Raw genomic sequence first — 64,729 nt, forward strand, 5'->3', positions numbered from 1 at the left:
CACACTGAATTGTTCGATGAGGGTGTTGAAGCTGTCTATGGGCCTGGGTGGGAGTCCATCATATCAGGTCAATGCTACCCCCTTGAGGGATGTAGGGAAGACACGACATAGAATCGCATCGTCATTAGTGTAGAGGTTAACCTGTGTCAGGAAGACATCTAGATGCTCGTTTGGATCTGTTGTCTCATCATATCGCTTCAAATTGAGTGGTTTCCACCCTAAGGATATGTTTGTCTCCATAATGCAGTCAATAAAGGGATGCCAATAGACGATCCTCCCTGTTGGACGATGCATATGGGTGAGACTCAAGTCATCTACAATGTTGTCTGTGCGTCAAGGGTGTGATTCCCCTTGAGTGCGTTCAGTCAAGGTGTGGGCGGATTGCCCATCGCCATGGGGACGTCTGACACGAGCCTCCAACTAATCATGGTCAACCTTTAGCTTTGTCAACTCCTCATCATGGCGTTGCTCCATCTCCGCGATGCGGTTTTGGAGTTGATGTAAAGCGTCTGTGTTTGTCATAGCTGTTGGATGAGAGTGAGAGTCTTTGAGAGGGGTCTCACGTCTGAGGCCAGAATAAGTGTTAACCATGGATGAAAGAGAGAGAGTTGACAAGAGGCCGCTAAGTGTGTTTTACTGCGGCCCCACGGTGGGCCCCAAATGTTCTTATCAAAATCCTAAACCTAGACACATCATGGTTGACAGGGCAAATCGGCTTTGAGGATGAACTTTATTGAGAGGGCAGGAGGGGGGACCTGCAAAACAAAAAATTTCAACGCTTAAGTAAGAATATGAGTTAGGAGAAATAAGCAAGTATATGCGTATGAGAGCATGAATGCTTAAGCTCGAAGGGTGAGCGAATGAGAGATGTGATGGGATGTGTAGAGAATTCGATGGAACCTGTATTTAAAATAGCAGAGTGTGACTATCGGTTCTTATTTGTAGGGGTTGTTATAGTCTTTGCAAATAATTCCCAACTTGTAGATAATAGTTGAGGACTTATAGATAATGTTAGAGATAAACATTTGATTATAGATAAAAGGTAAAAAATCATCGTACCTTGTAAATAATGTGTGGACTTATAGATAACTAATTACTTGTCATTAGATAAGATGTTCAAATATATTTAAATATTAATAAATTAAAGATAACATGTTTGGTGGGGAGCCCGGCTACCGAGGGCCAAACGTCCACGCTCTTTTTGTAGGACTAATATGAAAGATTGACACATATCCCAAAGTATCATATAGAATGACACATGTATTTTGTTGATCCTTAATAATATAGAAAAATACCAGATAATATGATAAATTTTATACTTTTAACAAAAAAATGCGACACATTCAACTTTATGGGTGCCTTATGCCACGGCCAAGAGCAAGGCAAAAAATATATTCCCAACCCCTAACAAAATAAATAACAAAAAGAATGGTAGCATGCAAAAGTTAACAACAATGGTAGTCATAGAGCAGCTTTTGTTATAATTCATAATTGACACCGTTTTGTTGAGATTCTTTGAATTTTTATTTTTTTTGAGATAGAGATTCTTTGAAGTTAACAACGTTCAATTTGTAATTAAAAAAGATTGGGCAAGCGAATAAGAAGAAAATAATGTTGGGCTTTTGAAGGTGGAACAATACGATATGACGGTATGATCGTATTAGGCAAAGGATAATTGCTTTCTGCATCTGTATAATTTCTTTCTGCACCTTTTTAACTTCTAAAAAACCTATTTCAAAATGTAAAATTACATTCTGGATTAATCTTTCTAAAATGTAAAATTTATATTATGAAAAGACTAATCTGAAATTACATTTGCCGAGGCAACAAAGATAGAGGCGCAGAAAAGCAATTGCCGAGGCAAAGTATTGGTTCTGTTGGAGGAACCTGATTATCAGTTCACATCCAATCCAATACTAAGATTCTTATTCGGAACAGGCTTTTGCAAACCCCGGATGTTTTACACTGCATTTCGACATATAATCCTTTGAATTGCATATTGCGAATCTTCAATTTCACTGCATCATGACATTGACCTTTGTGCGTTTATTTTTTTAAGAAAAAAAGGTACACGTGTCTCTTCCTTCATGCGAGGATTCAAATTTAGTTCATCATCTTGTTTAAAATTAATTTCTGACTCAATCTTCATTTGTCAAAAGAGGGAGTGTTTACTACTATTAAACTTTACCTCTTTTACAACTAAACACTATAAACTTTAATTATATGATACTACCCTTAAATTTTATCTCTTTTGTAAATAGATATAATAAATTTTAATTATTTCTTAAACTTTACCTTTTGCACATACATATCTAAATTTTAATAATAAATCCGATTTAATTCGATTTTGATTCGAATTAAAATTCAGACATAAACTTATTAAAATTTAATTCAAACCAAATCAATTAAAATTAATTGAGTCAGATTAAAAAAAAATATCACAGATCCAACCAATCCTTAACCATAGCAAAATACATATTAATGGTAAAAAAAAAAAAAAATTCACTCTATTCAAAGTCTTCTAATAAGAATTGTGGTACAGGCAGTAGTCGGCAGCAGCCTACCAAAAAACACAGACGGAATAATCAGTCGCCAGAATTAACAAGTGGGTAGGCATGGTTCCACGTGTCGTGACGCAGTTGGAGACTAAAAGCTTGCGTAGTAAATGGGTAAAAAAAAAAAAAGAAAAGTGTTTGGGTTGTCGAACAAGGACCACAAATAAATAAGCAAGAAAGAAAGAAACGTCAAATTATTGGGAGCCGCAAGATCCTTGTGGGGCAACTCAACCATTTTACACGTTGGCACTGTGGTTCCCTTAAACTAGTGGATCGGAGAAAACTGGGTGGGACCCACTACTTTTATGCTCCCCCTTCTTTCCAAAACATCGACTTCCACATGCTTGATTCTCTACAACGCGCTCTATCAAACCCCACATTCAAAAGAAGTAACCCACCAACCATTCAAAGGATTCATAATTTTGATCACAATTTTATGAGTTATATATAACTTAATGTATTTGTTTTAAAATATTATTGGGCCTTAACTATTACTAGTTTTTTCTATTGAGAAGTTGGTCAACGAAATGAAATCATCAATGCATTTAAGTGGATTGTCAAGGTTGGCTTACCTAATTAGTGACATTGACAATTTTATCCTAACATGAAAACGAGTGCAAGGTGTTTCTAGTTTGATCGGATGAAGAGAACTTTTCTATTCACATTAATCTTGTTACTCTTGAATGGGATTGTTTTTGATAAAAAAAAAAATATATATATATATATATATATATATATATATAAGTGGTTTATAGTATAAAAATATACTTAATAACATGTCATTCGAGTAGGAATTTGATTCGATTCATATTCCTAACAAAATAATTCCATTAGAAGTGATCAACAAAATTTCTTAATAAATTAGAATTGATAATACTTTATATGACCGTGAACGTGAACGTAAATAAGAATTGATGTATAGATTAAACGGAAAGAAACTGTTTTGTTATGCTCTTCTTAGGTTTATGTTTTTAAGAAAACAAAAACATGTGGGTATTTTTTACTAACCATAGAAAATTAGAAGATGAGCCTAAGGTGTATGAAATAAGAGGACAATATTTTGTTCCGATGGGACCGGACAAGGGACGATGAAATCAGTGTAGTGGAAGAAGTTGTGTTTTTGTTGGGACAATTGGTGGCTCTCAAATTGTGAACCGCACATATACCCACCCTGCTTCCCACGCCACATCGATCTCACGTTCTCTCTCTTTCTTTTTTCTTGTTGAAACTGTGAGTCTATGTTATTTGTGGCGGAGCATGAACTCCTCCACCAACACCTCGAATTCTCAGTCAATGGCTGCAGCAGCCAGTGATGGGTCTGGGAAGAAGGTAAGAAAACCTTACACCATAACCAAGTCCAGGGAGAGTTGGACTGAGGAAGAGCACGACAAGTTTCTCGAAGCTCTTCAACTGTGAGTCCACTTCCTTCTTTCCCTTTTAACATTGTTACCTGTTTTACTTTTTACATTGAATATTTATATGACTATGTTTGAGGTTCTTACAGCCAATTTTTTTATTTTTTTTATTTAAGTATCCCTATTTCTGTGTCTTTTTCTATATGAGCAAATCATTTGGCTAGCATTTCTTATACGTTTTGGTGTCTGGGGAGAACCCAATTCATGCTGTTCAGCACAAGTCCTGAAGTGGAGTATTTCAACGGAATCTCCTCTGGTTCAAACTTCGCTGATGTATCTGCAAGAGACTCCGATGCTCAAGTTTGTGTATGAATGATACAAATAGAGAATAGAATTTAGAGTACCTCATATACCTTATTGGGTCTCTATTTATACCATTCTTGATTTGGTTATCTGGGCATTCTGACATGAGGTAACATGGGAAATGCCTCCTTGGACAAATCTTACTGGAATTGCTACCTCTTACAGATTCTTGGCCATGATTTCATGCTTTGCATCAGTATCGATGTTCATCTACCACTATAAGGTTCTAGAAATATGCCTTTTGAGGCATAGTTATTGGATTTTGGTTATTGAGCCAGCGCATTGGCTTAATTTGCTAGACTGAGCCAAAATTTTCCAAAGAGGGATCCAGAATAGATGCTAAGACCTGTAGGTTGAAGGAGTAGAGGATGGTCAAGTTGTTAGAAAAACTGTACAATTACAAGTAGATGGAATGTTACAAGGTTGAAAACTTGGAATGAAAACTAATTTGATACTGGGATTATGTGGCAGCACAGAATTAGGAGAAGGTAGAAATAAAATGTAGTCATTTTCAGGCTATGGTCTAATTTTGGTTGAAACTGCCTTTCAGTCTGCTTGCGCTCTATTTTCAATCTTCCCAACTTTACAATTTAAATTAAGTGAAGAACTCTGCAATCCAGTTGGTGACATCTTGTGGTTTATTCAGATTTGACAGGGACTGGAAGAAAATTGAAGATTTTGTAGGTTCAAAAACAGTTATTCAGGTTAGGAGTCTGCTTTTTCAGCTCTATTGTCTATATTCTACTGGGCATTATTTGTCACTAACTAATGACTTTTGTCAGATTCGAAGCCATGCTCAGAAGTACTTCTTGAAAGTTCAAAAGAATGGGACAGTGGCACATGTGCCTCCTCCCCGTCCAAAGCGCAAAGCTGCTCATCCTTACCCACAAAAGGCATCAAAAAATGGTTTGCTTCTATTTGAGATGTTGATATTCTCTGCCCTTAAAGGTGCAACATTTCATGCATCCCTGACATGCTACTTTCTGGTTTTCCAGTTTTGGTGCCACTACCAGCTTCTGTTGGTTATGCTTCATCAAGAAATACGCTTGCACCTGGGTTTGCCTCATGGGATGAAACTTCCCTGCTGATGAATGCCGGAGCTGATAAACCCATGACCTGTCAGGATGAACTCAACAGTGTTCATCATGGAAATGAAGGCATGCATACTCCTTTTGTTTGTTGTTTGTTTGAAGTCCATAGTCTACATTTATTTGCTATACTAAATGGAACTGTCCACCACTTATTATGTTATATGACGTTACTGATTCAGCTGATATTGGATCAAAGGGGATAACACAGATTACCAACAGCAGTCTCAGTGGTGTTGGAAATTCTACTAGAACACTACTGACTTCTGAGATACCAAAGCAAGGGAAACAAGCTCCAGTGCTTCATGGTAATCTTCTGATATGCTGATTTTTGTTTTGCATTCATTTTCAATTGAATTTAGTAACGGATGATCATTTGTCACTTTGAACATATTTCTCAGGTTTGCCAGATTTTGCTGAAGTTTACGGTTTCATTGGAAGTGTATTTGATCCAGAAACAAATGACCATGTCCAGAAGCTGAAGGAAATGGATCCTATAAATTTTGAAACTGTGAGTTGAATACTTGGATGAAACTTATCATCATTTAATTAGCTGATATGCAGCCCTCTACCCTCTGACAGAAGTAATTGCAATGGTGAAACTTTGCTGTATAATCAGATAGATATTGATTCACTTAAAAAACAATATTGGCATTATGAAAGACAACAAAACTAACAGAATGAAAGGCAGATTCATAATAGGCATTTATTCTCCCTCCCAAAGCAGATTTAGGAAAATTTGAGAATATAAAATGATATAGCCTTTCTGTTTGACTACTCTACTGGAAGTGTGTTGATCCTGTTGGCTCAGGATAACTTAAACCATTTTCCAAGGGAAGAAGGAATCCTATGAAAACATTTTTGACTGATTGAGAGTGTCAAAACATGATTTGAATGGAAAAGGACATGATCAATGTGGACAGAATTGAAATCAACAAAAATCATTTTGATTGTCATCTGTTTTCCATCTGTTCATTTGAGTTTAGATTCAGACTACGAACCTTGTTGCTGGAATTAGTCAGTCTTAGATGTGTCCTCTAACAAAGGCATAGTGAAATTTTCCTATAAATTGAAATTTACTGTAAGAGAGTATAAAATCATTCATATGCCTTCACCTCTCAATGTTAGTTTTGGGATAGTTGCTTCATAACATGGTATCAAAACTTATATGTCTAAATGGTTTAAAATTTGGACCTTTCCACCCTCATTCTTCTAACAAAAAATTGAATTTCAAAATAAGGTAGGTGAGCTTATACATTACTAATGCTTTAAGCCCAAGAACTCTTGCATGAGGGAGTTTACTAGAGAGACAACATAAAACTATTCATGTATTTTCACCTAATAGCTTATGCTTTTGAGAGAATTAATCCATGACATCTATCATTTCTTGAATTCTGAATGAACTAGACAGGTTATTGTCATCAAGTATACATAGGTTCCCATAATGAAACGGTCAATATAAACTTCCAAATTACATTAATGGCATAGTAATGCTCTGGTTGCCTTTTATGATCCCTTTTCGTTGTGGAGTAAGGAACATTCTACTTTTTATCACTTCAATCTGTAGTGAAATATAAGAGGTTGCTCTGTTCCTTTGTAGTTTTTACACTAGTTTGTTGAAGCAAGATAAGGTAAGTGGGTGAGATGGCATATGCTAATCAAATTCTCTTGGGAAACACCGATGTGTGGCTGCTAATTTTACTCAATTGGAAATCTCTGTGAAAATTTTGTTAAAGCTATATATTATATTACTCTAAAGGATAACTGTTGTGCATCTAATTAGAAAAACTGTTATACCAAATTGACATTTAACGAGCTTTTAAATCTCGCTGCCAACATAATAATCATCATAGTATAACATGCAAGCTTTATATTGTTGTCCATCACTTCTGTTATATGCCCGGAATGGTTTATGAATGAAAATATGAGATACTTATTTCAAGGTCAAAAGGCCCAAAACAACTTTCCCAAACTGTCTTCATACTTTCGTCTGTATAAAGGGAGTGGTTATAACTTCTTTCACTCATATAATAGCCCTATTCTTCTGGAGCTCAAATTCCCTTATCTCCCATCTTTTCTGCGTGTACTAGAAAAGCTAAATGAGCCCAAGAAAAAAGAAATAAAAAACTAATGAGTAAAACAATCTGTTTGAAGGGGGAGACAAATACAAACTTTTTTTTTAGTTCTTGGTTACTGACTTTTGTATATTTGGTGTTCTTTTGCAGGTTTTGTTGCTAATGAGAAACCTCACTGTCAACTTGTCTAGCCCTGACTTCGAACCCATTGTAAGTTTCAATATCAATCCCAATGATGACCGTTTAGTTTTTCCACATATTTGCAAAATAAAGTTAACATGTTTTAAAAGAAACATAGTTGTATTTTTCCAAGTATCATTCTGTTTGAATTGACTGATCTGCGCTATTTTGTAAGCTGATTAATCATATTTAATTACTGTGGTTCATGGAGGTGAAATGCCTAATCCATAGATAATACTCTGACTTTGTTATATGTAGGGTGTACAACCCCATCTCCTCGATGTTTTGTGTTTGAGAAAATTAAACAAGAGCGTGTTAATCCTGTTAGAAGTATACATGTATAACTAAAACATTTGTGTTTTCCCTTAATAGCTTAAACTTTTAGGATTATTGGTTTATTACATGGTATCTTGAGTTCAATACTTGCCACCCCTTCTTCCGATAGAAAAGTTCCATTTCAGCACAAGGTAGGTGGGCCAGTGCATTCTCCAAGCTTTAAACCAAGAACTGAGAGGAGCCATGTTAGAAATATAATATAAAATCATTCATGTGTCTTCACCTAACCAATTGTCGGTTCATGAATCCTTGTTTATGGCTTTGAATCTTGATCTTTTATGGGTTGTGATTTTTGTCATTATCACTACAAAATTTGTTTTACTAACTACCAAATATATTAAGTTGCTTGTATCAGTAGATAGGCCCAAACAGGGACAAATTCAAAGGGGAGGTCTGCTGCCCACCCTTGCCACACATGTTCTCACTTTCTTTCTTTATTTTTTTGGTGACTAAAAGTGATAGAATGGGGAGACACCCCAATACTACTGGGCAAGGCGCCAATGACCCACCCAAAAGATTACTGCACAAGCTTAAACCACAAGTAATTTGACAACTACTCAATTAGTCCCTAGACGTCAAGGGATCTCTCTGAGAAGGCCCCAGAGTGTTCTCTTTTTCTAATTACATGTGAATGACGTGATAGGATTTCCATGTAATAAATATAGGCTCTTGTATTAATTTGTGATTAGCCCCGGATTACTTGAAAAATTAAAGTATTTATTAGATTAGTAAGTGTATATAAATTTTAATATAAACTCTCATTAAAGCATTCATCAAAGTATACAAAATAAAATTATGTTTTTATAAAAAAAAATACAAACAAATTAAAAGCATACGCTCAAATCCTCTCTCTATATAAATTAGAATAATATCTTGAAAGAGGGTTTTTAGGAGTTATTCTTCAACAAAAGCGTTTCTATAGGATTTTTTTATTCAATGAGAGCATTTGTTGGGATTTTTCTTAACCTCTTATCTCTTTTAATTTTTTTCTAAATTGAATTTCAAAATTTTTTTAAAAAGAAACTATCAATAATTAAAAATAACCTTGTATTAATGGTTTATTATAAATCTAAAATATAATTTATTTGTTTAAAAATATTTATCTTGTGCATTGCATAGATAAAATACTATGCTGATAACATTATGATGCACTTATCTTTTAAAGGCCTCCTCAATACTAATTTTCAAGATCTGTCCCGAATCCCAAATGAGCTGAAAATAACCCCCCCTTCCACACGAGGCCTAAATACCTTTCTTCAGAAAACAAAAGGATGAAGAGCTTCACCATGAAATTTGTATCTGTAGGAACTAGGAAATGATTGTCCCTTGTTAATAAGTAATAACAACTAACGGTGTTAAAGTAATCTGACAACATCAAACTTCACACGTCAGTTTCTTGACCCTCTGTCTAGCTAATGGCTGCTGAATGCCTGTCTCATTTGCGTGAAACTTCAACTTTGTGATACTTAATCACTCTCATGAAGCTGTTTTGATGAATGAACTTTAATATGAACTTTGAGTTTTTAAATATGAAATTTAACTAGTTTATATCGTTATTGTTTTTTGTTCAGAAGAAGGTATTGTCAACATACGATGTCAATACCATGGCAGTAGGAATTGATGTCAAGAAGCAGACAAATGATCTATCATGTCAAACCGCTTAACCACTAGCAATTTGTTGATATGGTATGTGTTTTTCTTCTCCTCATCTTTTATGTACTTTTCTTTTTTCTTTCCATGTCTGTTTCTATTCTAACATCTTCTACAGTTAGGTAGGGCAAATTTGGAGTGAAGACTGAGGTTTTTCTCGGCCAGCAGTAGGGCATGGGAATATCTTGCACCCACTGTAAAGCCTGTAAATGTAACCGTAGTCCTTTGTAACCACAGCCAAAATAGTTTATGTTAGAAAGCTGAAGAGCACAATGTATTTTTCAGCTGATTCTTATTACAGTTGTTGTATTGCAGTGATTTTGTTGCCTTCTAGTAGAGACATAGGTTTGTAAGATATTTTTAATGATACAAATGTATCATCACAAAATTAGAAAAGGGGGAGGGAGTAACTATTGTCTAGTGACTAATATCGACGTGGCCTTTCGTTTTCACCAAAAAAAGAAACGTGGCCTTTTGTTGCCGAATTTGTGTGTGTAAAGTCACACTTTGACATACTACATTTTTTTGTGCTTCAGCCTTGTGAGTCCTGGTTTGCCAGTTGAATGGCTTTCTTCGTTAGATTTGTAAGATATTTTCAATGTAAAGTGTCCCAATGTCTAAATAATATTTATTTACTGAATCAAATCCAAACAGAATTGAACGAATTTTATTTCTCTTGAATTAGCAATACCAATTTAAATGCATAGACTATAAGAAGTCGTTCCAACAATTTATCAAATTAAGGACCAAGTAAAAGTGATTTAGGTTTGGATCAGTTCACAAAGTATGATCGAATGAAGAATTCTTGTATTTCAATACTTCAACTCCTAGTGGCTCCGTGAGTTAGGTAGAAGAACCTATAATAAGTCCAAATATCATATTATTTATATGATAAGCATGGCATAAAAATAAACATAAGTAAAAACTTACATGTCTCCATCTCTTCCTAAGGAACTCATGATTTACCATGCAATTCTGTCCAAAAGCCCCATAGCCACCATTTTCTTATATTGTCTGGGGGCATAAAGGAAACAAAAGAGCATTGTTAGTATAGAATATGGGAGAAAAACTGGGATTGTTTTGTTGTGCATCCGTAATAGCTTTTGATAGGACAAAACAAAACCACTCAGAAAAAAGGATGGTCGGTGTAAACGACCTAAGTTTTTAGAACCATTTGATTATACATATAAATACATATTATTTTATTAGTAGGATTCAAATAGAAAATGAGACAAGGCGGAAAACATTAATTCACAAGTTTGCTAAGTATGGGTAAAAATATAGATGTTTTATCTTGCAACATATGGCTCAAAACCAATGACATAGTAGGTGAGGAATACCCAAACATCCACTTCTACAAAATTAATGGTGATTTTTAGGATCCATGCAGGAAAAGCATATACCTATGAAGGGAAGAAGAGACAATCCCTTTTGCTTGTAGAAAACAGGGAGCCTTGAAACCACCATGGAAAGTTCAGCCAATCCATTGAACAAAGTCACAACAACACCATATAACAGTGTACCCACATATATGCCTCCATGAGTCACTGAATCTCTGCATGTCAGTTCTTAACCTACTTGGCAAAAGCTTGAAGGTGTAGACAATATTCTCTGGATATGCAAGCTTTTAACAACTCCCATTTTCCCACTCCATACTTTTTTGGATGTCAATGCAGCTGGGAGGCTCTTAGACTTGTCTAATTCAGTTAGCAAGTTCTTCATCAAGGTTTCTCCCAACATGAAATAACAATTTTCATGGTAAAAATTGTTAAAACATATAAAACTCACTTTTACCGGTGTAGACAGATTAGTCATGGAGAATAAACATAACGACACTTCTTGAAAAATAAATGCCAAATCTTTCCTCTCGATACATTTAAAATCCACTAATTCAGAAAATTCAACCATGTGTTCGCAGGGACCCTGATACACAATGAGGTTGTTAGAGAGTAGAATAATGTCATTAAAAAAATTGAAGTCTGCGGTTCTGGCTGCATGGGCGAGATGACTGTGGTTCCTTTCAGAATGTGAACATATTGCTTGAGTGAATTCATGATTTGAAAAGTTGTTGAGCTATCCAAACCAGTGAAATATTTCATCCATGAAACCAAATTGGCAAGTTAGAATCTCCTTTGGTGAGATCATTTACCAAGTTCTACTCTTATTTACAAAAGTTGACACCAATACTTACCTCCACTGTATTTTTTTATTTTACTGATAGCAAATAATTCCCTCAAAAGCAGAACAGTGAAATGCTCCTTTGCAGCAAAGCTGTCCCAGGCAATCGAAATACTTGTTATTTGAATGCAATGAATTTATAGGCAAAGAAATTTCATTAAAAGAAGGAAAACTGAACTGTAGCACAAGAAATGCCACTATCTAGTATAAAAGAGTCTGATACAAAGAATATACCAAACTAAACCAAAAAAAAAAAAACAAAACAAAGACCTCCAACACTTCAAGACATAGATAAACCCCAGTGACACATAAAAAAGAAGTTGATGCTTACAAAAGCATTACAATAAAAAAGAAGCAAAATTCCTCCATGTTATAAAACCCACCAGCAACAAAGCTTCAGCTTGCTGAGAGAAAAAACCATAAACAGATACATGCTACCTCCAAAATGTATTGCAACACCTGAGGATAGAGTGTTCAACAGCCAGCAAGACTTGCAACACTGCAAACGAGTTAAGAGGAGATGCAAGCAACTGGATTCATACACCAATCTAAGAAAGAAAAAAATCTACTTCCTGTAAAAGATTGGAACCACAACTAGGAGCGAACCTTGATCATGTCCAGCAACTCAGTCATAGAGAAAATTGTCCTGCTGAAAAATTAGAGTTTCGCATCAACCATAAAGGCTTTTTGAGGTACAAAACTCTTATTGTCACTATGTCACACAATATACCAAGCATTCTTTGTATTTCTTCCTTTTATAAGAAGAGCATAATACTGTTGATGAAAGTGAGCCTCTCTAGAAAAAGAAATAACCCTATGAAATCCAGACCAAGCATATATCAGATACCGTGCCTGAGAAGTTACTAAACATTTAAAGAACAAATGATTGGCATATTCTTGTTGATTGTGACAAAAGGAGCAAAGTGTATCCCCGAGGTCGGAAAAAACTTGTCTTTTGAGAGACCAAGTTTAGAGGGCAATTTGTCGATCATCAATCTCCATGAAAAGGCTTTAACCTTTTGAGGGGAAAAACTCTTCCAAGAGAGGAGTAGATTAATTAGGACAAAATAAATTGAACTTACTAAATAGGCCCTTGAACCTGCCAGCCAAATCCAACAATCCCTTTCATTCCTGCAAATATGAACATCAACCAGAAGATTTGACAGCTGCAGAAAGATTTGCCTCCGGAAAGAACATTTCCCTACGCCACTTCCACCTCCAAAGTCACCTGTTACTGCTCCATACCCCTCCTTTCAGAAATTAAGACATGTTTATCCTTTGAGATTTGATACAATCGAGGAAAAGTCTCCTCAAGAGAAGTTCACCCTAATCAAGTGTCTTCCCAAAATTAAATTCATTTGTGTTACAATCAAATTGAAATTGTTCTAACTCTCCATTATTCTAGAATTGAGGTCATCATTCATCAAAGGCTCTTACCATCCTCAAATTTACGTCAAGAATAAAAAATTCACGTCATTGAATAAAAAATTCATATATTACAGGCACAATGCATACCATACCATTTATGAATAAAGAATTCATATTGCAATTGCACTTTAGGGTCATTGAAGTTCAAATATGCCTTTCCTACTTCAAATTTTAAAATAATTTATTTTTGCCAATTTACCGTCACAGCATGTCATTAAATCACAAAGAATTCATAATAAAAAAATTATTTTTATCATAAAATTTAGGATCACCAAGAGTATTGGACTCACAAGAAATTCATAATAAAACATTCATTCTTATCACATAATTTAGGATCAGGGTCATTAAATTCATACAAAATTCATATTAAAGAATTTGTTCTAATTACAAAATTTAACATCATCAAAGATCATTAAATTCACAAAGAATTCATAATAAAGAATTCATTCTGACCACAAAATTTAAGATCAAGGTCATTTAACTCAAAAGAAATCATAATAAAGCATTCATTCATGTCACAGAATTTATATAGGGTCATTCAATTCACAAAGAATTCATAATAGAGAATTTGTTCTTGCTACAAAATTTAGGATTATTGAAGGTCATTGAATTCACAAAGAATTCATAATAAAGAATATGTTCTTGCCATAAAATTTAAGATCACCTAGGATCATTGAATTCATAATAAAGCATTCATTCTTACCCCAAATTTAGGATCACCAAGGGTCACTGAATTCACAAAAAATTCATAATTAAGCATTCATTTTTGCCACATTAGGGTTATGGAGGATCATTGAACTCATAAAGAATTCATAATAAAAATCTGCTGCTACAACAGAATTTAAGATCAACAAGGGTGATTGAATTCACAAAGAATTCATAATAATAATAAAAAAAAACCATTCTTGCCACAAAATGTAGAGTAATTAAGGGTCGTTGAATTTATTAAAATTTTAAAATAAAGAATATAGTATTACCACATAATTTAGGATCCTAAAATATTATTGAATTCATAAAGAATTTGTTTTTGCCACAGAATTTAGGATTATTTCATTGTTCATGAAAAATAGTTAGAAAATCATTTGAACCCAATCACTTGAATATTTAATACAATTACACATTTAAGATTTAAACTCAAAATATCTAATTATTGAGATTTAATACATATAATGCTTAAGCACGTTTTAATATGTAGAAAAATATTTCTTTTAATTTTAATATTATAAGTAAATAAATGTAATATCTCAGACACCACCACACTTAATTTTGTTTGTAAAGGGACCAAACAACTTGTCAAGCAAGTTGTAAAAACCTAGAACATTTTATAATTTTTAATAATTTTCAATCAATAGAAATTTTGTATTTCTAATATTTCTAAAAAAAGTAGTTAATATTTGGTGGTTTTCCGATATTTTGTAATTTAAATTTTAATTAAAAATTAGTCCTAAATACAACAATTGTAATTTACATTTCAACAAAATTTTCCTAATTATATATGTACATTTTTTTATCTTGACCATTCGAGTGTGACTTAATAGTATATACTTGTAGTTTTCATTTCTTACAATAAAGTGATTTCATTTATATATATATATATATATATATATATATATATATATATATATATATATATATATATATATATATATATATATATATATATATAAATGGTTAACATATTAAAAAATTATTATTGACTAACTTTAAATTTGACTATTCATGTATGTTCTAAATTTATAACTAATTTTTTACGATAACAAAAATTCTTACTTCATATACAGCCCGTTTATGAATAAATAAATATGTAAGTTTATAATTAAATGTTATTTTTATATTAATTTAATTACTTAAAAAATATAATAAAGTAATTTTTATTTATACAATTAAATGATTATATATATATATAATACTTTTCTGTCCAAAAAATATATATAATAGTTATTTTAAATATATGTACGGTCTAAACTTTAAATGCTAGTTAGAAAGAAAAGAGTTTCATTTCGAGTTAGAGTGCAAATCATTTTACTAATCCACAAAATAGAAATTGTACACGAGAAGAAGAAAAGGAGAGAAAAAATACATTTTTGCATAAATTTACACAATTTTTTTAAAATTGATCGAAAATGGGATGTTATTTCCTGCCGTTCTTCATTTATTCTAGTGTAATAATAAGACAGACTTATATTTCTTAGTTTCATTAGGACTTTTTATGAACGTTATTTCTATCTATTATTAATTGACTACAAATAATTAAGTTATTAACATTCTGAAATCGTGGCCAGTGACGAGGAATTCTTTTCACATAGTAGTGCTAATTAATCGTGCAATAACTGTTTGTGGCCATCATCCATTGCTCGTTTTGTTTTCTGGCTTTTTTTTCTGAGCCTAGCTGCGATTGCGAAAACTGAAAACAAAACAACCTTCTGATTGCTTTTATGATACTTCTGCGTAGGATGGGTTTTGACATCTGACAAAGACTAATGAAATAGGTAGGGGGAAAAGCCGCTTTTTCCATCTCATATGACAAGTTATTTGTTAAGGAACAAAAGGAATGGAAAGGGAAAAAAAAATGACAGTCTAAAATATACATGTAGTTTTTAATGTTTTCAATTATAAGCATTGGCCCCAGTAAAAAAAAATTACATTCATTGGTCTTATCTTCTAGAAAGTTTAATTTAATTTCAGTCAAAAATTTCCTTTAGAAATAATAAAATAATAACTTTTTAAGATACAATTTTAAACTTTTTTTTTAATTTGAAACATTAGCATTTATCTCATTATGTTCCCTTACATAAAAACTATAAAAATACAACTAAGGTTGAAACCAACTGAATATAATTAAATATAAAAACTACAAGTTTAGACTATTTTTTTCAAGTTTTATAATATATCAATATCATTAAGATACTAGCTAAGGAAGTAAAAGGAAAAATATTTTTCAATAAAACCTTTCCTAATTAAAAGATACTGTTAACAAAACCTAAAAAAATACCACAAGCTCTGTTGAGAGAAAGTTAAAAACCCTACACATTCTAGAACCAAATAGCTTGTGTAATCCACAACCCCTTCGAAGCTACTCTAGTCGGTTTGTATTTTTTCTTTAAAACGCCTTCCCAAACACGCTTAAAGGATTTAACGAATCTCATTCCAATACATTGAATGGTAATTCAATCTAACACAACGCAGGTCCAAATGAAACTAAAAGCCTATTTGCTTGGTTGATTGCATCACGAGAGAATTGTTGTCCTTGATTACAATGTCAAGGATCTCTGGAAATAGACACACCATCCCCTAGCTGCAGCATTATGCAATTTATTCAACTACACAAAATAGGCGAGAAATTTCATGAACCTATTATGGACTAATTACACGGATTTTTGGATACTCAGTCGTATACACAAGCATCACAAAAAAGTGGAATTAATCCAATTGTGGTTTTATATCAAAAAAAGTTTTTGTTAATAAATTGATCTACCAAGTCGTATATGAAGTTAACAGATGGCCTCCCGTGTACATATCACTGGCCACAAGCAAGATGAGTACGACAGCCATTAAAATTTCGTGAAACCAGATTTTATCAGTATTTTGGCATGGAACAACCAAACATAAGATTAACAGTAAATGAACTCGAAAAGCATAATAAAAGAGATGCTGTTTTTAATATAAGAACCAGAATTTGCACTAAAATCCAACAAACAAAATTTCCACATTGTCTGCATAATTATGATGACAACCTTAACCCGCAAAACAAAAAAACCAAAGATAAGGATATTTAGTTCTGATGAGCATAAAAAACAAAATTCTAATACGAAAAAATAAATCATGAAGTTTACTGTGAAACACCCAACCACTTAGAAAAGTTGTCGAATTCTGTATAATCAGAATCTGACACCATAGTGTGATACCATGCTTTCCCAGCAGCCTTGATGGCAGAAGCTTCCTCCTGAAAGGAACAATGAAAAAAAAAAAGGTCAATTTGAAATAATGGACAACATTTAGACAACTAATCAAACGACAAATATTAGTAAAAATCTCTATTGGGCGAAATTCATTTGAATCCCTCCAAATATGTGGATCCCAGTCCCACATTAATATCATCAACCACTAGGAGGAGAATTTGTACTGGAAAGAGATTGTATGTGTCCCACACTAGCAAGTCAAATAAAAATGCATTTCAAAATGCACAAAACAACAAAAATAGAGAACGGGTGCTTAAACCAAGAATCATCCAAATCTAATCTTCAGATACATTCAAATGAAGAGCTTTTCAGAGCAACTTATGATTGGAGCCTGTGATTATCTTATAAGAACTTTCGAATTTTTCACAAGCTTCTATGATGCAAGATCTTAGGAGATGAACACATTTAATATATACTTAATCACCCTCTATTTATAGATAAACTAAGCACCTTTGATTACCAAATTATCAAAACTGTCACGGTAACTTCAGTTACGCTAGCATAATTCGAATGCAAGCGAAATTGGCATAAACTTTCGACTGGTGTAGAACTTACAAGTTAAAAGAAAGTTCTTATTCAAAACAATGGGGTTACCACAAGTAAAAATGCAGCCATCTTAAGTACATAGACAATTGCACCAATCATCTAATACAGACCACAATTGTACTACTTGGTGAGTTATTCCCCAAAACAGTATATCCAATAAACAGAGCAAAACAACAATCAACACCTGCAATCAATTATTGGGCTAAAAAAATCAAGGAATCACATTAACCGAATTGAGGTTTACCTACAGAAAGATCATAGCAAAAAATACAACAGATGCTACATACTCTGCTATCCACAAAAAAGCAAACACATTGGCACAACATTACAAAACGCAAAACCAAATCCCCATTTACAAAAGCTAATCAAACTAGTAATATGTAACAAGATACAAAAAGCCAAATTCAAATCAAACCACATGACATGAAACCATGATCAACATATATACACACAATAATAAATAGCAAACAATAATAAAAAAAATCAAAGTAAATAAAGTGAGGTATTATAAAATGTGCTTATACCTTAGAGACAGTCTTCCTCTTCTTGTCGAGCTTCTCCTTCTTGACCTTAACCCGCTGTGCCTCAGCGAGAAGGGCCATCCTCTTAGCAGTCTTGGCATAAGGATTCAGCTTCAGCATCGAGTTGAGATTCTTAAGAGGGTTCTTCTTGAGAGTGGCCCTCTTCACATCCTTCTTAATGGGCCTCACAACAGATTGCACCTCATCAGAATTAATAATCCTGGAGAGGTCCGAATTCACCATCTTGGACCTGGGAAGCAGGTATCCCTTCTTCTTCTCAGAGGGCTTATCAAAAGACCCGTAAATTGAATCCAACTTCTCGAAAGCGCTCTTGGTCCAAATTACAAACCTCCCGAGGTGCCCACCGGGGGCCAGCTTCAGAAGGTTCAGCCTCTCGACGTTGGCGACCTCGACGCCGGGGACGTTACGGAAGGCCTTAACGGCCTTCGCACCTTCCGTTCCGTACACCACAAGTGGTCCCCGGCGAGAGATGTAGCGGCGGTTACGCATTTTTCCCTTGCCGGGACGAATGCTGCGGCTGTCTTTAGCCTTTTCGGCGTCCGGGAATGCTCCGATCTGCTTGAGGACTTTGATCGCTTCTTTTGTCTTCTCGACTCCTTCGGCGGAGTCGCTGACGACAAGGGGGAGCTCCGGGACAGACTCGATGCGGTGGCCGCGGGCGAGGACGAGGGAAGGAATGGCGGAGGCAGCAATGGCGGAGACGACGGCGTAGCGCTTCTGGTTCACGTTGATCTTCCTGTGCCAGCGGCGCCAGATCTTGGTCGGGGCGAACATGCGTCCGCCGCGGCACATGTTTCCAAAGGCTCCTTGGCCGGCGCGGTGGGTTCCGCCGCCGGGAACACGGGGGATACGGGAGACGGCTCGGCCGGTACCCCAGGATTCGGCGGAGGTCTGGTGACCAGCGCGACGACTGACGGCGTATGGCTGGCGGCTGTTCTTGGAGATGTTCGAGTGTACGAAATTGACGATGTCGGGGCGGATAGAGGCCTTCATGACGTCAGGGATGGGAACGGTGGCGGAGGCATCGGTTGCCATGTCACCGTCGAGGGCCTGCACGGTGACGAGAGGGCGTGCTGCGGCGGCCATTGCTGTGAGAAAGGGAGGAAGAGCTCTCTACCTAGGGTTTTTGGGGTTGGATTAAGTGATGGACTTTCATGATGCGATGAATATATAGTGTCGTCAGAATTCTTAGGGTTTCGTATGCTACGGACCTTAATTCGTTTGGGCTTCATATCAGTAAACTGAGGACATTGCTTTGTGCACCCGACACAATTTCTGATACACCTAGTAAAATAGTGAAATTCCATTTTTGCTTTTCTATAAAGCTGATATGAATTGATCAATCCGTATTGGGCTTATAGATTTTCCAATTCGTATGAGGCACAAATAATGCCAATCCGTATCAGACTTACGGATTGGTCAATCCGTATTTGGCTTACGGATTGTTCGTGTAGGAATCAAACCTATGACTTTCGTATTATTAGCATGACACTCTAATCAACTGAGTTAATAGATCAATTGTGTTATAAAATAATTAATGTCACTATATATAACAATTAAATTTCTAATGTATATTTAGTGCACATGTAAATTTAGATAATAAATTTTGTAACAATTAATTTTGATCTAATAATTAATTTATTTACATATATAAATTGTAAATAAAAATCATAGGTTTCAGCTTTATGAAAAGGCAAAAATGGAATTTTGTTATTTTACTAGCTGTACCAGCAATTATTCTGGGTGCTCAAAGTAATGCCGGTAAACTGAGCACCATATTCATGGGCTTGGCCTCTTCGGGATCTATTGTATGGATTTGACTAAATGTAAATCTATAAATATATATATATATATATAAGAGAAAATTAGATGTTTTGGTGTATATATTTTTTTATTTTATCCTTATAACTCTCTTCATAAATCACTCATTAATTTCTATTATCTTTTATATTATTTTAAAAAAATATTAAAAAAAAACAGTAAGACACGAAGTGTCAATTTTTTTCTAGTAAAATATAAATGCATTTAATCTAATAAAAACACAAAGTGTTCATATTTTCTTCATTAAGAATTAGGAAAATTATTGTTGAGAATAATTAGAAAAAAATTTGAATTGACGTTTCAAATTAAAATGCAAGCTAGAGTTGTGGTATTTAGGATCAATTTTCAATTAAAATGCAAAATACGATATATTTTAGGGTTGGAATCACATCTTAATCCAAAATCTTAATATTCAAATTTATGAATTTTTTTTTATTTATATAATGTCCAACCTTCTTATTCTCACATAATATGAGACTTCACATCATACTTATACTCCAACAAATAACCTTTTAACTTATACCCACTTAATGTTTGTTGCTTTAAAGTTAAGTTTGAAATAAACCCCAGCCCAAAGTCAAAGAGGTAGCTTTTTTTTTCATTGCATGATGGGTTACGCTAATAAGTCATATTCTAAATTTGTAAACCCATAAAATGAAGGCTAAGATACATTTTCAGTCTTCATCTGAGTTTTATTTTGTTCTTTAGTTTGATCGGTTAAGTTTAAAAAGTTAAAAACTTATAATAACACACTATTTTAATAAAAAAAATTTTTTTTAATTGAAATTTATTAAAAATTATAATTTTATAGGTCTCATTTGTTATTTATTGACTTTTTTCACCATTTTATAGTTTTAATAAATTTTAACCAAAGGTAAGATGCTTAAGAAGTACTATGTTGAAGACACACTAATGCTCCTTCAAAACATTTCACTTTGGTCAACGTGAAGTGCAACCATTTGACCAAATTAGTCCTTTGGTTGGTTTAAAACACTAATTTAGTTAACTTGCTACATATGGCAATTTGTCACGTCATCTAAGATTAGCATCATTAATATAAAATTAAAATGTTTTTTTAATCATATTAAGTATATTTATTGACTTTATCGATAATTAATTTTCGTCATAAAATCTAATCACCTTTAATGATTCTCTCTTTCCAAAGACTGCTTAAGGAGACCAAGTCTCATATCAGTTGAACCAACGACTTTTCATAAAATTGAACCATTTAAGTATGTAGGGGTCTTTTTTATCAAAGATTCAAGCAACTATAGTTTTGAATTGGATGCATATCACATTCCACTCGCATGTAACAAATCTAACACAGTAAAATTTATTTTTTTTTGGTATTCTACCTACCAATCTACAACACTTATGCCTTGGACTAGATCAATTACAAACCCTCACAAACTCCCCTAAGCTTGGCCATGAAAATTGTAACTTTCCTGACTCTCTTCGAAAAGCCGCTAAATCACCATCTAGTCTCACATTTTAACACACCACCACATCCCGTCATTCCTCCATTTCCTCTAACTAATCCATCCGTGTCTAACCAAACCCATCCCCAAGGGAAGGGATCAAGCAACCAAAATCTCAGCTTTTTGTTTGGCAGTAATACTGTTCAGTTGAGCAGGTGTTGTATGATTAAGTTTCCAATGTTTGATGGAGGAAACCTCCATCATGCTTATGTTTATTCTGCCAATTCTACAAAAAATAGTTAGGGTTTGCCTAGATATTTGGCCAAGGACGCAAAAAATCCCAAACAATTTCATAATGCAAATTAAATTTAACCCAACTTGATAAATTCTCTGCATAGAGTTCCCATTTTTTCAACTTTAGTAATGTGCATCCATGCCAAAACAGCCAATGGACAATCTCGCGTAACATGTAACATAGTTTCAACAGAAGTATTGGAATGATGACAATACACCTCCCTCAGAGTCCTCATCTAGACTTCCTATTATTCGTTGTTAATCTCCTACACTTTACCTGTCAAACTAAGACTCGGATTTTTTTACAGCAACATCCAATTTCCAAATTTGTTGCCAACCCCCGTTATTCTCCATAACGTGAAAGTTATTAAGAATTTGATAAGCACTAGAAATAGAAAAACATCTCAATTTGTCACCCGATCACAATCATTTGTCTTCAATATGCATTATTATTATCCTAGTTTATTGATTTTAATTAAAATAAATAAGTTTGAAAATGAGTTTTTAGAAAATGCTGTATATACATTTGTGTCCAAAAATCCGAATACATCTTATTTTCCATTATAACATTTTTAATCTCATCTATGTGCATCTGGACTAAATGCTATGAATATCCATTGAAAATTAAATAAAAAAATTAGATGGTCCATCAATCATCCATCAGCTAAAACTGATCCAATCCGTTAAATCTCTTTTAACGTACATGGATGAATTTGAATGTAGTCAAATGTGAATGGATGATAGTTAATAGATCCAAAATGCAATCTACCTCCCCGGAACACGCGAAGAACATTATTAAGAAATTAAAATCTATATTTATATATATTCACACACATAAATGAAGTACATTACCAGTGTATAATTCCAAGTTCGACTTAGTAACAAAATCAGGACAAACTGTTTCGGGGACGAAGAAAACATCAAATATATGGGCTTTTTCACCACTCTAAGCAGGAATTCCCCATTCATTAACGCTTATCATCTTGGCTCTTTGTCAGTTTCTGCAGTTTGATGGCATAAACTAATTGTGACCCAACTGCGGAGATGGAGGAGAACAAGTAATTATCCTAAACCAATCATATAAAAGTCAAGAAATTAAAGTACAGTCAAGCAAATTTCTTTGGGCACATATTTCAGAAAGTAAACTAGGAGAAGCAAAATCTATGATTCTGAGTAAAGATTTTTAGCCCTATATGACTGATCCAGCCTTTCACCTGCAACATATGTTAGCACAAAAACAAATGCATAATATAGTCAAAGCAACCATTTAAACTCACCATAAAATACTCGGAGGCCAAGCCATCTGTAACCCAGAAAAATTGACACCATTTGCCAGTAATGTCTGCCTACCATAATGAAGGAAAACACAGATTCTAGCGCTTGGTAATGAAGCTAAGCACAAGGTGGTTGATACCACTGACCATTTGATAGCAGAATTGTGAATGGAATTCAGAGCATTCAAATTCTAAACTGATTTGAAATGGGTCTCAAGATACTCTTTTACATGACATTACTAGGACATAATTTCAGCCAAATCAAGGAATTTCTGATTTTTGAGACAAGGTTTGGTCCACATGGACTGTCATCTGAGGGCCCATAGTGCATTGAAGAGGAATTCCAGTTGAGACAAAACTGTCACCATCACTGATCTAGTTGCAGGTGCTTAAAACTTGATATTCTCATAACTAGGCATGAAATTACTAAATCCCACTCTCTCGTTATTCATTACTTCAGATATAGACAGGTCACTGAAATTCTTGGCATCATTCCAACTACCCCACTGGTTATTTGATGGAAGAGTATTACTACTGAACTGTTGAGAATGTAATTGTTCATAAATTGACGGACTGTTAGACGGAAATTGATCAAGAAACCTTGAGGAAATTCTATAAGACTCATTTTGGGGGGGAAAGCTATTTCCAACATGATCTGGAAGTCTAAAATTCTGTGTAGGTGTGGATTGTTGCATTAACAGCTTAAGTCTAGGATCATCCTCACCAGGAATAAACTGTGGAAGCGATGTTTGCCTCATGTCAAAAGAAGCATTATTCAGCCTTTCAGTCAATATGCCCTTACCAAAGTTCAATACCGCATGATTGTTAAAATCATCTCCCATGCTGCCAATATTTCCAGTTGGAGAAACATACTGCTGCTGCAAATGTTTCACTGGAAAATAAAATATTTATAAGGAATTTTTCTACAAGTACAAAACTGTAAGCAAGAATGAGAAACACAGCAATAAAAACAAAAAATGGAGTAACTCTAGAACCATAAAGAAAGAGTTATACCAGAAGTATTACTATCCGGTTCTACTCTCCCATTCGAAAACCCTGGAGGTATTCTGCCGGACAATGAAAATCCTGGTGGGCCTGATGAGTGAGTTTTTGACACTGATAAAATCCAAATAATAATGAAGGGGTAAATATCAGCTTGATCAAACTCAGTTCAATAGTAAACAAAATTAACAGCAATAAAGAATATCATGCTAAGAAGCCCTAAATTATTTTCAATTGACAGAGTATGAATGAAATTAACAGAAATAAAGAATGGCATGGAATATATGACCTAAAAATCCTTCCCAATTGATATTTGTTGTATATTATAAAACAAAATTATAGTTAGAGCTGAAGCCTTTGATCGATTAGCATAGTAAATAGGTCCTCAATTGGCAAGTTTAAAAGTGAATTTCTTGAATAACACTTTTTTACTGATTAGGACATTGCTTGATTATAGTCAAAGGCCACATAAACAACATAAATCAAAATCCAACAGAACATACAACATATGTACAGAAATAATAACAAAAAATACAAAAAGCAAACTATGGTCTTGCTAACCAGTGGTTAAGGAATCAATCAATAGAAAGTTTATATTATTGGAGTTGCAATGTAAATCACAAAGGATTGAAGGAGTACATTTATTACACTTCACAATAAAAACTTTCCACTTTTGATTCCTGTACTTTTCAATCCCCAAGGGCACTGGTTAGTATTTTTCAACAAACTATTATAGCAGATTATACTATTATACTTCTAATCAAACACATAACAGAAATCCTAAGAACAACCAATTACATCTTAAACCTACACCAACCTACAACAAACTACATAGGCTAGCCCCAACAGGGATGAGAAGCACTAAATTCATCATCTTAAACCTACACCAACCTACAACAAACTCCAGGGCTACATAATGAGCCAATGAAGAACTAAAAAGAACCATCCACAAAGCAGGACTGTAGAAGTGCTCAAAATACCATGTTTCTCCCACTATCAAAAATAAACAAGATAAAGCAAAAGGGAGAATACAGGAACTTTAAAAAGGCAGAGGATGAACAACCAAGTAATACTAATAGAACAAACAGAATATCACAGTAAATAAGAAGGCCAAACCAGAGAAATAGAAATTAGAACACCAAACATGAAATATATCGGCAAGAATTGTGTATACAGACTCAGATAAGTATAACCAATCATGATAACAACAAAAACCTGAAAGAAATGGACCTCTATCCCCCACACTCACAAAAAGGAGCACTTAATCATGTCATTAATCAGCACTCACAGGAAAAATTAGATGGCACCAAAGACTGACTTCCAACAAGTTTATCTGATGGTACAGAATTGCCAGATGGGAAGACATGTGGGTATTTTCCAGTGAGTGTATCTTTGTTTCCCATTAAAGCACCTGATGAAAAGTTCCCTTCAGGATCCCGTCCAGTAACCGCAAATGATTGCAGCAAATTAGATGCCCCATTCATGAAATCATCCTGTCTTGCAAAGGAAAACCTTGACTGATTTTTGTCTTGGACTTTCCGCAAAATAGGTGCTTTAAAGGGTCTGTACAGTTCATCACTCTCACCCAACAAATTAACTAATGAACCTTCCCATGCATCTAATTCTAAAGACAAAATATCAGATATAATGTTGTTCTCTCCCATGTCTGAAGCAACCATACTATCAACACCTGCACCATTATCTTTACTCTCCCCATATTTAACATGTCCTGTCTCCAAGTGTTCATTAAAAGACTCAGTAGAAGGTTTTCTGAAATGATTCTGGTGACAAATTTGATCTTGCTGAAATGGTTGATGGCTTGAGTGGTTTACATTCTGAGGTAGACAACTAGAATGGAGCCCAGATGATGACGAATAATTGATGCCTTTGCTGAATTTTTGTTGTTTAGAGTCTATGTTTAGTACGTCATCCACAATGATATCTTCCCAAAATGCTGGTGTGGATGAATGTTCTGTTGAATACTCATTATCTTGCTGTAAATGCTGCCCTAGAGAGGAATCGATTGAGTTACGAGTAAAAGGTAATCCGTCTGAATCAGGAGTTAAATACGAATCTTCTAGATGAATATTAATGCTAATAGATGATAACCCTGAACATAAGCCATGAACATCCCCATTTGAATTAATGCCAACTGCAGTATCAATATTGAAATCATGTTGCCTGGAGAGCTCCAGGAAGCCTGTGCTCACAGAAGGTGCTACAGTATCTTGATCATTGTCCATAAAAGCTGCCACATATGTTTCACAGTTAGGCAATACAATGCCAGGAAATTTCTCCAAAGTAACTTCATTGAAAACACTTGACTCACATGTTTTAGAATTTCCACCACTATTATGGTTGTTCGTCTCTGAAGGTACGAAGGCACCATTGGAACACACATCAGAGCTATTTTCAGCTTCCCCTGATTTTCTTATATTAATAGACCTTTCAGTGGAAGCAACTCCGGACACAAGGGCCTGTGGATCATTAGATGCCTCAATCTTTCTATTTGCCAGATTACCAGAACATGATGAACTTGTATCATGTGGAAGATTGCCAGACACACACCTAACCCTAAAAGAATACACCCAAAAAATTCAGCATTCACACTAAGCACAAATTAATGTGAGAAACCCACCAACCAATAAATCAATTACCAAGAGGTCACAGCAGGAAGCACAGTTGAAGTGACAGCCCCAATACCTGAAGCAAATCCTTTAATCTGGTTCTCACATTTCTAGTGAGGATAATAAAAGACATTAATTAGCTCACTGCCTAATAAATAACAAGATATAAGAGTGAACAAATTGAGAATTGAAGTAATATATCACCCTCAACAAACAACGTTCCACAAAAGTCACATGAGCAAAAACTTACATCTAAAGGACTTTGGGACACTAGTTTGGTGGCTGATGACATATGTTTAGGATTATCTACTGGTGGAGGTAAAACATTCCCTGTACGCCGATGCAAATTATTTGTAGCACCAATGATTTGTTGGACTCTACTCCTTTAACATCCAAAAAGCAAAACAACAAAAATATAATCAAAGGCAGTACAACTTCAAGCATAAATAGAAAATAGTGAAATTTGAGAGTAAGATATTTCTGGAAACTAGGGAAAAATCTAAATGATTGAGATATGCATGATGTTTCCTGTCTGGTGTATATGCTTAAACAATCTGTAGGTTTACTATACAAAAACAGAAAGCAATCATCTATTAGCAGAGCCACAGAAGTATAAGCCATAAGACACAGTTAAAAGACAACTAGCTGATGCTTATATACGTGATATATACATAGTAAGTTCAAAAGTTAAAAATGGAGGGATGGGATACATGAGAAACAAGCATACCTAGCAAATGCTAAAACTAGTTCATCTTTGGTAAAGCTATCCTCGTGAGAACCATGATCATGTAGATATAAACAATCTCTATTGCTGCAAGGCTGAATCAGCAAGATATCTTATATAGTAGCACAAAGACATATGTGTAACAAAACATTCATAAACTCAGCTTAAATCTATTATATTTTACCACATTTCTCAACCATGCATGGCAATACTTTGTGGTTCCAAAACAAGCCCTGCAAATGCAAAGACCACCCATCATCCTGTGGCCAATAAGACCTCACCAAAACCCAATCAAAATTGAATATCCTTACCTCAAGGGTCTACCTTCTAATACAAAACAATGCACTGATTGAATACATTGAACTGCTTCAGATTCTTTAGAGTATGTTATATACCTGAAAATAAGAAATTTTAATTCAAGAAATACAACTTTCACATATAAATGATCTCTAACCATAGAAACATGATGACTGAACCAACATTAAAATAGACAGAAAAGAAAATAAAAAAAATGAGAGGAAAATGAGAGAAAGGCTATAATTTTCTTCTACTTGAAACTCAATGCAGGGTGATTGCTTTTGAGACATTCAAAACAACTTACACACAACAGCTGCTGTTTGCAGAATGTTGGATTATGCCATTTGCTGTTCGAGATATTGACACTTTCATAACCTTTCCATACCTGCCAAAGTATTCCCTGCGCTGAAGTAGCTGGTATAATCCAAACAAAAATGTTATTAACCAAGGGAAAAAATTTACAATGAAAAAGATGCAAAAACTTATATGGAGTATGCTTGCCATATTCCATATAGATGCATCTAGCAACAGTTAGAAGCATAACATTGAAGAACTCACTTCTTCATCTGCAAGGTTTAGAGGCAGCCCAATTATGTACACTAGGTTGCGTTGAATGACTCTAACATCACTAAGATGTTTCCTTCCATCCACTGATTTAGGCTTCAAATTCAATTTCTGCATTTTCTTTTTATGCTGTGAATTCATTTCAGCTACCAATCTGTTTAAGCAAGTAAAGCCAATCAGTATTGCCTAGCAATAGTTTAACCATTTAATAATAAAATATTATACAGAAATTAGAAATTCTAAACATGACGAAAACAACCTTTGACAGTTTGCTGCCATTGTCACAATACGTTCTTTGTCATAAGGTGAACGACAGGCAGGACAACGGCTCTCAGTTTCATCCTTCTGTGCCATTTCCATTATGTGATGCCAACACCAGACACAAATCTGTGGAAACAGTAGAGGAAGAGAGAAAATGAACAAATATGATTTATCAGGATGAGCAATATATATGTTCAAACTCACTATTGCCTTTAGTGAAATGCCATACTGTTCAGCTTTAAGCCCAACTTTCCATTTTCACAAAATGGATGATGGATAAAGCACAAATACTGAGCAACGATCAAAACCAGGGTGTTTAACAAAAAATTAAGAAACAAAACTAACAAAAGAAGATTTTCATGACAATATATCCATATGTCGGTAAATAAAGAAGTTTGAACCTCATAACCACATTTGCATGGCTTCAGCTGCTGATCAGTCAGGTCCATATCCTCAGTGCATATGGGACATGATTTTCCTCCTTTGTCAGCCATGATGATTGTCCAGGGAATTCAGCTACACAAAAAATAAAAAATAAATAACCTTCTAAAAGAAAAAAAGTTCTTCTCATTAACAGATATCAATGAGTGCTAGCATGATACTTAGGAGGTCATCAAATTGAACATATGCACAGATTAAGATTTTAAAAACTAATTATCATACAATGAGAGGATTCTCAAGACCACTAAAACAGCATTTCATCAACTCAAAATAATCACCAAACCCATAGTTCATACAGTAAAACCATATAATAAAACATTAGCCTGCTTTGTAATCGCGTGCAAAAAACTCTACTAGATACCACTGCCTTGTTGGGAACAAAACCAAAAATGAACAACACATCCACAATGCACCATTACTAGTGAAGCTCCGCGGTGAGTTCTACTATACGTATTAGCGTTTCGCCACTGACTTGAAACAAGCACTACTGCATTAGTGATTATTCCCTCAATTTCTTCTCTAAACTAAATTCTTACTCCATTCAACGGCAGCAACACGAAACTAATATTTGCATGGAATTTAAACTAATTCCAGCCACTGGTGAAAACAGTGAAGGAGGATAAACCCTAAGTGAAATCCACGCTTCCTTATCCGTTGCTACAACTCGGATAACATTATTTCTACGCAGAAACAACGAGTTAGGCGATAGCACAACAATCATCAAAGAATATTCGTAGGTTAAAATCACGAAAAGCATAAAACACCGATTACATTGTAGTTAATCGATAGGCACGCAGTTCAAAATGCACCTTAATCGGAAAAGCCTAACCCTAGGAGAAGAGAAGAGAAGAGCAAAATGAACACGAAGGAGAAGTAGAGAGAGAATGGAATGGACGGAGAAATGAGGATTAGGGTTTAGGGCGAAGAAAGAACTTACGGTGAGATCGAAGAAGAGGAAGCAGAGACAGAGAAATGAGATTGAGAGAGAGAATGGACGGATAAAGCACGAGAGAAGAGAAAGTGAGGAGTAACTGTAGACGTATTGTTTTGTAGATGGATTCTAAGATGAGAAAAACTACAATAAATTTCCCACCTTGAGAAATAAGTAGGAAAAAAATATGATGCATTAGATGTGTATTCTTTACAATCAACGGTTGAAAAAATGGAGATGATGTAAGTATATATGCATTGGATTTTTTTTAAAAAAAAACATATTTTTTCCTTTTCTTCTCTCTTTCCAAATCTTATCCACAATTATAAATTTTAATCCACAACAACTAGGTTGACTCAGATCCAAAAATAAAAACCTTTGATTCAAACCATACATTTTATTTCAGATCTAGATTCAGCATCTAGATCTCTCCCGACCTCGCACAACATTACACAAACATCTGAGTTCAGAGCAACCTCGTGGTGGTTGTTGACGGTGATGTCGTGCTAGTACAGTCGAAGTAGGTTTGGTTTGGCAATGGTTGTTTCACGACAACATGCGACACATGATGACATCATGGAGGAAGGAGTGCGACAACTCTCTAACAACAATGACGAGGAAGGCATGGTCGAGGAGAGACAGAAGGAATGACTAAAGAAGAGGAAGAGGCTCGAATGGTGGTGGCAACGATAAGGGAAGGGAGAGAGGGGAAATGATTGAGGTCGAGTGGGAGAAGTGGTTGATAGGGTCTAGTGAATGGGAGACAATTTTTTTTTATAAATATTTTGGTGCATGTATCTCATTGTAGTCTCTCCCTTTGTATTTAATATGTAAAGACCCGTATATTGAAGACAACTCACTTTTTTGTTTTTTTCTTCTACATTAATAATTAATTAATTTGCATCATAATTAATGCATTTGTCTTGTTTAAGGTGTAGGTTTATTTATATTTGTCACGCTCAAAATATCCACCTTATGTGCACTTATCATCTCCGACGAAGATTAGTCAAAACTTTCAATGTGATTATTTCGTAACAATATCATGGTCAACAAAAAAAAAATTTGTCACACCAAAAATTGGATTTAATGATGATGCAGTGAAAGTGTAAAACGATTTTATATGATCATTTAATCACAAATCACATTTTGTATGATTGGATATTAGTGTAAAACCATTTTACACTAACAATATATAATCATTTTTCTAAAAAAATTTAGGAATTATAAAATTAGTTTACGAGGTGTAAGTTCTTCTCTTTTTTGTCATGAGTTAAAGATCAGGGATGTTTCCCAACCCACTGGATCAGAGATTGATTTCTTTCACCATACGTGGTTGTTGCTGGTCCAAGAAAATTTTACACAGTGAAAATTGAACACAAATTCTCTTATTAAATAGATCATTCTTACTCATATGAACACAAATTATGCCCTAAAGTATAATTTCTACAATTTATACAACCTTCCATGTAACGTAATATATAACCTGGATGTAGAAATATTAACTACAACTTTTCCTATGATATATGATAAAATATTAACTATAATGTATATACACGGGCACAACTTGGAAGCCGAAATATCCAATCCCGAAGGAATGAAGTTACAAGGGAAAAAACATCTTTAACATAAGTTATAACAAAAAAATAAATGCAAGAAAGGAAATGAAAAGGTAGATAACTGAGGGATTCAACAGTATCAGAATATTAATTATTAATTAATGGAAATAAAAAGCATTCAATAAAAAGTTTTTTTTTACCAATATGCTTTACCCGTTTAATTTTATCAAAAAAGAAAAGAAAAAATCATTTAAGATCCCTTGATCCCTTTGTTTGCTTCGCTAAAGAATGCTTCGTGTCTCACGCTAGAGCATCTCACCTTGCAGCCATTTTAATTCTTACAATCTATTAAAGTAATTTTGTCCTTTGTTGTGATATTTAGTGTCAAGGGTTTCACATCACTAGATTCAACCTCTAATTAATTACCTATGGTATTTTGTTGTTTGGATAAAATGACAAAGTCATACGCAAGAACCACTCCAAGGTCAACAAAATAAATAACACGAATAGAAGGACCATGGTAGATGAGATGAGAGTACATGACAATATGCCAATATCCAACAACAAATTAAACATGGAATGACTCCACCAAAACAATAATATATGCATACAATAAATTATCATAGTAAACATCACAAGGTAAATGGGAATTTGAATTTGTCAACACGGTAAGACAATACATGTATAGGGTATATAACATAATTTTCAACAAGCAAACAATGGAGTGATATAGACATATGAGGCTATTTTCTCCTACCAACAGTCTCCATGTCGGAACAGGATTCAAGACGAGCACGCTGCATACTGAAAGCTTGCTTACAATATGGTACAACACTGATTGGTTTTCTTGGCCTGTTTGTAGAACATCTGTTTCAAACGCCAGCATCAAGATTCTTGTGTCAGTAAAACTAGTGGGCAAATAAAATTCCATTAATGGTTAACAGAAAGTTCTCTTCCGAAAAAGCAACCAAATATGTTATAGCACAATAACCTTACCAGTAATCTATTATTAGCAGCTTAGATTAAAGCACATTCTGAGGTATATAGACTCAAAAACCCAACAGCACAGATGTTTATTGTACAAAACAAAGTCCCAAATTAGCATTGTTAAAATTTTATCACACGTGGTTCATATTAAATCATTTTGCATGATCACCTAAACAAAAGCATAGCTAAAAGTTTTGCAACAAGCAAAGACATTAATCACAAAAAACATTCATCACGCATGCTCAATGATGACCATAATCACACAGACCAAAGCTTTAGTAACAGGAAAAGGAGTAACACATATAATAGATGTCTGACTGTGAGTATATATGCATTGGTATGCTAGTTCCAAATGCAAAGCTGTATAAAGGAGCTGTTTAGGTTTACCTGCGATGCGGCACTCAGATCAGAACTCTTCTCAACTAAACTGTCCAGCTTCTCCCCTCTAGCCAGCACACTATCAATAGTTTTATGCTGTTTATAAACAGAAAGACATCATAAGGTGAAAGAGATCTACACACCAGAAAACTAGAGAACCTAAACAAGCCTATTGTGCAGGAAGAAATGAACAAAGCCCCTCAACCCTCGTAGAATGGACAAGTCAAGACTAGCACATTTAGTGTAACATAAACCAAATAAATGTACATCAATAAGAAACAGCAATAAATCTGGAAAAAAAAAAAAAGAAACTAAGAGCAACAAAATTACTGATGATTGAAGACCTGTGGACAGACATAATGTAAAATCTAGGATATCATACCACAACGCTAGAAAAGGATAAATATGCAATGGTACGTTACATTTGGCTTCATAGGAGTAAAGCTTGACTTGCATGCTGCTGGGATTGTCATCTAAGTGTGTGTTTGAATTGGTGGTGAGTTGAACTAGCCATGATTTTTGGAAGAAACAAATAGTTGCTTTGCTGATGGAACTCACCATGATTTTTTCTATTTGTTGCTTCAAAAAATCCTGGCAAGTTCAACTCACCACTAATCCAAGCACACACTAAAGCTAAATGTATTTTTAAACCAATGCCAACTTCTCAAACAAACATTTAGTTTGAAAAATTAACAGTATATAACCATTATGTTTAAAATTGAACAACTACATGACAGAATGTCTTGAAGAGAAGTAACTTTAGAAGGTAAAAGATGAAGGGAACCCATATACTGTTTTGCAAATATAAAGTATTGCATGCTTACAAGGATGATTTTTGTTTCATCCAACTCTCTCTGAATTTTCATCAACTTGTCAGCCTCTGCAGGATCCTGAAGATTTGACAGGAACAGATAAAGGGGTTTGAGTCATACATAATTGTGTAAAAAGGTTAGCAGAATGTAACACAATTTAGAATATTGAACAATTTTTTCAAACAAAAATCAACAACTCCTCTAACTGAAGCTCATACAACATAAAAGAGGTATTTACATGCCTGGAATTTTGCCAGAGCTTCATTCAAATAGGGCCATGGTTGAGTACTGTCTTCCTGAGCATTTCTCCATGACTCGCCAAAGTTTTTTTGATATTCATCTATTACCTGCATGACAGTGTATTTTGTTACCATCTAATAAAACATTAACATGCATCAGACTAAGCCTATCTGATATAGTAACTTATTCTAATCTGACAAATAATTACTGTCAATTATTTCAATTACTCCCAAGTTTCATAAGACCAAAAGGCAAATAGGTGACTTGCTTACCACAATACTTAACCCTCCTTTGTCTGCCATCAAGCCAATGGAAACTTTCATGAAATCATTCTATAGACATGGAATTCTCACTAAAACAAGGCTCTTGAGCTTACGGAACATAGTTACATAGTACATATTACACAATACTCTGGTACAGGTATGGGCATGAGTAATTGTTATTTTACTGTGTAATAGGTGGTACATGGGGGATATACATAATTGGTATGTTGATATGCACTTCAATATGATAGTAACATTTAAAATTACATTATAATATCATATATTTTCCTAATTCAAAATTTTTAAAATAATAATAATTTTGCGAGTGTTACAAATTGTGAAATACGAATAAATAAAAAATTTAACATTTTTTATTTTATTTGTGTTTTTATTTATTATTATCTTTTTTTCTTTTTCTTTCTGTGGACTATCCGCTTCCCAATCTCAACCTCTATTAATTACAGCCTTCTTTCTTCACTATACACTTACACTAGTTGATATAACCCATCTTGTCAAACTCTCAAGTACCAGGGGGTTTAGCTCAGTTGGTTGAGCAGGATGTGTAAGTTGTTGCAAATCCCTTGCTACCTATCTTTGATTCCTACGATTAAAAAAAAAGACTCTCAAGTTAACTCATAGACTATTTCAAATTTACGATTTTAGGGTAGAGAAAATGAGTTAACCGCCAAACTCTTTCTAAATGAACTCGTTAAACTCGTGTAAACTCATAAAACTTGAGTCAGCGAATCAACAAACCAAGAAGCAAGTCAGTGAGTTTGAAATCAAATGTAATTTTATCCCCTAAATGACCCCACATTGACAGTGTTTTATGTTGCTAATGCATTGTTTTTGAAGCCAACATAAAACACTTTACTAGGGATCAAATGATTTAAATTATAATTAGCTCTTTTTTAAATGTTTTCACTTTAGAAACTTCTATTTTATGATTTTGGGTATGATTTAGTCCTTTATGTAGTTTGATCTTATCAAATATAAATGTACTATCACACTTTGTTATTGTGGTTTGCTGCTTTGCTTTATATGGAGTTGAAATGTAGAATTATTGTTGTGGTAAAGAGTATTATTATATTAATATTTATGTTATTTTTTATATATGTTATTGATGTATCTGATCTGTCATTTGCAAGTCCGATTTGCAGATTGTTCTTGATTTGATTCAGAATGTTTGTAATGATTTACACCCTCATTTTCCCACTAATTAATCTGATTAGAGGGTTTGTTAATCATGATTAGATCATCAGATTTAGACACACATTGCATGATGCAGGGAAGGTAAATCTTGTGCGGACTGGCTTGCCAAATATGGAGCTTCTCATCAAGATCACTTTCTCTCTTGGAGTGTTTTCCCTTCACAGTTATCTCCACTCTTTCTTGCTGATAAGATGGGAATGACTTATGTTAGAGCTAAGTCCCTCTCTTTGTTTTTGTTTGTTTCCTTTTAAATTTCTGATGTATTAAAAAAAATGTTATCTTTTCTATTAGATAAATTCTTATGAGTCTATGAGTTGAGTCTACCAAAACTCCACGAGTTTATGTAGACTCTCGAGTTTGACAACCTTAGATATTACTGATTCTAAGCTATTCTTTAATTAATGACTGATTGACTGCATTTATTTCCTCCCCCACCCCCACATAGACCTCTCCTAGCCTAATATTTCTCACCTCTCTGGTCCTTTCATCTTCCATATTCCTTCTTTGAAGCAAAAATATAGATTATTCAGTTGCAGCTTTTTCGTGAGGAACTGAATCATTACTTTTCACAATGTGGAATGTAAATCTAGGTTGTCAATTTTGGTTAAATGCTCAGGGCACTTCATGACACCATTCCGCAATGTAGGTGTTATTGACAAATATGATGATACCAAGATAGTAAACAATGATAAAATAAGGAAAAGAAAACAAGAAGGGAGCCTCTTCCAAGAGGATCTCCAAAAAATTAAATAGATAAAAAAAAAACTTCGTACCCCATTGCCCAGAGGCTCTTCGCTATGCGAAGGTATGGGGGAGGGATATTGTACGCAGCCTTACCCTTGCATATGCAAAGAGGCTGTTTCCGGATTCGAACCCATGACCAACAAGTCACCAAGGCACAACTTTACCGCTGCAGCAGGGCTCGTCCTCCCAAAAAATTAAATAGATAAAAACACGAAATCCCTTACACAATTATAACATCCTACGCAATACCAGAGGCATAATAGAGTTATTTATTTTATCATGCACCTTCAAACAATATCTTCCTAATTTTCCAAAGCAACGAATAACATGTCTTGAATACGGAAGCAGCAAAATTCCAACAGTGATCTGAGTCTCACCTGGTTGAGAAGAGAAAACGCACTCCGAATCGGGTAATGATCATCCATAAATCCCAACGCGCAAAGACCATTTCTGTTGTATGTGTGCACCTTGTACTCTACAGACAGGAAAGAAATAAACTTACACAGAAACAAACAAGAGATCGAACACTTCAGGAAAACAAAGAAATTACCAGATATTAAAACATATATTATTATTATTTCTCAAATTTCAGACTGATTATGATTTCTATTATTCTCTAGGCGGTGAACAAAAAAAAAAGCGGTACGAAGTCCATCTGGATCAACAAAAACTACATGAAAATAACCCAAATTGCGCAAGAAAGAAACCCTATGAAAAAGAACCTTCGTGTTGTACGGATTGGCGTTGGCCCTGAGGGGTGCGACGGGCGACGGTGCGACCGACGAAGACGATGAACTCCTTGACGCTGGAACGCTGGAAGTAACCGAAGTGGCTGACGTCGGAAGCGTTCGCCAGAATAACGGGATCGGAACCCTCACCTGTGCATTTAAGCACCAACAATGCCGTGATCTTCATCCTTTCTCTCTCTAAAAACTCTCTCTCTCTATAAAATTCTATCTAGCGTTCGTTATTTTGATGTATTCTATAGTGTGGACCCGTAGTTTTAGTGGTTCACTTGTGGAGCCGGAGCATTTTGCATTTACATAAGAATTATTTTTCAAGTGGTTCACGCATGGGCTATCAATTAACTACCGTTAGATTTTGCCATTTGACAAATGGGCGGGCAAGATGAGAGACGGGCAAATGCTGAGGCATATATTTTAGAGTATGTTATTTTTTAAAAGCTTAATTATCCATTTGCTCTATTTCCTCTTTAAACTTATCTCTTTTTCATCTTTATATTTAAGAAGTGGATTTTTTAGTCCTTAAAATTTAATAAATGAATATTTTTATTATTTAAAGTTTACATTTTAATTTTAAAAAATTTATACCTTTAATTTTTTTAGACTTTTTATAAATTAAAATATAAAATTTAGAGACTAAAAAAAATTACTTATTATAAAAACTAAATAAATAATTAAACTTTTTTAAAATAATAATCATTGAATATCACTTTTGTCACACCTTTAAATACAAGTAAACGTCGATTCTGCTCATATTTAGAAAAGATTGTGCGATCGGGTCAGTTCACACATATTTTTTTATTTCTGACCATTGGTTTTTCTTAAAGCCCTAATATGACATAACCATGAGAGTTATTATTGATACCATTAAAATTGTTTGCGGCCTCTGTTAAGAGATTGAGACTTTTTTAAATTAAAAAATATAACGAAATTATAATTTCGTTATATATTTCCATTCCAAATATAACAATGGAATTATAACTTTGTTGTCATATTTTTTGGCATCTCTTTTAATACAACGAAATTACGATTTTATTGAGAATAGTTTTTTTGCAACCAAAAAATCACGATTTTGTTGTGATAAAAATTTATCCACAACTTTCATTGTTGCATTTTTTTAAGAAAAAGAAAAAAATATATTTTGTGTTTTTTAAATGAGTTTTTTTTTTCATCAAACATTGCATTTATTGGTTGAGATGTTTTTTCTGAGACGTAGAACACCACTTTTCCTAAGACGTATTTATTGAACTATCTTTTTTTCCTAATAAAGTATTATCGGTGTTTCTTTGGTTGTTGTATATCCTGGTGTTTGTTTTATAAATCAATTGAAGAGTTGTTATTACTACTAGGCGTGTGTTGTTTAAACAATGAACGGTAAATGTACAGGAGGACATAGTGGCTATCCCTCCTTTGGCGGAATGACATAGAGATGAGAAACCTTCTAAAATCAAGGTAAATAGTTAGGAGTGCAAGCCAAATGACCCCTAGGTAGCACAACATCGCCTAGAGGAATAACATGTTGCTGCCACTCCGCCCATGTTGTATCATAAGCCTGATATGTGAGATGTTGCAATGGATGACACAAGATGCTTTGAATATGACCAAACTGCCTCAGCACACCCTCCAAAAGATAAAGTCACACGTCAGTCTCACATATGATGAAACTAGAGAAAATGGTTTGTTGGAGAAATGCTTAACACCCTTGTGGCGCTCATAAGAACACCATATGACAACATCCATTTGGCTGTGATTGGAAGGGTCTACTTGGTACCTCATGTTGGCTTCCATTTGTTGGCTACTGGGTCATCTAGAGTACCAATCCTAGGCTCAGAATAACCAATAATGGGCAAATGCGCAAATGCCCATGACTATAGAAAATATTGTAAAAAAAATTAATTACTATAATAATACAAATAATCACAACTAAACAATTATTTACTTATCATGATTAACACCATATAACCTCTAACCAGCTTGCTAGTGTTTTAGACCTGAGATTTACTTTTATTAAAAAAATAAATTGATTGCATTAATGATAATTATTATACAATTTTCATAAAATTAAGTTAATAATAATATAATAACAATCATAAATAGAATCCTCTATAGGTGATAAATTAAATAGTACATAATCTAAAATACTGATTCAATTTAATATAAATAAATATAAATAATATAAAAATCATACTTAATAATAATATACTCACTATTTTTATCTTTATATCTAGTAAGTAGGGGTAGTTGTGAAAATATATTTTGGGCGAGTAAATGAAAGAAAAAAGACAATAGGTTTTAATTGGCCATGGATGTTGAAAGGGGGTAAGAATTTAAGATGCAAAAGAATAATTGATAAAAAATGAATGACCGTATAAAAAGGGACTGTTAAAATTAGCAACTTATGTTTCATTTTAATACTCTGTAACGTTAATAAATTTCGAAATAATCTTTATGAGTTTCTGTTTTTCTTATTTAAATAAAAATAGTGATGATTTTATTTTCGTTTTTAATTTTTAAGCAAAATAAAATAGAATTGGCCTCATTTTCGGTTGTAACAACAAACACACGTAGTGTAGTTTCGGTTAAACAAAAACACAACTTGGACTGGCTTGAATGGATCAGGGCCTGGAAGGGATTTGGTCGGTTTATCACTCTTCGACTGCACCATATAATCAACAAGAGAAAAGGTTCAAGAATTGAAAAAGATATATTTTTTTGATCGTGAAGAATTGAAGATATTAGTGAAGGGCAACATTTTGTTTAGATACCTAACGTGATCCAGCTTTTAAAAAGTATACGAGGAAACAAAACCATAATTCAGATAAAAAAAACGCAATTCATACTTTACGAATTTTGACAACTACAAATTAATATATACGGGATAAAACTTGAATTTAGAAAAATAATTATTTTTTCAAATTGATAAATGATTAGTTTTTAAAAATAAATTGAATTAAACGTATACTTAATTGGCAGAAATGAGGATGATTAATGAAGCAACAATTTTTTCTAAATTGGTTTATACATTGTGTTTGTATATTGGCATACTTCTTTTTTTTTAGTACTTCTTAGTATACTTAAATCTTAAGATAGATCCCTTATTTTAAAAATTAATGCTCAATAAAGGCATTCAGGAAATTAAATTGCTTACCTATGTTTCTTATTCCATCCGAAGTTCCAAAGCCAAAGCGAAAAAGGAAGGCAACAAAAAACCCATGATTCTGTCTTCTTTTTGAAAGTTAAAGGCCATGCTCATGCTCTTATCAAATTAGTTTATATATATATATATATATATATATATATATATATATGCAATGAAAGAAAAAGGTTAATTGGTTGGTCGTGCTTTTCAGAAAGGTCATCAATCCAAAACACCAAAGTAACTAAACATGACACAAAGACAAGTGGGGATATGTATCGACAATTTTGTTTAATCCTCCATATCAATCTTCTATGATGCAACCAATCGCGTACGTCACTTTGGTATTCGATTTTCCTAATTATTATTACTATTATTATTATTATTTTAAATTACATTATTGTTTCTTTGTGTAAGAACTAAGAAGTTCTATTTGTTGAAAATACTGTGTAAAGACGGAACACAAATCAATCCTTAATTCCTTGCATTAAAAGTCTCTCCTTTCTCATAAGTTCTAATTATATAATTATTTATAATTAATTTCATTCATGCGAAGCATTTCCGATTAGGTCTCATGCAATTCACTTATTATAAAGAGATTTTTTTTCCTTGACTCTTCAATTCATCCAAAATTCGGTCAAAAGTTAAGCACAAATAATTATTTCTACCATCAATTAAATTTGGATACTATTTAAACAATTTAACTTTAATTTCAGCCCATTAATGACTTATATTTAATTACTTGATTGAGTTCTCATTCACGTTCATTTGTATTATACTACCTAATTAAATTCTTTAAATAACTTGAATTCTTAGTGATTTTTATTTTTGATTGGTATCGAGAGTTCTCGGTGATTAATTACATACGCAACATTTTTTATGACCATTAGGTACAAGCTTATTCTAGAGATCGAAAATGCATATATAGTCTTGTAATTGTGGTATACGTTGTTTGACAATACATGTTATGATTCGTATCGAGAGTTCACGGTGATTAATTACACAACATTTTTTATGACCATTGGGTACAAATTTATTTTAGAGATAAAAAATGCATATATATAGTCTTCTAATTGGGGTATACGTTGCTTGACAATATATGTCATGATTAGTATCGAAAGTTTAGGGTGATTAATTACACACACAACATTTTTTATGACCACTAGGTACCAGCTTATTCTAGAGATCAACAAGGCATAGTCTCCTCGATCAACAACAGTTTTTTGTTGAAGGGTGGGTGGGAATGTGGGATTATATTGTATACCAGCAGCTTTGGGAAGATGGTCCTTATTCCAGGCACACTATGACTTTTCAGTTATCCGACTTTGGGATTTTTTTTTATACGAAAAAATATAAATTATATTAAACCCAAAATGATACAATAATAAACGGGACATATTCCGCAACTAGATAAAAACAAAAATCCCCCTAATAAAACAAGACCTAAATTAAGATGCTAAAATAAATACAACAAGTAAATTTATCTATACATAAAACATTTAATTTTGTTAATAACCTTTATTAAAAAAATTGATAATCTTTAAAAATTTATATTATTAACATTTCGGGATAATAATCAAAGACAAAATATGGAGAAGTTACCTTCGAGATTATCGCAAGGGGATTAAGCTAACATAAGTATAAAAGTCCTAATGATAACCTATGAAAGACAAATTGAAAAACGCATGTACTTGAATAATGCTCAGGACTCTGGTGTTAATTAAGTCTTCATGAACTATACCGGACCAAAATTTATGTTATTTAGTGACAATATGATCACTTTGTGATTAATCTTAACCGCTTACGATTTTGTTTTATATCTAAGATTCATTTTTCCCACTCTTAATGAAAGTTCTCTCACTTGATATATCTTTTGGGTTGCAGAGAAATTATTACGCGAGTCAAGCCTGTATCATAACACATGCTTATGATTTTGACCAATTTTTATGCAACACAATTAAATCTTTTAATTTATGAAAAATAATTAAGTATTATTTTCTATCACATAAACGTATATATAATTAAATCTCACAAGGCGTGGTGTGGTTGTCTCACTCAAACTATCTCTCGTTGTTGTGTACCCGAGCTGTGAGTTAAAAGTTTATATCTTTATTCCATAATGACACAGCGCATGTTATAACACACCGGTGACTGATTACTTCCGTAAAACTCTGGCATATTAATGACGGAGGATATAGTGTTTGTCTATATTATTCTGTTGACACATTTATTTTAAACATTTCAGCTACATTTTTTTATTTTTTTTATTACATCATACATCCAATAGTAATAATAATAAGTATGTTTTTTTATATATTTTTTTTCTCCCAGCATGATGGGTGTTCATGATACATTTTACTACTCTATTTGTATTGTTGAGGTCCTGTACAAGTGAAAAAAGATAATTCATGTTTGAACTTGAAAGATACCTATATATATATAGGTGATTGAGTGTAATTTGTTTTGAAAAATATAATTATTGTTGGAAATTAAAATAAAATATTGTATTGATTTATAATAGTTGAGAATAAAAATATTTAGAAGAAAGATAACACTAAATGAGATTATTTTTTTTGTAATAGTTATAAATGATAATGCAATTTATCCAAAACTAATATATTGTTGATGAGTAGGAAACATGTAAATCTTCTGTTTTTTATTCCTATGAATTTTAAAATAAAAAATATATTGTTGACGATTCATCGAGTCATAATTGAAAATGTGACCATATTCGTGATTGTAATGGTGGTGGCTGCATGGATTATGATGATTTATGACGGCAAAGTAATAATTAATTTGAACTAACATGCTTAACATAGAAGACTAGTAGTAGTTATGTGCTGGCTGGGTGACATGACAACGTTAATTAAAATGGAAAAAAAGTTTTGAGAAATTAAGCCTGGTTTAAGAGACTGGATCATTTTATAATCTGATTCTTTGAAAGCTACAGAAAATAGTTAAACGTGAAGGAAAAGTTGGATACACATGCATGTTGTGCTTTACCTTTGATATTGGTCAGTTCCCAAATGGTTATTGCAATTGATCCAATGTTGCCAAGCTGGGAACCTCTAGTTAGTTCAATTCTGGGACTTTATGGATAGTTGGATACACCTTTAGCATCATCCCTGTAAGTGGATGCGATCCAAATTGCTTTCCCATTGAACCAATTTTTTTAATATATGATCCAAATTAAACACTGTCACGACGCGAGTCACGATACTATTGTATATGAATTTAGAAAGGCTGCATTGATTGAGAAATTTCATAACCCAATTGTAATAAAATACATGCATATATAACAAAGTATAAAGTTTTTCTTTTTCTTTTGAAGAGGAACAGAAGTATAAAGTTATTAAAGTTTAGTTAATTAATTAATTTTAATTAAAACCAACAGTTATGTATTCTTAATTTTAATTAGATGATGAGCTAATTTCATTCTTTGTACATGGGCTTTGGAGATTTACATAATATTTAAAAGATTTTTATTTTTTTTTAAAGTTAACAACACAGATTTTATATTATTTTAATTATTAGATAAAATGTATGTGAATTTTATTAAATAATTTAATTAGTTCACTCTTTATTTAATTAGAATTACATAAAATTTAGCTGATGATAAAAAAATATATTAAAAAGTGACAAATATTGGAGATCGGTCTTTGTTAAGATTTTGGACTATCTCATTTTCCATTTAGTTTGACATTATATTCTTTTCTTCCTCTCGAAACTTTGATATTGTTTAGTGAGTATATATAACTCGCATTTTTTGGAAGTATTCAGAAAAAAAAAACTTTAGATTTCATATGGAAATTATGGGATCTTCAAGCTTTATATATATATATATATATAATGAGATATGTATACACGCCTCATTGCCAATAATAGAAAAAGAGAGAGAAAAACAAAGAGAACAAGAAAAATAATGATGCTCTAGAGATAGGTGTGGAAAATAAATTAAAAATAAAAATAAATGTAAGAAAGAGAATGAGAAATATGACAAGAAAACACAAGAGAAATAAAAATAAATATCTCAAGTATAAAAAATGTAAAAAAAAAAAGGACTGTAAGAAAAATAGTATTTTTTTAGGAGAAGAAAAATAGTATGAAAAAAAATAAAAAGACTTTAGCATGTTTCTAGTCTCTCAAATTCAGAAGTCTATTTTTTTAATCCTGAAAACTAAAAAAGATATATTCTAAATTTGAAGGACAGAAATTTAGACCAATAAAATATAATGCAATTCGATATGCTGTTAACTACTTGAGCTATGATTAATCGTTTGACTATTTAAAAAAACACCAATAATAAATTATTAATTTAAATCAATAGATAATTATACTTGATTAAGTCTTAAGTCTGTACCCAAAAAAAACTTGATTGAGTAGTTAAAAATTAAAATATTGAGAAATTAATTATACAACTATATCTATGTAAACGTGTTAATAAAAACCTTAAAAACAAGTGATTAAATAACTAAATTACTTTTATAATTAACTTATTACACATAGAAAATTAGAAATATGCGTGGATCTGGCCGGAACTTATTTTTTAAATTTTTTTTCTTAAGTTGTTCATTTAATTAAAACATGTAGTGTATAATTTAAAAAATAATCTATGTATTAACAATGTAAAAAACAAAGTTACATTATCATCTAATAACAAGTTATATATCATGTATTGTATAGTTATTGACTTTTATAATAATAATAATAATCTTAAAATCATATTTATATTATTATTATTTTTAATTGGTTGATAATGTAAATTTTTTACACTGACATTATATGAAAGTTAAAATACAGTTAAATGTTTAGATTAATTTTAATACATAACACTATTATTTAATAATATTATCATGTTTTTAATGTTGTAGACTTGTAGTCAAATTAAAAAAGAGTCTGAGATTAAGATAGCTGGTGTGTGGTTGTTGTAGGATCTCTGTCGATTGTGAGATCTATCCAGAAGAAAAAACATTACTTTATTTAAGAATGAGAAAAAAAGACTTATCTGAGTTGCTGAAAATAGTAAAAATGAAAAAACATCATGAATAGTGTAAAAAATGATGAAACATTGTACGTACTCACGTAAGTTACGTTGTTAAAAATGCTCTTAACACTTGAATTAGTCAATTTAAAAATATCTCATTTATTTTATTTGTTTTGTCTTGGGCGTTAGGCCAGTATTAGAAAATTTTGTGAGATATTTTGAAGATAAAAAAACTTAGACAGCATTATTTTAATCGTTTTAAAAATCAAATTTTAACCAAGCCTCTCAATCATAAAATATACTAGTAAATCGAAATTATCTTGATATGAATGAAAAACGTAAAAACATAATGAACATTTTAATTTAATAAATATTTTGATACTAACTTTATTTTAATAACTGAGTTAGTGATATTTCTAATGTGAGATCTGAGATTAATCACTCAATTAATGCTGTATTTTATAATTAAGAAGACAATTTGATCTCAGTTTTTTTAATGTCATAAAAATGATCGTTTACTTGGAGTAAGTTTATTTGGAGATGTTTAACTTGATTTTTCAAGTAAGCAAATCATTCATTCTATTAATAGAGTTGCATGAGTTGGTGAATTTAACTTGATTCACTGTCATTAATCACAAACGAAAATGAACAATAATGATGATGAAAAAAACTACCCCTAAAATTATTGTAAATAAATTTGAAGAAACATTCGCGATGAGGAGAAATCTAGTAGATAACTAGACCCTACACCAAGCCATCATTATCTAATCATGATGAGAACACAATAAGATTAATGGTCTGGATCGTTACAATTAGGAATAATAGATAAAATGGTATGATAACGAATATCATTTTTAGAAATTGATAATTAACAACTAGTTTTTATTAATAAATAAAAGAGTAAAATTATCATAATTTTACGTAATAATTTATATGACTTTTAAGATAATTTATGATTAGATTACATTAATGTAAAACGATTTTAGTATAACTTTTTCTCTCTCTTAATAATTAAGTCGTTGAATGACAATTATCAATAGCAGGAAACACAATAAAAATATTCACTGTGTTTTTCAAAGATCAAAGATAACACACAAAACAACACAAAAGGAAAAAAATTAATTTAATTGATTAAAGTGTTGGAGTTAAGCTTTATTCAATTTTACTCAGAAATTTAAAATGAGATTAGTATTGCAATTTATTATTTGTTTATAGTTTTGATAAATTATTTAAATTCTAATTTCTTAATTAAATAAACTTGTATTCTCAACTAAAAGACATAATTTTTAATATTTTGTTTGAATTAAGAATGAAATAGAAAGAAAAAGATATAAATAAAAGATAAATATATTAAAAAATATGTGCTGTTTTGTATTGGTAGAAATAATAAGAAAATGAATGACAAAATTTTCTTCGACTTGCTTGAATGAATTAAAAAAGATAATAAAAATAAAAAAAAATAATTTTTTTCATATCAATTAATTTTTTGTACTATATTAGTTTTTTTTTAAAAAGTATATATTATTATTAATATTAAAAAATTATTTATGAAACTATTTAAATTTAAGCAACACCTCATATATATATTTTTAATACAATTTAAACAAAATCATGATTAAAGTGGGAAAAATATAGTTGATCAAATTTTCACAACTTTTCTTTCACAAATGTTTTTTTTTAATCACCGGGTATTTGATTATTCGGTAAGACTCCGATTTATTTTCAGAAGCTTCCGCCTTTAACCTTCGCAAATCTTATATTATTATTTAACTTAATTGTTTAATCGCATTCCCTAAAATGTATTAAGAAAATTTGCAATTTGTAGGTAAAAAAATCATAATGTTAAAATAATGGTTCTTGTGTAAACTTTATGTGGGCCCTCACAAGACCCTCTGTCGTCTATTCACTGGTCCCACTTTCGTAGGTCCTGAAACCTTTGTCATAATATGCTATCTCCTCGCACATGCAGAATCTGAATTTCTTCTCCCTTTACTACTCGAATATATTATTTATTTATACTTAAATTAAATGCTAACGGATTTTATCTTATCATATATTTTAAAAAATAGTAAGGATCCGGCAGGTATATTTGTTGTTTCAGTATCTTGTTTACTTTATTTTTTCAGTGTGACACAAACAAACACAAGCTTCTATTTCGGTGCACCCTCTGAAATCGCTTTCTCTGTTAAGTTGAAACAATTTTATTTTTTATTTATGGTGTGGTGTTCTCTGCAGAAACCTTCTTGGAGAAGAAATGGAGAATAGGGTACCCTTCTTCTTCTTCTTCTTGTTCTCTTTCTCACTCCTGCTGCTACTTCTCTTGGAACTTTCTTCTGCTCAGATGCCAGGTAGCCTCTTCTTTGCTTTTGCTTACTTCAAGTTCCTTTTCTACCCTCGAGTTGGTTTCCATAAAGATTGAGTTTTTTTCTGCTCCAGCATCGGTTTCTACATTGGAAATAAAAAGGTGTTTTGTTTTAGTGTTTGTCCTTGTGCTCTTTTAACCTCTGTTATCTGGCATTGGCTCTTGGTTTGTTCATATTGCTTCTTCCCTTCCCCTTTCTCTCTCAATGTTTTCATGTTGTGCCCTTTAGTCCTTAGATGTTCTTTTGTTTGGGTTGAGACCTCAAATTTTTTCGAACTGTTTTGGCAATTCATTTGTCTTTCAGTTCTAAAATTAAATCTTTTTGTCTGTGATTCTGAATTCAAAATACTGAGATGAGCTGAGTGCAATAATTTTGCATGGATATCATGTTGCATAATCAAATACATAAACTAAGTAATGGAAGACAGTGATCCAGCTTTAATGGTTTTGATTCATGTGTTTTTCAGTTTACTTGGATAGCTCTTGCTGCCACTAATTATGAGTCATATAAGACCCTTAAATTTTCAATCTTCGAGTGTGTTCTCCCTTAATCCTTTGTTTATGGTGCAATGGTGTATGTGGAGTTCATAAATCTTGTTTCTAGCTGTTACATTAGTAGATTGCAAGATGCACGTAGCTTTTAATTAACAGTGATTAAATGCCAACTATGATGTCAAACTAAAACAGTGATTAACCATCAGTTATCATGAGCAATTTTTCATAAATGAAGATTGTTTGGTTCTAGGAACCCGTAGTGGTTGTTTAGATCATAAGATTGGTGATATCTATTTTTATTAAATGTGTCTTTATATAATTGCTATCATTATTTTGCAAACTTCTTTTAAAGTATCATTGTGTAATTAGATTTTTCATTTATCTCAACTCTCAATTGACTTGTGTCTGATATTTACTTGATTTGACTTCCATGGTAAAATTTGCCTATTAGATCTAAACTTGTCTGTGCAATTAATTCACTTTATGTATGCTGTTATTTGGGGACAAAATATGTCGTGATTTGCAGGTTTTGTAAGTTTGGATTGTGGTGGTAAAGAAAATTTTACAGATGAAATTGGTCTTAATTGGACTCCCGACAAACTTAGGTATGGAGAAATAAGCAATATATCTGTTGCCAATGAGACACGGAAGCAATACACAGCACTACGACATTTTCCTGCTGATTCCAGAAAATACTGCTACACACTTGATGTTGTTAGTAGGACAAGGTACCTACTGAGAGCGTCATTCTTGTACGGGAACTTTGATGCAAACAATGTTTATCCAAAATTTGACATTTTTATTGGTGCTACTCATTGGTCGACTATAGTTATATCTGATGCTAACACTATAGAAATGAGAGAGCTTATATTTTTGGCTTTAAGTCCTACAGTCAGTGTATGTTTATCAAATGCAACAACTGGGAAGCCATTCATATCTACGCTTGAACTCCGGCAATTCAATGGTTCAGTTTATTATACGTACACTGAGGAACACTTTTACCTCAGTGTCTCTGCAAGGATAAATTTTGGTGCAGATAGTGATGCCCCAATCAGGTATTAGGTCAACTATGTCTGTTGATTCATAGTTTGCAAAGACTCATTTTCTCAAGTACTACTCCGGACCTAAATATAAGTAAAATTATTCAACTTTTACATTAATTAAGAAAGTTAGATAATATCATTTAATTCTACTAATTACATTCAGAAATAAACTTTTTTAAGTGTCATTCATTGAAACTTAGTATCAAGAATAAAAAAGAGTCCTTGAAAATAACTAAAGGTTTTTTTTTGTGTTAGCATACACGGACAAACACACATGCATATGGACATCTTTCACATATATTTTGTTGTTTTTTTCACTAGATAAATCACAAATATCAAACTTTTGTAACCGCCTTTGTAGAAAATAACTACTTCCCACAGATTATATCCATAATTCAGTGATTGAAATCAGATAATGTTACCAAGTAGTCCTGAATCTGACTGGAAAACATTTTGTTTGGCAAACTATGATGTGTTCGCGTGTTAGCATAATAGCATACATGGACAAACACATGCACATGGACATATTTCACGTATATTTTATTGTTTTTTTCACTAGATAAATCACAAATATCATACTTTTGTAACCGCCTTTGTAGAAAATAACTATTTCACACGGATCATATCCCTAATGGTTAACATGTTTACTGCGTGGTTAGTGTTAGCTCATGTGGTTTTGAACAAGTTTTTTTCTTTTCACTCATTAAGTGTATTTCTGCCATATTAGGTATCCTGATGACCCATTTGATAGAATTTGGGAGTCAGATTCTGTCAAGAAAGCAAATTATCTTGTTGATGTTGCTGCCGGAACTAGGAAAATTTCCACAAACAAATCAATTGATGTTAACAGTGATGAAATGCCACCGATGAAAGTAATGCAGACTGCTGTGGTGGGCACAAACGGATCTCTAACTTACCGTTTGAATTTGGATGGTTTTCCTGGTTTTGCATGGGCATTTACCTATTTTGCAGAAATTGAAGATTTGGCTGAAAATGAATCCAGAAAATTCAGGCTAGTACTTCCCGGTCATTCAGATATTAGCAAGGCTGTGGTAAATATTGAAGAAAATGCTCCAGGAAAATATCGCCTTTACGAACCAGGATATACCAATTTATCCCTACCCTTTGTTTTGTCCTTTAGATTTGGCAAAACATCTGATTCTTCTAGGGGCCCTCTTCTAAATGCCATGGAGATTAATGAGTATTTGGAGAAAAATGATGGCTCTCCTGATGGTAGGTCCATACCTCATGATATGTTGTTTGGTTGACTTATGACTGTGGTGTGTGTAACTATTTAATAAGTATGTATATTGCAATGCTAAGTGTTAGAAGTTAAATCCTTTTTGAAGCATCCTAATTTGTTTTGTACTTTGATTGGATGGTTTGCAGGAGAAGTGATATCTAGTGTACTTTCACACTACTTCTCAGCTGATTGGGCACAAGAAGGGGGTGACCCGTGTCTACCTGTTCCATGGTCATGGGTCCGCTGTAGCTCAGATCAACAGCCAAAAATAATTTCAATGTAATGGTCTATATTTTTTAAGGTTTATATGTTTTGTATGTGCATTCATATTCCTTCCCAAACCCTAGCTCAACCTAAGGCTCCCCCTCCCTGGAATAAAAAGAGACAAAAAGAAAGGGAAAAGAGAGGGAATGAAAAACCAGCTATCTTCTAATACAGAATGTTTAATCAGTCCCTAAAGAGAAGTTCAAGTGATCTGATAACGGTTACTTTGTATTGTTGGTGATGGCAGTTTGTTGTCTAGTAAAAACTTGACCGGCAATATTCCTTTGGACATAACGAAATTGACTGGTTTGGTTGAACTGTAAGTTTTATATTGCTTTCTTATTTTGCTTCAAATCTATCAAACTTGTGGCTGGTGGCATAATGATTTGATTCATGGATGCAGACGGCTTGATGGTAATATGTTGACTGGCCCAATACCAGATTTCACGGGATGCATGGACTTAAAGATCATGTAATTGGTGATAAGTTCTTCTTATATATATATATATATATATATATATATATATATATATATATATATATTTTGTAGTTTTAAGTAAACTAGAACCTTTTTCTCTTGCAGTCATCTTGAGAACAATCAGTTGACAGGTGCACTCCCAACCTCTTTGGCGAACCTTCCAAATTTGAGGGAACTGTAAGCTATCTTGAACTTATATTGTTTGATCAAATTAGAAATTGGTATACTTTTGATAGATCCAAATATGACTTGTGAGCTTAGCAACAGTCACTGCAATTAGTACCTTTCTATTGATGACTCGAGTCTTGTTTAGATAATATTCAAGCTATTATGCTAAATACTTTTGATACAAATTTTATAACACTTGCAATGGTTGTAGGTATGTCCAAAATAATATGTTATCCGGAACTGTACCTTCGGATCTTCTGAGTAAAGATTTGAATTTGAAGTGAGTACCTTTTTTACTTGAACTTAAATATAATGCAGCATTACAGATGCAGAAGTGGAGGAAATTATTGGCATGTTGCATCTTATGAGAATTAATGAATATATCCACAAGATATGGTGGATATGCTTTTGCATTGTTCTTCTCTGTTCAATTCAATGATTTGTTTTCTAGATTTTAATCTTTGCAAATGGCTAGTTCATTGTATTAATATCTGTTACACCATGAAATAAAATGGTTGCTTTATAACAAGAGAAACCAACATTCATGGTGTTATCATTTAAGTAGAAAGCTAATGTTGCTTTGATTGCTTAAATAAATGTAGTATGTGTCAACTAATATGACAGTCCTTCGGTAGTATATTTTTCATTCTGTATTTTTTTCCTTGAAATGCTAATACTTCAAATTTCAAATATCAATATATTTGTTGTAAGTTCATTCTTATCCCTTTTGTCCAGATTTTCTAATACCCTCATCACCATTTTCACATAATGACCACTACTTTTAATTTTCTCCCTAACAGCTACACTGGAAACACTAATCTTCATAAAGGTAGCGGAAAAAAGAGTCACTTGTATGTGATTATTGGTTCAGCAGTTGGGGCTGCTGTTCTACTTGTGGCCACTATTATATCGTGCTTGGTTATGCGTAAAGGAAAGACAAAATATTACGAACAAAGTAGGATTTGGAATCAAAATTATATACTATTTCTTTCTGAGATTTTTGAGACGGCAGAATGTGATATATTTGTTTACACTCTTTACAGACAGCCTTGTTTCTCACCCTTCTCAGAGTATGGATTCTTCTAAGAGCATTGGTCCTTCTGAAGTGGCACACTGCTTCAGCTTTTCTGAAATTGAAAATTCTACAAATAATTTTGAGAAAAAAATTGGTTCCGGAGGTTTTGGAGTTGTTTACTATGGGAAACTGAAAGATGGAAAAGAGATAGCAGTTAAAGTTCTAACCAGCAATTCCTATCAGGGAAAACGAGAGTTCTCCAATGAGGTAACCTTCATTTCATAAACCTCTTTGGTAATCCAACGTTGCAGCTATCCCAGCTTCATTTGCTTAGTTACATTTTCGTATCGTGATCCATGGTTTATTTCTTTATTTTGCTTTGTTTGCTTTTTTCTCTCTCCTCATTTGGTATCAAAATAAGGCATACAAGAGAGAAAACTAGTTTCAACATTCTTACTAAACTCTGTTGGCTGGTATTGAATACATATTCATATGATAGTTATATATTTATTTGATCCAGGTAACTCTTCTCTCAAGAATACATCATAGAAACTTGGTACAGCTTCTCGGGTATTGTCGAGAAGAAGGAAATAGCATGCTTATTTATGAGTTCATGCATAATGGAACTCTCAAGGAACATCTTTATGGTAAGCAAGCCTGCATGATTTAAATCAAGGATCTGAAATTCATATGCTCAACCATTCCTTACTTCTCGTAGGCCCATTAACACATGGACGGAGCATCAATTGGATGAAGCGCCTTGAGATTGCAGAAGACTCTGCAAAAGGTTTGTTATATCACTTATGTATCGTTTAAGATGATAGCATTTGTACTTTTTTCCTCCACTTTTCTGATGGAACTGCCCTTCCCCTAACTATAAATCACATTGTTATTAATTGTGTTATTCTCATGCTTGTTCAGGGATTGAGTATCTTCACACAGGCTGTGTTCCTGCTGTCATCCATCGAGACTTAAAAAGCAGCAACATTCTTCTTGACAAACACATGAGAGCCAAGGTTTCAGATTTTGGTCTCTCAAAACTTGCTGTGGATGGAGCCTCCCATGTGTCAAGCATAGTTCGTGGGACGGTAGGATATTTGGATCCTGAGTAAGGCCTTCACTGTTTTCCATGAATTCGTGTGTTTATACTCTGATTTTGAGGGTGCCTATTCTCTTATTAACCACAAAGATTATCATTGTGACTTTGAATAGGTACTATATTTCCCAGCAGCTTACTGACAAGAGTGATATTTATAGTTTTGGTGTAATTCTTCTTGAACTCATATCTGGTCAAGAAGCAATATCTAATGACAGCTTTGGTGCTAATTGCCGAAACATAGTCCAGTGGGTGAGTTTTAATTTCACTGCAAACATTGAATTTTGAAGCATCAATGAAGCATGAGTTTAATTTATATACAATGTCACTGTAAAAGATTTTTATACTGACATCCAATAAGATTTGACCATTTTACTGCATTCTATTTATTAATATGATGTGAAATAAAGTAAGTTCTTATTGAATGTTTGTGTAAAAATATTTTACATACCGGCAATGTATATAAGGTAACTCATTAACTTATTAACTAACAATACTTTCATGTTATATAGATTTGAAAAGCTTCCATATTGTACTGAATTACATGTATCTAAACTACATTTTTTGACAGGCAAAATTACACATTGAGAGTGGAGATATACAAGGTATTATTGATCCTGTGCTACAAAACAACTATGACCTACAATCAATGTGGAAAATAGCAGAGAAGGCATTAATGTGTGTTCAACCACATGGACATATGCGACCATCAATTTCAGAAGTTCTGAAGGAGATCCAAGATGCAATTGCTATTGAGAGAGAGGCTGAAGGTAATTCGGATGAGCCAAGAAATTCAGTTCATTCTTCAATCAACATGGGTTCTATGGATTTGGCTGCAACTGAGAACTACCTCTCAATTGATGAATCCATTGCACAGCCTATTGCACGATAGAGTAAACATAATGCACAATTTTTTTCCTATTAGATTTTATTTTTTAAAAATGGGCATGGCCTTGTTCCTATGTTGTCTAAAGTTTGATGCCCCTCCTAGTTTTCATTTGTCATCTCGGATGTTAATAATGTATTTAGGTTTTTTTGCTCTGCATGTAACTTGTAGTTGTAGGTTTCAAATTTTGGTTTTTGCCTGGTTGAATGTGGCAACATTAATATGGCAAATCTAGAGTGTGCTTGGACCTGCATAGTCAGCGAATGAGTGTGTATATTGATTATTTTTTGTAGAATGTATGCAAAGAGATTTGAACTTATAATCTCGCGTAAATTTCTCAAAATCCTTAATAAGTAAACTCTAGAGGGTTGTGTTGTGTATATTGAAATCAGCATCCATTGATGTACGACTTACTGGTTACCATACAGCATTAATATTTTATATGGCATGATGCCATGATCCATTTAGTCAAAAGTGACATGTTTTTTTATAGCTTAAATACTGGTCCCTAAAAATGAGACATGATAGATTAATTTCTGAAAGATAAAAAACTTAAATTTAGTCTTCAAATTAAATTAAAAATCATCTTATAAATGACTTAAAAATATTTATTATAAAAGTCAACAAATTTATCATATACATTAAATATATGTGATTAAGTGATAATATAAAAAAATTGTTATATTTTCAATGCATTTCAGTTAATTTTATAATTATTTATGTTTATGAACTTATATTCAACCATTGATTTTAGTGAAAGTAATTTTGAAATAATTAATAAAATATTTTTAGATGGATAATGATGATGAGATTGAGAATACATAGATGTACAATATTAGTATATAATAAAAAAATATAAAAAATGAAAAATTAATTAATGCAAAATTAATTTTATTTCAAAACTGAATAACGTGTTGGTACATGCAGAAAAGAAAAAAAAAAGAATAACGTGTTGGTACTTATTGCAAAACAGGTTTGCTACGTGATTCAATTACATCTAGGATGTGTTAGATTAACTTAATCAATTGCTTATTTAATAAGTTACCATATCTAATTAGAACTTGTATCCTAAATTTGATCATACAATTTATTATAATAAATCGAAATAAACATAATTTAATGAGCTTTGCAAGAAACTAGATAAAATAAGCTAAAACCTAAAAATAACTTATAGAAATTATAAAGTTATTTCTATAAGTTTCAAATAAACTTAGCCGTAAAAAGAAAAAGTTCAAATAAACTCCTAAGTTCTTTTAAACACATTCTTAATATGTTTTTTCAAATGGGTATTCAAAATTTATGAAAAATTGAAAAAAAAAACTAAAACCTAATAAAATAAAGGTGAATATGGGATTAAATTACCCTTTTCTTGAAACAATGTATTGCTAAGAATTTATCTCATGAAAAAACTTAATTTTACTATTATTGGAAGTGAAAGAGTATTGATGTAGGTTCTTTGAGTGCTACAATCTTTCTGAAACTGTTTGGGTAGATGTTGAGAAAGGAACTCATAACTGGATGCCTAGGGTAATGGATTGCTATAGACACATGCCTGGTTGCCCTGTTGCTATCCAGAAACTTATTAAGCACTGGTTTTTATTAATGTCGTCTTTGTTTTAGAAAATAAACCGGAGGGAAGAGAAAAAAAGAAGAAGAGAGTAAAGAGCAAGATTATTTTTTAAGTTCTTTTATAAGAAAGAAAATAAAAATAAAGTAAATGGTACACTTTTTAAATTTATAAATGATATTTTATTTACAATTTCATTATTTAAATATTTAATGTTGCAAGAATATAAATAATGCTTTCCCTATAATTTGTGCTTCTAAATATATGCAACAATTTTAAGTTTCTATTTTTTCTTTTACGTTTGATTTGAGCGATATTTTATGTGAAACTTTTTTTTTCTTTTGCTTTCCTCCCTTATTTTCATGTCTGTCTATCAAAGGAGAGGAAGATTTTTGAAAAATTTACATTCTTCTCTTTCCTTTCCGTTCCATTCTCTTTCTCACATACCCAATAATGTGTAAGAGATGTTGATTGGAGGAAGTTGATATCAAGTACTCATGTAGCAATAGTTGATTAAGGATGGCTAACAATGCAACTGCTAAAATATGGTTGTTACTTTGGTCATACTTGAATTACATCATAATTTTTTTATTAGTGTATTGTTTGATTAACAATGAATAATACAAGTAAAATAATATAAAAATTATTAATATATATATTTTTATATTAATATAATTTACATTATTATTATATTTTATTGAAATTCAAAATATAAAATATATACAAGTAAATTAACTGGTCGATAATGTTTAAACATACATGATATGATAAGATTTTTGTTGTTAGTAGATAATGTGATTTCTTTCGAAATACATAACATGATAAAGTTTTTGTAACTAGGAGATAATGTTTGAGAAACAAGAGAGATTGGAGTATGTGTGTCTCTCTTGAATATTTTGTATTTGAGACAAAAAACTGTCTCATCATTTTTTGAGTAACAAACAAGAAATTAGTTTTTGTCTTGTTCTCTCCCTTGTATGATTAATTTGTGGTGTTACATAATTTTTTCAAATCAAATCTGAAACAAAAATATTTGTCAATGTCATGTTTTAACAAATCAAATGAATCCTAAAATAAGTTATATCTATATGTATTATATATAGTGCAATCATGCAACGTCATGTGAATTACATAGTCACATCACTCAATTAATCTTTTTTTTTTCAATTTAAACCTAAAGATCTTATGGGAAATTTTTTCTTTTTATTTTTTAGTTTAATATTTTATTAAAAGATTACTTTATCCTTAATCTTTGCCATTGGATATTTTGATTTTTGAATAAAAAATAAAAATATTAAATTTGCTATAAGGTCCTCAAGTTTGAATCGCAAAATTTTTTGGATTATATATAATACACACCGGATTGATTTATTTTAAAATCACATCAAAGTAACGATCTTAAAATATTTTCTCTAATATATATTTATTTGTGGTAAAAATTTATTAGAAATTACAAAATTGCGTGAATCTCACTCTTTATTTGTCGTAGTTCTTTCATAATTTTGTAGTTTGCAATGAATTTAATCAATACAAAGGTGTTATAAAAAATGTGTTGTTGTCACTTCAATAGGCAAAGCATTTATATTTTTGCAACATTCAATATTTAATTATTGATAAAAATTTATATTCTTGCGACATTCAATATTTAATTGTTGACAAAGCATTTGTACTCTTGCAACATCCAGTAAATGTCGTGTTAGAGGTGCATTGCTACAACTTCTAATATATATTTTTTTAATTATTGGCAAAAATAACTGAAATCACATCACGTTACATCAGGTGTCAACACGACAACACCTCACTTCTAATGTTGGGTTTTTTTTTGTTGTGGAATTGACAGCTTGCTCATCAAGGTTCTTTCTCACAAGGCGTCAATTATACGAATTCTCAGGTAATTTCTCTCTAATGCAATTTATCTCTTTCCTCCTGTGCTCGTGGTGCAGAATTGATAAATGATGATGCTGAGATTTCTGTATAATTTGGCATGACTGCAATGTAGTATGAGATGCTGATGCTTCTTTCACATGAATTCCTACTTCGTATCCCTCTTTCTTCAAAAAAGTTTTTATTTGGAGCTCAATTCAATTAAAAGTTTCTCATTTTGTTGGGTCTATTACTATTTTGATTTTTTATTTGAAATTTTGAAGATATATATATATATATATCTTAAAAGGGTCCCTCTTAGAATTAATGCATGGTAACTTGATGAAATATTATATGACTGATAGATTGGTTTGTAGGCTCAATGACTTTATCCATCTCTTTTGAGCCTTTTGATTTTTTAGGGTTATTCAAGTGTGGCCTATCTTAGAATCACATTTTTTTTCTTCTTGTTGGGCAAATGAAAATGTAAAATTAGGCCATTGGAAACTACTAAACTTGTCTTGTTAGAATTTTCCAATCTTTAATAATTGAACAACTGCAAGCCATAGAATACTTTAAAGCTGCCATGGACCCTGCACTATTTGAATTTTCATTTGCAATTTCGCGTTAGGATTGAATTAGATTTAGTGGGGTCCTGCAATGGGGGTAGGGTGGTAGGTTTCTTTAGTGATTTCAGACCCCAAGTATGATAAATTTCAGGCCCTAAGGGTGGTAACTTCGCTTGGCTTTCATTGATAAAGCATGTAAAATTCTTTTCCAAGGTTGTGCTGAAGCATTATACAGTTTACCTTGGTTATAAGAATGTTTATTTCCTGCTAATGCATGGTATAATTAATTTCAAATTATTTCTGGTGGTGAATCCTGGGTTTAGATGTGTCTCAACTACAAGGTTACCTAATCCTCGAGAACTAGAAGTCAGATATACCTGACTGCTACTCAGTAGTAATGACTTAAATTGAAAGTATATTTGAATTGGTTAATGAAATGATCCTTCCTTGTCTTCAGAGAATCAGACGGAAATATCATTGCATCTGTTGGCAATTACAAATTGCACTGGCCTTTTTCTTTTCCATCATTGTATTCCTAAAGTACTCTAGCCTCTAGTACCATTTTGTCATTTTTTTTTTTTTATGGGATTTAGTAATTAATCTTTAATAACAAAGCTGGAATTTTCAGTTCTTTAAAAAAAGACACATGAAAGCAAGTTTTACTCAATTAATAAAGCATTAATCGCGACATTATGAATTGGTTTTCCTTGAATCCTAACATATAGCTTGGTGAGCATGCATTTTTATTCGTATAATATGGTTGATTTTTTCTTTGGTTTGTAAATTTGTGAAATGTTAGCTCAAGCAACAAAATGTTTATAGATGATATCAATTTTCTCTTTGTTAAAATTTTCAGCCCCTGGCTCAACATATGATACTTCCCATGCAATGCCAAGAGTAGATATTGATCCTCCTTCAGTGTTTGACATGCATGATCTAAATGCCGGTGGAACTTTATATGTGCCCTTGGCATATTGAATGCATTTTATGTTATGTGAACACTACATGCGGGGATGTTGGTTCTTGTGACCATATATTATTTATTAAGACTTGCATTCTTTCGAAAAGAATCATTATTCACAAGTTATATTGTAAATTCTGGAACAATGCTTGTCTGATTCCATCAAGCGTCCTGGTAACGATTGTATATAACTGATTGCCAGCATAATTTGGTATATTCTTTCCCTTGGTTCTCTGTTATATAAATTGGATGAAGATGCTACTAAATTTAAAACCTTTTCGTAGGAGACGTAATCGGATCGTGCTTTGGCTGAGCTATAACTTACATCAGTTTACGTGTTACATAGATTTATACTTTGTTTTGCCAATGAATACAACTATTTTTTTTCCCACTGGACTTGGTTAGCTTCATATATTCAATGCGTTTAACCCAACTTTAGTTTAATTAAATTTTTTTCTTAACTTTGGAAATGGAATTTAAGTATTAGAGAGTTACAACTATCAATAAAAAAGAGTTACAACAACTTACGCACATTTCACAATGTGTTAAACGTATTTTATATTTCAGAATGTGTTTACCCGAACGTTCATACAGTATTTTATATTTTCTTGTATATCCTTTCATCAATCACATGGTATACATTATGCAATGCTCGGGTTCGCTGTTTCCTTAAGGCCTGAGCAATGAGTTGATTACTTATGCTCAAGGAAACGCAAGGTGGAGTCGAACTAAATAAGTTGAATTGGATGTGTACAATTTACCTTTCTAAAGCATGGAAGATTTTTTTTGCTAAAATATGTTTTACATTATTATAAATATGAAAATATTTTAAAAAATTTCATGTAAAATTTTCAATACGTTTTTCATTCTCATAAAATTAAAATGTTATTTTTTAGTTCCAACATAGATTTAGGTAAATTTAAACATATTATGATATTTTTACATGATTATGCATATAATGGATTTGGATTTTAGGTAAATTCAAACATATTATGATATTTTTACATAATTATGTATATAATCGATGTAATTTGGATGTCAAAATTTTGTTCTGGATAAAAAATAATATATTTTAATTTTATGAAGACAAAATTATTAAAAATTTTATAATAACTAATTTTGAATATTTTCATTATGAGCAAAAAAAATTATAGTGTGGAATTTTTTCATCACATGGTTAGCGTCAATTTCCAACCATGCTAAGTGCTACTGTTTTTAGTTATTTTTTTGGGTTGACAGTACTATTGGTATTTCATTCGATTCTAAAGCCACAATGCTTGCTGTTTGTCAAGTGCAAACTTAACACAAACGGAGTCGCAACGATTGGTCTTCATTTTAGGTTCTATGATGCATTGCGCGATTGGTCTTCTTTTTAGGCATCGGAAGGGAAGGTAGTTTTCAGGTTTGGCTCACAGCGGCGATGAAGATGAGGTTCCAGTGATGACCAAACTTGCTTGGGACGCAACGAGAGATGGAGGTTGCTCGGTGGTTTGTCGTTATCTGGCGTTTTCCTTTGGCGAAGGATTTCACAGGGGCTCGCGTTTGGCTTGATTTTTTTTTAAAAAAATTGATTTGGATTTGAATCTGGATCTATTTCTTGAATCTGATATCGTGAATCTGGATCTGTTTCTTGAATCTGATGGGTTTTTTTTTTTTTTTTTTATCGATTTCTCAGATCTAAAATAAATTCAACATTATCTTCAGAACTTTATTTGTATTGCAGTAAAAAAATAAAAAAATAAAAACCTAAAAACTTTGTCTGTATTGGATTTTTGTTCTATGGGTCCTTAATTTGTTGTTTGTTGTTTTCTTGAAAGCCATGGTGAAGCAATGGTTCTGTAACAATTTCTCAGATTTGAAAAATTTGAAAGGGAGGAAAAAGTCGGAGCGCAAAACCCCCTCTTCTTGGTAGCGATGGTGGTCAACGACGGGAAAGAAGAAAGAGAGAGGAAGGGAAAGGAAAAGGGTAATTCGGGAAAGTTATGAAAAAAAGAGAAAAAATTTAAAAATATCTAAACCGTACATGTTATTCCGTAGATTGTGGTGGGTTGGTACAAATAGCACTTTTGTTGGTCTGCAGACTCTAGACAGAAGAGGGGGGTACAAATAGGACTTAGGACTTAGTGCGAAAATATCCGTAACCTTTATGTTGTCAAGTAGTTAGAATTATTTTAATTTACTTGCTTTTGAAATTGATGTAACATTCCAGCATTAGGGTATTCAAGTTTTTGAATTGTGGTTTAGTAAAAAGAATATTTGTTACTCTGGGAATGGGGTTAACGTCAATGGTGCTAATCTTGAACAAGTCCACGTCAAGCTTGTTTTAACGTGCGAGAATGCTTCCAAATGTGCTAGAGCGTTGGTGGATGACTAGGCTACTGTTATTGAACCTTTTGTACCTTCTTTACATGACCACCCTAAAACCTTTGCCAATATATAATGGCTTTTCCTGTATCATTTCCACATTCATATTCTCACTAGTGTTGCCATATTGGTTGATTAATTGTTTTCTTTTGCAGTGGGAGGTAATCTGAGTGAGCCATTTATCTCATATAGTTCTACATACTAGCTATGTTTTTAACTTTTTCATTTCAAAAGAATCAAAACCATTTTATGAAAAGTATGACAATTATGTTTTTAAGGATTTAAGGCGTGTTTGCCAATCAGTTGCGTTGTGCATTATAGAAAAAGCTTTTGTTGCATTGCTTTAGTTTTTGTGCCTTGGAACATTTGTTTTTCCATTGAACGTAGGTTTCAACACTTAACCAAAAACACTTAATTTGCATACGTGATTCAAGTTTGACTCTCAAAAGACTAGTAGAATTAGAGTCTTAGGGGTGGGTGTTGGATATGTTCATTTAGATTCAAGTCTCAAAAGTTTAATCTACAATAAATTACGCTGAAAATTAAAGTTCACAGTCCTCCGTTTGAACCTTGGGTTGGGTTGGATTGGATTCAGGTTGTAACGGTGTGTATTGGGTTAGATGGACTAATTTGGATTTGGGCAAGTATTTTAGGCTTAATCCTTTTTTATCTCGCCCAAAGCTATCCATTTTTCACTTACCCAAAATAAATCTTTGTTGAACCTGGTTTGGATGTGTGTTTCCAAATACACCCTAACAAGTCTGAGACAAAGTAAAAAAAAAAACTTGTACTTTCTAGTTTTTTTTTATTGAATACCTTTTAATTGTTTAAAGATGTTATAAATATTAGCAGAAAGAAAACTTAGATGTTATTTTTGAAGTGTTGTTTATGTTATTTTTTAATCAAATTGAAGAATAATCTCCATAATCATTTAATGCAAATTTAGTATTATGCAAATGTAAGAGTTATCTCAAATGCTTTCACTTCACATGCCTCTTTACAACGTGTCCTAATGTTATCTGAATTTCCTAGGTAGGTTCCTTAGTCAGAAGGAGTAGTTGTGCAGTCAACTACCAGTGGAAAGAAATAAATGTCGGTCGATTGAGATAATGGCTAAGTTTACAAAATAAGGCCTATTACAGTTATAATTTTTCTATGATAGAGAGAGGTTGAGATAAAACAACAACATCCTATTACCGTTATTATTGAAAAATAAAAAAGGGGGCTGGGATAGAATTATGAATAAACAATCTTGTAATAGACTTGATACCGATAGATCTTGAATCATGCTAATTGTTATTTGTTAATTTTATTTTAATGTTAAGCAGTGTTTGTTATCGTGGCGAGAGAGATTATCCATTTTTGTAACATGATAATTACAAGTTGATTTCTATTGTTTTTTGGTATACAAGTTGTTCCTTTTCCATCTAAGGTTTGATGATACAACGAAAGAAAAGAAGTTTCTGTCAAAACTTTCAATGATCATTGCTTATGGAGAATTTAGTCGTAGATTTGTTCCTATTTTTTGCCAAGCCCCCATAAAAACTATGAAGTATTTCCCTTTCCTTGAGGAAAAGAAGAGAAAAGCTACTGCTTTCTATTGTCATTTCCTCTTTCGTTGGCCTAATGAAAGAGAATATAGAGTACGTAGGTATTAAGTATTCGGGATATTATTGGTAACCAGTTGAGAAGGGAATAACAAAAAATAACATATAATAAAAGATTATATAACCTTGGGCTTCTTCCTCGAATTCTAGGCCCAAAACCACCTCTCAAGCTCATCATCATGGAACAAGATGCTTATCCTTGGGGGAAGGAGTATTACTATGCGTCAATTTTTGGCCCTTTCAAGTTTAGAATCATGTATTAAAAAAAAAAAGGTTATATATATCACACTATTTTTTATTGAAAAGAATCTTGCTTAAGATAACTCTATCGTATATAACATAACTCGCTTTTTAAATATTTAACACACAATTCGAATTCAATACCACTAATTAATTGAAATAACATAGATCAGTTCATCTATGTATTGAATGATTAGCAAAAAGAAAGAGTTTAGAATCATGTTACCAATGATATTTTGGTATTCACATATTAGTTTGAATCATTTTTAAAAGAAAAATCATTTGATTTAATTACTTCAATTTTTTTAATTTAATTCATCATTCAATTGGTTTTGAATATAATAAAAATTAATTTAAAATATCAAATATTTTATTTATATGTGATTACATAACAATATTTACACATCTTAACTCAAATAATTGATAAAGAAATAATTTTTAATTAAATACATTTTTTATAAATAGATGTAAGTTATATGATAATTTTATAAATAAATGAATATGAGTGATATTATTAAATTATGACATATATATATATATATATAAAAGTTTGATTTTGATTGGATTTGATCAGACTTAAAAATTAAATTTAAAATTTCATCCAATCCAATTGAAAAAACAAAGAATTTCAAATTTTTAAATTTTTTTATTCTTTCAATTTTTTTTTTATTTTTTAAATCGATTTTTTCATTAGAATGAATCGGTTTATGAATAACCATAATTTTAGATTTAGCTCTAGCAAAATTATTGTAATCAATCTGCTCTAAATTTCTGTTAAGAGAGTCAATTACATTTAATACTTGTATTTTGATAATAAAAAATACTTTTTATAAAAAATTACCTATAAAAAGAGCAAGATCAAGATCAAGATCAATCAATGGAGACTTAATTCGGATCAATGGACTACAAAAACAAAAAAATAAAAATAAAAACAAACATCGGATCAATGGAGCAAGATCAACGGAGACTTAATTTTGGAACCATGAAGCAATTGATTTCATACGAATGATTTCTTTTATTTAAGTATGCTTAAAAATGCATTAAAAAATTGTTCCGCAATCTAAATTAGAGCGTTTACTTAATTGGTACGTGATTAGTAATATTTTAAAATTATAAATATTATCTATATAACAGATTATTGTTATTTAAATTGATTTATCTTTTCTTTAAAAAAATTGATTCATCTTTTTAATATACAACAATGATCACATTGGTATTTGAATTCATATCTCTATTCATATTATTTCAACCCTCACCACTACTACTATGCTACCTTAGTCGGTTATCTTAACTGATTTATTTGAATCTATAATTATATTCATATTGTTTCAACCCTCACGACTATTATGTTATCTTAATTGGTTATTTTAACTGATTTATTTGAATCTATAATTTTATTCATATTGTTTCAACCCTCACCATTAATACTATGCCACCTAAATTGATTATTTTAACTGGTTTATTTGAACAGTGAATGGTTGATAAACGTATTAAATTTCAAGTTTATTTTTTATCAATGAAATTTTAATAATTCTATTATATAT

General features: G+C 32.3%; 6 protein-coding genes across 19 annotated transcripts; 2 read left to right on the plus strand and 4 right to left on the minus strand.

The window, feature by feature from the left end:
* Positions 1-3,525: 3,525 nt before the first annotated feature.
* Positions 3,526-10,137, plus strand: LOC114382316 (protein REVEILLE 8-like). 3 transcript variants are annotated; one of them, XM_028341639.1, is made up of 9 exons: positions 3,526-3,967; positions 4,920-4,977; positions 5,056-5,179; positions 5,269-5,430; positions 5,544-5,669; positions 5,763-5,872; positions 7,587-7,646; positions 9,527-9,638; positions 9,721-10,137. In XM_028341639.1, the coding sequence occupies exons 1-8, from the start codon at positions 3,813-3,815 to the stop codon at positions 9,614-9,616; spliced, it is 885 nt and encodes a 294-aa protein (XP_028197440.1). In that variant the 5' UTR covers positions 3,526-3,812; the 3' UTR covers positions 9,617-9,638; positions 9,721-10,137. The 3 variants fall into 3 exon arrangements, with proteins under 3 accessions (XP_028197440.1, XP_028197439.1, XP_028197441.1); XM_028341638.1 differs by having other exon boundaries at positions 3,527-3,967; positions 9,524-9,638; XM_028341640.1 differs by lacking the exons at positions 9,527-9,638; positions 9,721-10,137 and adding an exon at positions 8,409-8,701 and having other exon boundaries at positions 3,533-3,967.
* Positions 10,138-10,249: 112 nt separating this feature from the next.
* On the minus strand, positions 10,250-13,269 carry LOC114382317. 9 transcript variants are annotated; one of them, XR_003660243.1, is made up of 6 exons: positions 12,863-13,269; positions 12,387-12,426; positions 12,164-12,279; positions 11,006-11,873; positions 10,533-10,616; positions 10,250-10,459 (listed from the first exon to the last, which is right to left on the minus strand). XR_003660243.1 is itself a non-coding variant. In XM_028341641.1 (3 exons), the coding sequence occupies exons 1-3, from the start codon at positions 12,925-12,927 to the stop codon at positions 12,151-12,153; spliced, it is 237 nt and encodes a 78-aa protein (XP_028197442.1). In that variant the 5' UTR covers positions 12,928-13,267; the 3' UTR covers positions 11,933-12,150. The 9 variants fall into 9 exon arrangements, 1 of the variants encoding a protein (XP_028197442.1); XR_003660242.1 differs by having other exon boundaries at positions 12,164-12,426; positions 12,863-13,268; XR_003660238.1 differs by having other exon boundaries at positions 12,164-12,594; positions 12,863-13,268.
* A 3,576-nt stretch (positions 13,270-16,845) lies between these two features.
* Positions 16,846-19,492, minus strand: LOC114382315 (60S ribosomal protein L4). The gene is made up of 2 exons (XM_028341637.1): positions 18,238-19,492; positions 16,846-17,151 (listed from the first exon to the last, which is right to left on the minus strand). The coding sequence occupies exons 1-2, from the start codon at positions 19,339-19,341 to the stop codon at positions 17,038-17,040; spliced, it is 1,218 nt and encodes a 405-aa protein (XP_028197438.1). The 5' UTR covers positions 19,342-19,492; the 3' UTR covers positions 16,846-17,037.
* Positions 19,493-22,580: 3,088 nt separating this feature from the next.
* LOC114382160 (general negative regulator of transcription subunit 4-like) lies at positions 22,581-30,047 on the minus strand. Of its 4 annotated transcripts, XM_028341392.1 has the most exons (15): positions 29,916-30,047; positions 28,939-29,053; positions 28,536-28,663; positions 28,271-28,430; positions 28,017-28,126; positions 27,727-27,810; positions 27,600-27,648; positions 27,419-27,510; positions 26,942-27,074; positions 26,722-26,801; positions 26,394-26,638; positions 25,353-26,312; positions 24,077-24,178; positions 23,066-23,954; positions 22,581-22,824 (listed from the first exon to the last, which is right to left on the minus strand). In XM_028341392.1, exons 2-14 carry the CDS (start codon positions 29,029-29,031, stop codon positions 23,452-23,454), a joined length of 2,739 nt encoding a protein of 912 aa, XP_028197193.1. In that variant the 5' UTR covers positions 29,032-29,053; positions 29,916-30,047; the 3' UTR covers positions 22,581-22,824; positions 23,066-23,451. The 4 variants fall into 4 exon arrangements, with proteins under 4 accessions (XP_028197193.1, XP_028197191.1, XP_028197192.1 ...); XM_028341390.1 differs by having other exon boundaries at positions 25,353-26,638; XM_028341391.1 differs by having other exon boundaries at positions 22,581-22,855; positions 25,353-26,638.
* Positions 30,048-32,001: 1,954 nt separating this feature from the next.
* LOC114380769 (VAMP-like protein YKT61) lies at positions 32,002-37,088 on the minus strand. Its single transcript, XM_028339811.1, has 6 exons — positions 36,824-37,088; positions 36,479-36,576; positions 33,885-33,989; positions 33,655-33,720; positions 32,840-32,926; positions 32,002-32,332 (listed from the first exon to the last, which is right to left on the minus strand). Exons 1-6 carry the CDS (start codon positions 37,014-37,016, stop codon positions 32,282-32,284), a joined length of 600 nt encoding a protein of 199 aa, XP_028195612.1. The 5' UTR covers positions 37,017-37,088; the 3' UTR covers positions 32,002-32,281.
* Positions 37,089-47,046: 9,958 nt separating this feature from the next.
* LOC114380799 (probable LRR receptor-like serine/threonine-protein kinase At1g67720) lies at positions 47,047-54,333 on the plus strand. Its single transcript, XM_028339848.1, has 16 exons — positions 47,047-47,122; positions 47,200-47,312; positions 48,348-48,876; positions 49,592-50,097; positions 50,254-50,386; positions 50,619-50,690; positions 50,775-50,843; positions 50,955-51,026; positions 51,229-51,297; positions 51,818-51,972; positions 52,061-52,299; positions 52,553-52,679; positions 52,751-52,819; positions 52,954-53,140; positions 53,245-53,380; positions 53,700-54,333. Exons 2-16 carry the CDS (start codon positions 47,219-47,221, stop codon positions 54,018-54,020), a joined length of 2,778 nt encoding a protein of 925 aa, XP_028195649.1. The 5' UTR covers positions 47,047-47,122; positions 47,200-47,218; the 3' UTR covers positions 54,021-54,333.
* The last annotated feature ends 10,396 nt before the right edge of the window (positions 54,334-64,729 follow it).

The sequence above is a fragment of the Glycine soja genome, chromosome 13 (genome assembly GCF_004193775.1).
Source record: "Glycine soja cultivar W05 chromosome 13, ASM419377v2, whole genome shotgun sequence".
Classification (NCBI taxonomy): Eukaryota; Viridiplantae; Streptophyta; class Magnoliopsida; order Fabales; family Fabaceae; genus Glycine; species Glycine soja.

What these genes read in the sequence shown, in the direction of transcription:
- LOC114380799 (XM_028339848.1), top strand. Translation starts at nt 47,219, where the DNA reads ATGGAGAATAGGGTACCCTTCTTCTTCTTCTTCTTGTTCTCTTTCTCA. An exon ending in TTGACTGGTTTGGTTGAACT is followed by an intron (nt 50,691 to 50,774) that starts GTAAGTTTTATA and finishes TCATGGATGCAG; the next exon opens with ACGGCTTGATGGTAATATGT. An exon ending in AGTAAAGATTTGAATTTGAA is followed by an intron (nt 51,298 to 51,817) that starts GTGAGTACCTTT and finishes TCTCCCTAACAG; the next exon opens with CTACACTGGAAACACTAATC.
- LOC114382316 (XM_028341638.1), top strand. Translation starts at nt 3,813, where the DNA reads ATGAACTCCTCCACCAACACCTCGAATTCTCAGTCAATGGCTGCAGCA. An exon ending in TTTCTCGAAGCTCTTCAACT is followed by an intron (nt 3,968 to 4,919) that starts GTGAGTCCACTT and finishes TGGTTTATTCAG; the next exon opens with ATTTGACAGGGACTGGAAGA. An exon ending in TGTTCATCATGGAAATGAAG is followed by an intron (nt 5,431 to 5,543) that starts GCATGCATACTC and finishes TTACTGATTCAG; the next exon opens with CTGATATTGGATCAAAGGGG.
- LOC114382160 (XM_028341390.1), bottom strand. Translation starts at nt 29,031, where the DNA reads ATGGCTGACAAAGGAGGAAAATCATGTCCCATATGCACTGAGGATATG. An exon ending in ATGGCAGCAAACTGTCAAAG is followed by an intron (nt 28,431 to 28,535) that starts GTTGTTTTCGTC and finishes TTGCTTAAACAG; the next exon opens with ATTGGTAGCTGAAATGAATT. An exon ending in ACCGGATAGTAATACTTCTG is followed by an intron (nt 23,955 to 24,076) that starts GTATAACTCTTT and finishes TTTATTTTCCAG; the next exon opens with TGAAACATTTGCAGCAGCAG.
- LOC114382317 (XM_028341641.1), bottom strand. Translation starts at nt 12,927, where the DNA reads ATGTTCATATTTGCAGGAATGAAAGGGATTGTTGGATTTGGCTGGCAG. An exon ending in CAGGTTCAAGGGCCTATTTA is followed by an intron (nt 12,430 to 12,862) that starts GTAAGTTCAATT and finishes CTAATTTTTCAG; the next exon opens with CAGGACAATTTTCTCTATGA. An exon ending in AGTTGCTGGACATGATCAAG is followed by an intron (nt 12,280 to 12,386) that starts GTTCGCTCCTAG and finishes ACTCGTTTGCAG; the next exon opens with TGTTGCAAGTCTTGCTGGCT.
- LOC114380769 (XM_028339811.1), bottom strand. Translation starts at nt 37,016, where the DNA reads ATGAAGATCACGGCATTGTTGGTGCTTAAATGCACAGGTGAGGGTTCC. An exon ending in AAGCTCTGGCAAAATTCCAG is followed by an intron (nt 33,721 to 33,884) that starts GCATGTAAATAC and finishes TCAAATCTTCAG; the next exon opens with GATCCTGCAGAGGCTGACAA. An exon ending in ATGAAACAAAAATCATCCTT is followed by an intron (nt 32,927 to 33,654) that starts GTAAGCATGCAA and finishes GTTTATAAACAG; the next exon opens with CATAAAACTATTGATAGTGT.
- LOC114382315 (XM_028341637.1), bottom strand. Translation starts at nt 19,341, where the DNA reads ATGGCCGCCGCAGCACGCCCTCTCGTCACCGTGCAGGCCCTCGACGGT. An exon ending in AGAGGAAGACTGTCTCTAAG is followed by an intron (nt 17,152 to 18,237) that starts GTATAAGCACAT and finishes TGTTCCTTTCAG; the next exon opens with GAGGAAGCTTCTGCCATCAA.